Source organism: Zosterops lateralis, assembly GCF_965231275.1.
Source record: "Zosterops lateralis genome assembly, chromosome: 1".
Lineage (NCBI taxonomy): Eukaryota > Metazoa > Chordata > Aves > Passeriformes > Zosteropidae > Zosterops > Zosterops lateralis.
Window position 1 is genome coordinate 43,379,127 of NC_139762.1, and position 67,132 is coordinate 43,446,258.

The window sequence follows — 67,132 nt, forward strand, 5'->3', positions numbered from 1 at the left end:
TGGTGCTCCTGCCCCTTGTGCCAGAACTTGGCAGCCCTTCCCCTGGCTGCCCCCACCCCATCTCCCTGCCTTCCTGTAATACTTTTTTTCCATAATACTGCAGCCTAGGAACTTGCCTAACCTACCCCAGCCAGGAGTAACCAGAGCCCCAGGCAAGGCAAGTGCTCAGGCTGTTTTTCCAGCAGTGACCAAGGCAGGCTTTCCTAATTCCCCATGTGCCTCCAGCCAGGTACTAGAGCAATGCCCTCTGCACGATTGGGTATAGTGGCATTAGGCACACATTACTTCAGGAATTCAAAAAGGGACCATTACAAGGCAGAGGGCTTGATCTTTCTGCACCCTTCTCAGCAGGGTTGCCTAGAAAGGTTATCATTTAACCCACAGGCCAATTGCAAATCATTTTATGTAAGGCCACTGGTGAAAAAAGCAGGAAAAAATGCAGTGAGAGATGGCAAGAGGTGATGGTTTTATGCATTGCAACATTGCACCCCTCCATACATATACATATACATATACATATACATATACATATACATATACATATACATATACGTATACATTCCTGGATGCACTGTATCTACTGAATGCTTTATGGGATAAGGCGTGAACTGGCTAAAGGTTGAAAGGAAAATTTAATATCGGATTTAAATGGTGGCTCAGTGACTTGCAGCTGAATATGCTGGATGGGTCAGCACCAGAGTGGGAGTGAGTGTGACTCAGAGGTGTGGGGAAGAGCAGTGAGGTGCAGGGAAGGGGCCAAGGCTGGGAGAGGGGGGCTTTGAGGGCAGCAGGGTGGGAGGAGCAAGCCCTTGGAAAGCTCTGTGGGCTGGAAGGATACTGTGGGAAGGAACTGAAGGGTAGGTGAATGCCAGCAGCCACAGCAGTGGGTGATGAGCAGATACCTTCTGTCCTCAGTTGTTAGAAGCTCTCATGAGATCCTAAAATTCAGGAGAATGACTTTAGGAGCCAAACAAAAATGAAGTGTGTGGGAAGAGTGCTGGCCTGAGGAAGGAGACTCAAAAAATATTCCCCAACAAAAGGTATTGTAGCTTGGTTGCATCAACATAACATATGGGTGGAAATGCCACATGGTGGGAGAAGCAGGACAGGAACAAGAGCACCAGAGCTGTGCCATGCCTGTAACCTCACAGTGGGGCATCTCCTGAGCAGTGGAATGGTATCACTGCAGCTCACTGCCTTGCCAGCAGGTTTGCAGCATCAGTGATTTGGGATGGGGAAATGATGCCCTTCCAGGGTTGGACCTCTGTGAACCACAGTGTTCTGGGCACTGTCTGGGTGCTGTCATAAAATGTCACAACAGGAATAAGAAAAAAAAAAAAAAGTAGGAGAGAGTCCAGATCTTGAAATGCCTTTACATATCCTGTGGGGTCAGTGACTGAGCTCAAAAATAAAAATTTCAGTAAAGCTGACCTAGAGATGGGAGTCTGTCAGCCACCCAAGGCTTCCCCAGGAGGCAGATGGGAGACAGCTGGGAGGTGACCCACACAGTGACCACTCTGAGGGGATATCTACACTGCTATCAACCATGGGGAGATACAGACTTGGGGGAACCAATGAAGGAAAATGCCCCTATAGAACATGAAGAGATCTGGAAGGAAACTGGGCAACCATCCCTCCAGTGCTCACACGGTCCTTGCATGGAAAGGAGAAAGTGGGTAGGAATGACGCTGAGGTGGAGCCTTCTGCTGCCAGCAACATGGGAAACATGAGTGCCAAGAGGAGCCAGACCATGCAGCAGTGGCCAGGAATGAGCTGTGAGGCTGCTTTTTGAGGACAGAGCTTCAATCTGCAATGGAGATTGGTGAATATTTAACAATTGCTCTGCCTTCCAGCAAGAAGACAGGGCATGGGATCTGAAGGAATGAGCAGCTGTTGGCTGCTGAAGAGAAGACAAGTCAGGAATCTGTTTATTGGAGATGCCAGTCCTTTCTGTCTCCTGTGACGTTATTAGCTCTGATCCACTCCTGATGTACAGTAGGCACAATTTTATTGCTATTTGCAACTAATTAATGCCCATTGCTCACTGTTTTGAGCAATTAGGTGAACACATTTGCTTTAATATACCTCAGATGAAGCATGTAAGGGAAAATAGTCCTTACATCAGTATTCACCAAATTTCATCAGTGTACTTGTACTCCTTTCCTAATTTCTTTGGCAGGCACAGAGGAAACAGACTGGGAAAAGAAATCCCACATGACTATCAGTCCAGATACTAATGCTTTTCCAGACTGCCATTATTACCCAAATACAAGTTTTCTCTTTCAGCTTTGGTTTCAGCATCCTGGTGTTGATGGAGCAGTCCATGGAGAAGACTGGTTCAGGACAGCAGAGGTTTTGCAAACAGGGTGGCAAAGGTGTTTTCCCTCCTCCTCATGCACAAAACCACAGCTGAGTCTCTAATTGACTATTTTTGTTGTTATCATCATCTTACAGCTGAGTGATCATCATCTTAAACCTGAATAGAAGCCCCCCATTGTTACTCTGGCCTATGAGCTGATCCCTTACAAGTCCTGCCGTCCTGTTCCATCAGAGCAACAGGCAGTGGCATGTTTGTTCCCTTCTCTCCCATCATTGAGATATCATTTACTATTAAGACACAGAGGACCAGGGACATCAAAGGCAGCAAGGGAAGATTTATGGCAGAGTGGCTGTCAGTTGCTTTGGTCTAATTAAATGGCTCCTGCCTCCTTGACTCTGTTCCAGTGCAGCAGAGCTTGACTTGTTAAGCGTCAGGGAAGTGTCCTGGCTGCTCACTGTTACTGGTGCCTTGGCTCCCAAGTGTGACTGTTTGGCTGAAATAAGCTGTAAAATCCTGTCGCTGCTTTCCTACCTCTCTTTGTGGGCAGGTGGATGTCCCTGCTGGTGGGTACCTGCACCTGGACAGCAGCAACAGAGCACACAGAGTATGGGGCGCCACACATGGGCAACAGGACAAGGGGCCCACAGAACCACTGCCACCCTTGAACCCTCCTTGGAGGTGTAGGCACTTTTCATTTTCTCTGCTTGCTTTTCAGAGGGGCAGTGGGAACCTGGTAGTAGGAGAGCACTCTGGAGGTGAGGACCAACCTCAGTGGGGTCCCATGAGGTCCTCACCATATGACCACAAGACTCTCAGGCAGGTGCTCTTCCCCTGAGTCACCCTGCCTCTCCTGGGGCACTTCCCAGCCTGCTCTGCCATTCTCTAAATGTTGAAATATCTGGAAACTGAGCTGACTGAGTCCTTCACAAGTAACTCACCCAATACCCTCAACCCATTTTTCTTCATGCCAATGAAGTAAGGAACAGGTCATGGTTCAAGTAAGTGTGTCTATTTGCCTTAGTCACTTGAATTATTTTTGATTACAGATTATTATTTGTGTCTCGTTAGCAAATTGGCTGGTGTTAATTGTCAGAGCCCATGCTACCCAATTGGCTCTTCACATCATACGTTATTCCCTCCCTTTCCTGATTGGATGAATCAAATTTTATTAAACAGCAGCCTTCTTTCTCCCTTGCTTGCAGATGATGCATGAACATTTGTAGCTACTTGGCAATTCTGTTGTGAGACAATAAAAGAGCTTTTCAAAATGCCAGGAGAGGAAATACAGTGTGAATACTCTTGCAAATATTTACTTGTGCTCTTATTTGCAATATTTTATTGTGTAATGGATTTAATGATGCTATTTATCAAATAATGATGATTGCTGTCTTTAATGAATTCAAATTTAACTAAGCAATTTCCAGAAATATCTGACAAAATTAAGAGAAAAATTCCAGTGCACTAAATGCAAGAGATAGGAGAAACCATTAGAAATAATTACAGCTGTATGGTGCTCAGATATTGCCCAAATATGTGTTTCACAGGCACCTTAGAGGGAAAACAAGCAGAGAGTTACCTCAGATGCAATCCCAAATTAGCAAATGCTATATCTCCAGCTCTTCAATTTGGCAGCACCCAGTCAGGACACATGGGACTGGCCTTTTCACTGCAAGCAGGGCTGAGCAAAGACAACCACATCCAAAGGTCTGTCAGTTCAAGACAGAGCTCCAATAAAAGCTGTAGCTTAGAAACCTGGGATGTTTTCAGGCTTTGGTGTGGTTTCACAAGCAGGGCTGCCCCATTCCAGCAGCCTTCCCAGCTCTGCCCTGGCCCCAGTGCCACCCCTTTCTGGCTCACAGGGAAAGAGGAAAGGGATCCCAGCAGTTACAGGGATGTCTAAAGCTCAGGCTTGATGCATTGGCCAGCCAATGGTCATGGAGCTGTGGCTGATGTTTATTCTGTCCAGACCAAGGGATTAGATATGGAGATATTACCTTTCCCTACTTCTTTTCTCCTGTGCATTGTATCTCTGAAGCTTCCAGCACCCACACAGATAATTTCCTGCCATCTGACATAACTTTTGGAAAACAAGAACTACAGAAAATGTTGAATTTCAGAATTATTAAAGAAAACACATAAAAATGTAGTGAAACCTTCCTGAGGTGAGCATCAGCTGTGCATTTCAGGCTTTTCTCTTCAAGGACCTTCAAGGATGTGTTCCTAAAATGTGTTCCTTGAAAACAAGATCAGTCTCCAAGTCCAGTCCCTTTCCCTGGAAGCTGAGGGCTGGATGTCTTCCTGTGGCAAAGACTTGAAAGGCTCTATCCATGTTTATTGAGTCATTAAGCTGAAAGTGGTGAGGTGCAAAAGCCTCTCAGAATCTATGGGATCTAGGCTAGGCATATGAAAAAGAAGCAACGAGGAACATTCTTAGCCTAGTTTGAAGGAACTCATAGTGAGTGCCAGAGAATGGGACCATCTCCAAAACACTCGAGTTTCACTGAAATCAAGCAAACTCTTTCCTCATCTGATTAAAATGGAGGCACTGCCTTTTTTCACATTGCTATTTTGACTTGTTTGAATATGCAACAGCAGCTTCTATTTCCAAGAAATGCAGTAAATATGGATTCTTGGAGAGCCAAGCTCCTCTTTACTAGTTTTGAAGCACCCAAATCTTCAAAGCAAGAAATATTTCCTCCAGCTGTCCATGCATGAAGTTGATTTATGACTAGTTTTCTGTTCAAACCACTGTAATTTTGTGAAATGATAGCAGTATTGATTCTAGCAAGAGTTTCACTTTGCTGAAACTACCAGGCCAGAGGGACTAAATGGAGCCTTGGAGTGAATAATATAGCTTTCCTCTTTATCAATTTCATCTGTTTTGCTCTCCACCTTCGCTTAACAACCAACATCTCTTCTTTCCTTCCTTCTTTACCCTTTAAGGCACTGGTCTTTTGCTCTGGTTCACAGCTATAAATGATTGAATGTATTTTCTTACCTGGGAACTCTGAGCAGAATCAAAATACAATCTGAGCAATGAATAGACTGCTTGACATCTCCAAGTGGTTCACGTTGCTGTGTGGGAAGCTAAATTCTGGCTCTGAAATACACTGAATTCTGGAAAGGAAAGAAGAAAATTATTTTTCAATATTTTTCAGTGGAAGAAAATATTTCTAGTTTAGTTTTTATTAAAACAACAAGCAATAAAATATTTAGGAGAAAAATTATATTCCTCAGTCTGGGCTGGATGCTGCTGTCAGTTACATTTAGATGAATGAAGATAAAATTACTGAAGACAATGAAAATATTTTGGTATAAAACTGGTCCAAAGACCAGTTCCACAGAAAGACAAATCTTCACCTATGTAGGATAGAAACAAAGGGGAGTCCTGTGGCTTGGACAGGAGCACTCTTTGCTGGGTTAAGAACTGGCTGGATGGCCGGGCCCAGAGAATAGTGGTGAACAGTGCTACATCCAGCTGGCAGCCAGTTCTGTTCAATATTTTTATTGAAAACACGGATGAGGGTATTGAGCCTTTCATTAGTAAATTTGCAGATGACACTAAACTGGGAGCGTGTGTCAAGCTGTTGGAAGACAGGAGGGCTCTGCAGAGAGACCTGGAACGGTTGGATGGATGGGCAGAGTCCAATAGGATGAAGTTTAATAACTCCAAGTGCCAAGTCCTGCACTTTGGCCACAATAACCCCCTGCAGCGTTATAGGCTGGGGACGGTGTGGCTGAACAGTGCCCAGGAGGAAAGGGACCTGGGGGTTCTGGTCAGCAGCTGAACATGAGCCAGCAGTGTGCCCAGGTGGCCAAGAAGACCAAAGGCATCCTGGCCTGGATCAGGAATGGTGTGGCCAGCAGGAGCAGGGAGCTCATTCTTCCCCTGTACTCAGCACTGGTGAGGCCACACCTTGAGTGCTGTGTCCAGTTCTGGCCCCTCAGTTTAGGAAGGACATTGAGACGCTTAAGCACATCCAGAGGAGGCAATAAGGCTGGTGAGGGGCTTGGAACACAAGCCCTGTGAGGAATGACTGAGGAAGCTGGGGTTGTTTAGCCTGGAGAAAAGGAGACTCAGAGGTGACCTTATCACTCTCTACAACTTCCTGAAAGGTGGCTGTAGTCAGGAGGGGGTTGGTCTCTTTCTCCAGGCAGCAACTGACAGAACGAGAGGACACAGTCTTATGCTGCACCAAGGGAAATTTAGGCAGGATGTTAGGAAAAAGTTTCTTACAAAAACAGTGATAAACTACTGGAATGGTCTGCCCAGGGAGGTGGTGGAGTCACTATCCCTGGATATGTTTAAAAAAAGACTGGATGTGACACTCAGTGCCAGGGATTAGTTGAGGTGTTAGGGCATGGATTGGACTTGGTGATCTTGAAGGTCTCTTCCAACCTAGTGATTTTGTGATTCTGTGATTCTGTGGATGATATTTCTGGACCTGTAACCTCAACAATGACCTAATTTAGAGAATAAGTAAGAATTGCAGATGAATTCCATATACATTCCATCCACACTCCCTGTGTGCAGGTGTGGCTGTTCTTCCATTTCTAATGTCAGAGTGAAAAAACCCAGAAAATACAAATGCTTTGGCGGCACTATTAATTCAGCCATAGGCACAGTGTATATGTCAGCATAAATCTTCAGTAGCCTTGCCAGCTACTGAAATTGCTGCTTCTGCATTTGCTTTCTCTGTACTCACTGATTTAAAGAAAGAAATTTCAGAAAACCAGAGGGCTTTAAAGGTGTTAGGAACAAACACCACTCAGAAAAATTAAGAAAGAGATAAATATTCTATTTTTCTTGGTAGGCATACAACATAGATTTATTTTTGCAAATGGCCCATCCAAGGCTCTGTAAGTTTGAAGATTTTGAGGCAAGTATTTAGGAAAAAAAATCCCAGAAAATAATGTAAACAGTTTCTAGCATGATCAAATAACACTTTGGATTCTATCACAGAAACATGGTTTAAAGCAAAGCTGAGACATGCTGTATTTCTCCCAAACACTGTATACAGTGGTGTGACTCCAGCACGGGGATGTCGCCAGTCAGCCCCAGGGTCAGGTTTGGAGGTGGAGGTGGGTCGCTGCCTCCATGCTGGTGCAAAACAACCCCGTGGGAGCCATAAAAACCTACAGTCTGCAGCCCATCCCCATGGCCCCAGGGTGAGGAAATGGCTCAGCAGCTCCCGATGTGGAGAAAAAAGTGCATGTCATGATGCAGAAGGGAGAATCCTCCTGCTCGAGAACCAAGCCAAGCATGAAATTAATATTTCCTTTATAGTAAAAAAAAAAAAAAAACCACCACCAAACAAACAAACAAACAAAAACAAAAAAAAAACCCAAAAAACAAAAAACAAAACAAAACAAAACAAAACAAACCCCCAAAAAACCAAAAAACAAAAAAACAAACCAAAAAAACCACAAGCCTCTAACATAGGAATAAATGTAAACTTGAAAGCCTGAGGACAGGCTTTGAATCTCCTTGTGGGAAGGGGAATGCTTTGGCTGGTTCACTTCTTCCCCTTGTTGAGCAACATGGTGCTGAAGCGATCTAGGATGTGCCACATGGTTAGACAGTGATACCCAACCTGCTGCCCAGGTGAAATCCCTGTAGGTCTTGTATTCTCAGTTTCCTTGGGAAAACTTCACCTGTGAGGCATAGGTAGGGCCTGTGAAGTCCTCAAATGCCCAGGAATAGATTAGGATGAGACCCTTTCTGGACCACCATCTGCCAAAAAACATTGCAGAAAGGTGGTGGGGCTTCCGAGGGGCTTTCCCTTGGAGAAAATGGAAAATAGTCTTGTGCAGGGTTGAGCATTAATGGGTATTTTTGCTTCCATGGTGGGATTTCATTAAATCTCATTGCATTTCTTCATCCCTCCACTTCCTTTAAGGAACTGCTCCAAAAAGTCTCATATTTGGAACCATTGGCACTGGGTCTGACCAAAACTGGGGTGTGAAACTAAAGACTGGACAACCCAAGAGGTGTGGGATTTAACCAAGACTGCATCTTAATTTTAACAGAAGAAAATTGCACTTTAAAATTTTTTTTTAGTTTTGCTTACCCTCCTTTTCTTTGTTTTGAGAACCACATCTCAGCACTGCCTTTCCCTTCCCTCCTGTCCGAGGCTTCCTGGGGAGGAGCTCTGCATGCCTTGAACCCAGCACAGCACGGCTGGTGCATTTCTCCTGGCTGGCTTGGCACAGAACCCTGAAGCTTCCCTGGCACTCCCCAGGGCAGGCAAACTCTGAGTGTTGCTGTCACTACCAAGTGCTTGAAGTAAAGCAAATGAGCAATGGGGACTGGCAAATACCCCAGCTGGCAAGCACAGCTTCCCCAGTGAGGAAGAGACACATCCACCTGGAATGGGCACATTTCACAGAGTGCTGGGGTGGGTGTGGGCAGGTAAATACCCAGTATGTTGTGCACTTACAGCTTTTACCCCCTGAAAAGTGTGAGATGAAGGAGGAGAGATGGCTGTTATGCATTGAAAACAAATGACCCAATCTTGCTCATTTTGGGCACAACACACAACTACCTAAAAGGAGGTTGTGATGAGGTGGGTGCTGGTCTCTTCTCTCAGGTAACAAGGGATAGGACAAGAGGAAATGGCCTCAAGTTGCACCACAGGAGGTTTATACTGGATGTGAGGAAAAGTTTCTTCACTGAAAGAGTTGTCAAGGCTTGGAACAGGCTGCCCAGGGAAGTGGCCGAGTCACCATCCCTGGAGGTATTTAAAAGCTGTATAGATGTGGCACTTAGGAACATGGTTTAGTGATGGACTTGGCAGTGCCTGGTTAAGAGTTGGACTCAATGGTCTTAAACTCCTCTTCCAACCTAAAGAATTCTATGAAAAAGAGCAAAATTATGGAAAAGGTAACAAACTTTGCTAAATAAATTCCTATGTCTTTTCTGGGTTTGAAAAGCCTATCTTTGGGAAATCTTGAAACAAGGCTTTACCTGCTCCATTCTCCTGCTTTGGCTGGGTTGAGCTGTCATTGTTTCACAAGGTCTGACATGCAGCAATGCTACTGCTCAGTGTATTGTCTTCTTCCTGCCATACGTCCAAGTTTTTGGTCACTTCAAAATACTGAAGCACAGCTCTGCTTTGAAAAGCCACAGCCTCCTCCTAAGTCAGCAAGCTGCTCCTCCTCTCAGCTAGAAACCCAACATGCCTTTCAAAAAAGCAAAATAATTCGTTTTTCCCCTTGCAACTGCTATTTCAGAGACAGCCTGGCTAGTGCAGCAGGAGATAGACTCCAGTGGCTCTGCAGCATCTACTTTTCCAAAGGAAAAGGGTCTGACAGGAGGAAGCAGCTGGGGTAAGGAGCCACTTGGTGTGCTTGGGATCCCACCACGCTTTGGTCCTTTTCCCTGGCAGGCAGCCGCCCTCCTCCTGCCCTGGGTGCACCCACTGGCCTTTAAATTCCACAAAAGCTCTTTGGTTCTGGAGAAAATAATAATTAGAAAGAAAAAAAGAAAAAGCAGAAGGGGGAAAAAAAAAATCTTCCTTGATTGCTGAGGCGCTGATGGCAGGACCCCTCCTTCCCTGCTGAAGCACTTAATCAGGCTGGCCCCCCGGCAGCAGCAGGTGCCCACCGGGGGCCTCGGGAAATCTCCTCATCACCGGCAAATGGCCCTGATGATGCCTCAGCAGGGGCCCTGCAGGCCGGCTCTTTTCGAGCTCGGAGGAGCTTCTCCGGCAGTGCTGGAGCTTCCCATCTTTCTGCAGTGCTGGCAGCAGGGAGCCAGCTCTGCCCCTTCCCTGGGCAGCTCCCCCGGGCTTTGCCTGTGGGATGCTCAGCCTCGAGTCCTTGAGGCACTGGCAGTGATAGCACAGCCCAGTGCTCTCAGTTTTGAGACAGAGGACTTATAGCTCTCTGGGGAAAAAAAAGGGATTTCTGAGGAAAGGCGGCATCAGAGGGCCACCTGTGACACAAACTGGCTTGACTGACCATTTTCCTGGCGCTGCACATTTTTGCTCACAGCCACATTGTCTGTGAGCCAGACAGGCACTCTCTGCTCATCCTCTCGGAAGTTGTGCCTTCATGTATGGTGCCCATATGGGGCCTTATTCCAAGTCTGATCCAATCTGTCTGTATTACAGAAGAAAGCACAGTTTTGGCATAACCTTAGTGCTTTTCCCTTGGCTTCTGTACCTACCATGAATACCAATGTCTTCCCATGACCCACAGCTCTCTGCCCTGGGCATTAGCACTGCTATGTGACTGCCCTACCAACTTTACTCGAGGTGACGTGATTACAGCCCCTGTCTCCTCTGGATAAATGTCTTCAGTTGCTCAGCAACCTCCACACCAGGATTAAATTAACTTTGATTACAATTACAGACAGCACAAATCAGCCTGCACCATCAGAAGAAAGCAGAGCATGGGTTGGGTTTTTTTCTGGAGGATTTTCCTCTCAAAGGCTGTTGTTGGGGGGGAGGGAGGAATTGCATCTCACCTCTTTCCCTCCCTTGTTTTGTGTTGAGCATGGATGCATCCCAACCCTGATGCTTTAAATACACAGTGGGATTGAGCACAAAAGAGTTCATTTACATATCTGAAAATATTTGCCTGCTTGGGGAAGAAAAGCAGAGAGGAGGCCTAGGCGCTGAAGGTAGCTTTGCTTTTATGTCAAGGCCCCAAAACTTCCTCTGGTGAAAGTGATAGGCTTAAATACAGCTACTTGTCACCTCCATAAGGCCTTTGCTGTCACCTCCTCCAGGTGCTCAAGTTAATAATAGCAACATGCAGTTATTATATATGGCTTCACGGCTCCCTGGAACAGGCTTCCTGTCTGGGAGGTGCAGCTCCATAAAACCCCCAGGTGAAGAGGATTGCAGGCAAGCAGCCCTGCAGGGATCAGACCTACGGCACACAAAGTGGGAAGATTAATCACCTCTATCTGCTGCTTGTGGTCTTCTGTGTCTGCACCTGCAGGAGGCTTGCCAGGCTGGCAGGATGCTTTCATGATGGCCAGCATCTTGCTGTGTGGGCTGCAGTGGGGTGACCTGGGCTGGCAGGAAAGCCTTTGCCTGGGGTGTAAGAAACTGAATATTGCTTGAAGCACTGCCCATATACTCCTGGCCTTGGGAAGGTCAGACTGTTCTGCTCCCTGTTCTTGCACCTCTTCTCTTCACCACCTCCTTCTAGCCAAAACGTGGCTCCAGAGAGCTGAATGCAGCTGGCCACCACCAGCCTGCAGGGCATTGCTCTGAAGGAACTACTGAACTGTGTTTCTTTGCGGAAGAACCTCCCTCAGGTAGATGGAGAAGAAAATGGTGCAGAGTGGTGAATCAGTGTGGGAACAGTGTGGGGACAGTGAGAGTCACAGAGACCTTGGGTGTTGATAAAATTAATGTTTGCTTTTTAGACGTCTTAATTTTCTTTGTGATTCTTTGATGCCCTGGGCAAAGATGAAAAGAGAAAAGATGCTAGTGTTTCTTTTCTCCCTGGGCAAAGAGGAAGAGGAGAAGGAGAAGGCAGGGCAAGGCAACAGCTTTTGTTCCTCTCTGTGGTTCTCTGGCCAGGATTCTGCCAATGCAGTAGGTAAGGACATTGGCTGCTGCAGGAATTGGCCAGCAACAAATGACTGTTCCCAAGTGAGAATGGGGAAGGAAGTGTGGAGGCTCATTACACTTAATGTAATTACTCTGGACTTAGAGCAGGCTATGTGACAAAGGAATTTGGCCTTGTCTTTTTTTTCCTCCCTCCCTGCCTCACTATTCAACAATATAACAGTCTGGTCATGTTAGTTTGTGATCCAAAGAGGCTCTTTGCAGTTCTCCATAAACAGGGACCTCCTTGGCCTTACACAGGTAGAAGTAATATGGCAGAACAATTTCCAAATATGTCTAGAATTTGGCCAAGGGTTCTGCTGTGCAGAGGACTGATGTGGGGGTTCTGCCCTGGCATCCTTTAACTGCTGCCCTCCTCACTCTGCTAGAGAAGACTCTAAGCTGCTCCTTGGCCTTCTGCCCATTTCCTGCATGGGAGACACTGGCCAACAGTGAGTTCCCTTTGCCTGGGACCCACAACTACACCTGCGCCACCTGCAAAACAGATAGCTGGAAAAGCATTGGCCAGGATGGCCCAGAGGTGGGTGGGATATGGGGCTTTGATCCACCCACTCCACCCTCCTCAGCTCTCATTTTTGCCTTCTTTGTTTAATGCTGGGAGAGACGGAGATGGCCCAAAAGGTGTGGAAGTGCTGTCCTGCTCCCTCAGGAATGCACCTCACGTCACAGGATTGCACTCCTGTCCTGGCATGGCCCCCCTGGCTCCCAGGTACTGACCTTCTCCCTGGGGCTCCCAAGGCTTGTCCATGCAAGTCAGGCTGGGGCCATCTCCTGCTGGATCCTTCATGAGTTACTCAGGCAGGTACCCAAGCTGTGGCAATGGGTGGCTACCTGCACTCTGGGAAAGCACCTAATCATGGTCTGTCACTGCTCACAGCTGTCCTTCAGGGTCTGCTTTCTCTCTCTCTTGAGTGCCCTGATGTTTCCTGACACTTCCACCTTCCTCTTCCTTGTGTGCACCCAGGGGAAAGTGTCTTTGACTCACACTCCCGTTTCACTGTGACGCATTTCAGCCCAGCTGCAGCCTGCTCTGACCACTCGCCAGAGCACAGCACATCAGACATGACAGAGGTTGACGGGATTTGTCTTTCCAAACTGCATTTCTGATAAGGAACCTTTACATTGACCTAGTCTGCCTTTCACAGACTTGGTCAAAAAGATCACTTTGATCTTGAGATCATCTAGGAGTGGCAGGTCCATGCTCACCTTTTCCTAGTCATGCTGGACTTTCAAATAACTTAAATGTGGCTTGCGTCTGTCCCTTGCTGTGAAAAGAAAACTTGATCTATTGCTTGGTATTTTCATCTCAAGGGCTCCTGTGATATCCTCAAGTAGTTGCTTCAGCAGTAGCAATGGTAGCAAAACTGGATGCCCAGGTGTTCTCACTGCCACTACTGCTCTTCTCAACACTGTGTCTGGCCATGGAACCTGCACATGGCAACCTACAGCCTCTGGCAAAGGTGCTATCTGCCCTCCTTTTCCCTTTCAGAAACAAGTGTCCACAGCATCCATTTCTCCTATGCAGATGAACCCAACTTTCAGAATATGAAGAATTTTAGGTCCATTTAAATACTTTTTGCTAACACAAAAGCAAGTGCCCCCATAATTTAATATGCTTCTGGAAGTAATTGGATAGAAGTCCTTTGTTTCTTTTCCTCCTGTCATCTTGCATTTGTTTAATTTGGCTGTCGTGACATGAAGTGACAGATCCTGTGCTACGTTTCTACAGATAGCAAAACTCCAGGATTCTTCTTTCTGCACTTTTAGAAATTTATGTATTCTCCCCATTCACTCGTACATCACTATTGTGTCAGATTACTGACCCCCTTAAGAATAAATGCATTTTAATACAGCTGACCCAGAAACCTCCCAGAGGGGAGATAAAGTGTAGCTCTGAGAACCAGCTGAATTTGCTGTAACTTAGAGAGGCATCAGAGAAGGGTCCAAAGTGGGCAATGCCTCAGTGCCATGGTTATTTCCCATTAACATGGCCACATTTCCTGCTGCTTCCAGCATTCTGGTCCCAGGGTTGCATCCGTTCCTCCAGTTAGGAAGGAGTTGCTCATACAATTGTACATACAGTTGTTCAGCAATGTTTTCCCAGAGATGGCGATTCAAGGGAAGATCAGGCTTTATTCCTGTGCAGAGGGTTGTCCCAGAGGTGGGGCAGGGAGCCTGATATCAGGCACAGCAGGCACTGAGAGCAGCAACATCCAAGGACAGGTATTACTCAGGCACGAGCCCTGCAAGGGCAAGAAGGCAGGAGACACAGCTGTCTGCAGGGGTTGGGAGGAGCATCACAAATAACGCCTCGCAGTACATTTGCCTGGCTGGCAATGTTCCTGGCACTTCTCTTGAAAAATATTTATCAGAAGAAAGGAGAAACAGCAGGAAATTGCGGATTCAACCTTGTATGTAAATGCAAAGCTGCAGAGTGCAGGAGAGGAAAATATCATCTTTCTCTTCCTATAAGTTTTTTAGACATTTTTCTCAAATTTCATACTATGAATCTTGCTCCCTGTTCATTTTAGAAAGTTGTTTTAAATAATTTCTGTAAAATGCATTTAAAGCCTGAAGGACATGCTTAGTTCTGAAGAGTACAGGCCACTTCCACTCCTCTTGCTTTGAGGTTTCTGAATTGAGTGGTTGGGTCCCTGTGGGGGTCTTCAGTTCAAAGGAAATGCCTTCAGATTATAGCCATGGCAAATTGTTGGGTGGGAATTTGTGTCATCTTGGATGACTCCAGTTACCCATCATATTATTCTAACACCTTCCCCGAGCACCACAGGCCTCAGGTGCTTAATGTCTGTGCCAGAACCTACCAGTGGCCAAATACAAAATACAGACCTTTGCAACAAAATTTCTTTTTATTGATGAGCTGCATGTTGCATGTTATCCCTAAGCAGGTTATAAAGGCCATGCTGTTATTAAGCATCAAAGATGGACTCTGCAGTGGCCTGGCATGTCCCTTGTCCCATGGGAACAGCAGGTGTGAGTTGATGCTGCACACAGGGGCCTGCCCATGCATTTGGTGTGCCACCACAGCCGGCCTGCCTGTGTGGAGCCAGGGTCTGTGTCTGCAAAAGGGATGGAATCTCCTGCTGATGAAATTCCCACCCAGCACTGCTGAGGCCACAGGGGAGGTACTTCAAGGCAGCAATGTGTTTTGTACCCTCCCTCGAAAGAACCAAACCCTCCCATTTCCCTCACACACAGAAGGAATGAGTCTTTCTGCTGTTTTATTACTGATGCTCAGGAGTGTAGGGATGAATCAGAAAGTGGCTAAGTTCATTTGCTTAATCTTTCAGGGTAGCAAAGACTGGGTAGACTCTTCTAATCCTTGTTTCACTGAGAGGGGTATAAAAGCCAGGAGGAGAAAACAGCTGAGGTTTCATATCTCAGGTTGATTTTGCAGCACAGACAAAAAAAGAAAGCGAGCTACTCCTCTTGTTTGGAGCTGAAGAACATTTGCTCTGGAAGCTCTTGAAAGAAAATAAACACCGTGCAATATGGTGTTGTTTGTACAATCGGTTTTCTGTGAAAAACTTCACTTTAAATAGTTACAAAGATCTGGATAGTGGTGATTATGTGTGTGAATTTAGGGACTATGCAGAAGCCAGGGTAATATTTCTACAAATGCCCAATTAGAGAACAAAGCAGGTGACACAGAAAAATGCATCTCTGAGAGCTGCTCTCCTCTCCAATACAGACTCACACACATGCATGTATTTACACACACACACACACACACAGACATATATATATATGTACACAAGTGTTTATTTAGATCTAAGGCCTATTTAACAACCTGGCTTTAAGATCATGATGAGATTAACTGGGTGTGGTAATTGTATGTACTTGAACACTACTTAGCAATTATACTTGAAGTTACCAAGAAATTCTGTGATTAATTACCTTAGGATTTTAATTCTGAGAGAGGTAAGGACAAGGTTAACAGAGGTCTAGTTTGAAGAGAGTTGAACACCAGATAATTATCCTGCAGTGCTGTATATTTACAGCATGTACCGTTGCCATGAATCTTCAGACCTGTTCCAAAGTAATTATTTCTCTTTTCCATAATACAATATAAATTCTGCACCATGGCTTGGGATTCCCTTCTCAAATCTATGGGTATTTTTTGTCTATGGTCCAGAGAGGGCACCTGGCTGTACCTTAGGTCACTGCAGGTGACTTACCACACTCTCCTTCCCTTACACACCAAGACATGGATTAAAATACCAGATATCAGGCACCCATTTTGGAAATTTTTCATGGAAGAGGATAAATAAAGTTTTCTGAAACCAAAGTATTGCAATTCTTAAAAAATATGGTTTAAGGGGCTGTTGCCCTCCTCTACATCAGCTGAACTGAGGGGGAGATGGAGGATTGCCACACAGGAGCACACTTCTTTCATCTATAAACATCTACTCTGTGCATTAAAACCAAAGAAGCCATAAATTTCCTTTACTCTCCTCAACCCCCCTCAGGGCATACAAGGCTGTGGTCTTGATAGGAGCTGAATGGAGCAAAAGCCTCAGCCCTACAGAGAGCTGGGGAATGGTTTCAGCAGCCAGGCTTGCAGTGGCTGGGTGGGTCCCCAAGCAGTGTCAGTCCCCTGCTGAGCAGGCAGGGCTGGCACCCTCCTCGCAGCAATTGACAAGCAGAGCTTGGCTTGTCCTCTGCAGCATCACTGGGTCTTCAAACCAGCTGCCTGAGTTGCACAGGCAAGGGGTTTCATCTCCAGTGCCCAGGCAGTGGGAGTAAGTGGGGGAGAGGTGAGGTCGAATGAAATCTCTGCAGCACTTAAGTTCACGAGTAAATATCTAATTAGAGAAATGTTTGACTTCAATAATAAATGAGCAGAATATCAAGAGACATGAGTACTGGCAAAGTACATCTACGGCAAAGTCTTTACAATGGGGGCATTTTTTGGCCTGCCCTCCTAAGGTCCTCACGTAAGTGGAAAAACCATGTGTGCAGCTGCTAAGGGTAGGGTATGACTTTCCTTGCTCTTGCTCTAACAGTTTGGAGGCACCCATCGGCAAACCCACCCTCATCAATTCTGCATCTTCCTGAAAATGTACTTTTAAGCACCTTAATTGCATTTCAGAGATAACCCTGCAGGCAAAGTGACAGGAAGAGAAACCATATGGAGCAGTTTGGCGGTCAGGCTCTTTGTTTTAAATCAATCAAACATCTGCGGCTAATGTAGCTTTGGGCTGCTCCTCAGGAAACATTAGCCCTATTAGTCTGGGCTGGCAGGAACACAAAATAATATATTTATGGACAAAGCACATGTGCATTACTGTTGGAGAGTGAGTGGAGGAGGAGGAGGAGATCTGTGGTCAGCACTTTGCCTTCTCAGGAGGTCAGCTCCAACAAGCAAAGAGAGAGAGCAGGGGGGTCCTGTCTCCTTGTTCCAGCCCCATGCCACCCACCTCCCTGCCTGGGAGCAGCCTCAAGACCTGCTGCCACAATCCCAGAGGGAAAGACCACCACAAAAAGCTGTGTGGCTTCTACATTAAAGGAATGTGAGGCAGGACAGTGGAGTGGGATGAGTTACAGTCTGCAGGGACAGTGATGGGAGGGAAGCATCGGATGATGGGGTGGCCATGGGGCTGTGTCTGGCTCCCCACAACACCACATCCCCACAGAACTGGTGGTAAACAGGGTATCCATCTCAGTCCCCACAAGTGGAGACAAGGACCGTGTGTGAGGGAGTTGGGTGTTACCAGGCTGAAACCACCATTTCACACCAAGGGCTGCAACACACAAAAGTGGGCTTGTTCCCTGTCCAGGATTCCCTTTTCAATCCAGACAGACAGTTCATCCCATTTTCATCTCATGTGGCATCTATGTGCACTTAGGTAAGAGAAGCAGTCCCTAGGAGGAGGTGGGAGATGGGAAGGGTGACAAGGCTTTTTCATTTACATTGTTACGCAGACAAACACAGATGCTTTTGCAGGTGCATCAATAAGGGAGAGGCTCTAGGACACACGTCCACCTGACAGCACCTCTCTAGTCTGCCCATCCACACCTCAGTTGCCTGGGAAATGGTGAACCATGACTGAGAGCGTGAAGAGCAAGAACTTTAGAACTGCTTCATAGCCAGTCACTGCCCCCGTATGTGAAGGAATTTGCACTAGAGAAACCTTAAAAGGTGTGAAAATAAATCAACTCCCTAAACCCACTTTTAGGCTTCCTTTTTTCTATTCACTGCAGGGAAAACCAAAAGCCAGTGGCATTGATGGGGTAAGTTAGAGCAGCCATAATTAGGGAAAAGTGCATTGCTGACATATTTTGATACTGCTAAAACAAAACATTGTGAATCCTGAAAGCACAAACAATTGTAAAATTCAAGAGAAAACCCAAACTTATTCAGAATAAGGAGTTGTATGTTTGTTATGCTGAGAAAAACTTTAATGACTGAGACCTGCCCCTTAGTGACACTGTGAAATATTTGCACAACTATGACAAGTTCAATTTAGTTTTCATCCCAGCACTAGATGAACCTGTCTTCTAAACTACAGTCTAATTAATCCTCCTCTATTTTTTCTGACACTAACAACGCTGTGTTGAGTCAGGGATTTGGAGATGCCTCAACTGTGACTTTCCAGATTTTTAGATGTTTTATTCCAAATTTGCACCTTTACAGACTATAATGGCAGGGGTTGTGGAGAGGAGGATATAGCAGAATGTACAATTTTGATTTTTTAAAAAAATCATGCATCCATGTATGTATTTATTGCTAGTGCATATGTATCTGTTTGAGGAGCTTTCACTGATACAGTGACTATGAATTGCAAAGAGAGCACTTTTATATTCAGGAAATGTAATGGCTTAAATCTGGAGAATACCAGCTCTATTTCCATATCTGGGTTTTCAGGAACATGCTCATTTGTAAGCGCTGGCTTTCCTGCAGGGATGCAGAGGGACAAAGCTAGTTTTGTGAAGCAGAGCTGCTGAAGCTCTCTGCACAACCTGCAGACCTCCCCACTGCCTCTGCAGTTTATGCCACTCACATGCCCCTCATTGTCCTTCTGTCCTCATCCTCTCCACATATCCCACAGCCCTCGTGCTCTTCCAAATTGTGTCAGCTCCCAGTGTTTTCAGCTGCATTAACACCATTCCTGCCCCAGCAAACATCCCCATTTATGAGCAGATACCTACTTCCACCTTCCTCTTCTCTAAAGTGATATATGAATTCTGCTAACCCATCAGCCCCATTCTCCCAGAAGGGAGCTCCTTCTCCTATGAAATGGGACAACCCCTGGGACAGCCACTATTGCCTTTTCCTTTCCCAAAGAGTGACAAAGTTTCAGTGCTCAAAGGCAGGAGAAGGACTCACCTAACCTTTCTTTGAGAGCCCATGAAAGCAACACATGTGAAGCACTTTGCCCCTAAGGGAAGGCTGGAGAAACATCTACACATTTCCTCCAGCACATGCGTGAGAAGGCAGAAGTCTGAAAACTGCTGTTAAAGTTGTTAAAGGATGTATTTTCCCAAGTACTTGTATCTCAGGCAGATTTTCTAATTTATTTGCAAATTATCTGAAAATCTACGACTACTCAAAAGAGTAAGTGCTGTAACTGTGCCAGGGACCCGCTGCATCTGCACCAGTCACTTACCACCTTCTCCGAGTGCCAAAAAACATCATCATTCTCAGTAGCAGCCCCATCATGCATAACACACCAGGTTGGTTTAAATTTTCCCAGTATCACAAGCAAAATGTTTCCTTGAGTCATCCAGAGCTGAGGGGCTTCAGGAGGAAACCAAGGGGCAGCTCAGAGAAACTGCTGCTGGTGGAGCTTCTCGGTGTGGCCAAGGTTCTTCTGGGAGGGTGGGAAAAATAAGTAGCAGGTGTTTCTGGGAGGGAAAAATGGTAGAGGGGAGTTTGCTTTGAAAATTTTGTGTAGCTCCACCCGAAAGCAACATATCATGGCAGGGAAATACAGGAGGTAGGTGAGGTCCTGCAGCAGACTTTTGAGCATCAGCTGCCCTGTGGTCCCCTCGGTGGCTCAGCAGAGCAGGGACCTCTGGGGCCACAGAGCAGGATGGGGCCCCAGGCAGCACATGGGGTTCAAATGGACTGAATTTCCACAGCTTCCACAAATAGTTAGAAGTCATCCTAGTCCATGCAGTCTAAGGCAATCATTGTAATAATATACTTGTAATCGTCAACTATAAGAGGAAAGTTTTCCTTTTTTGAGCCATACCTCATGGAAACTACTTATCCAAGGAAAGCATGTGAGAGTTTCTCATCAGAAATGACAGGAATTCAGAGAAGGGGTGACCGTCCTTCCCTGTGCAACTGAAGGTCTCTTGTAACCCCCAAGAGGTGATACTGCAGAAAAGGATTCAGAGAAGAGTCAGTGCAATTCCAAGTTTACTTTGTGCTGTCATCAGCTGCTTGAAAGAGTTCAGTGCTGGACCAGTGTCGGAAGTGAAGGATATGGAAAGATAATGCTGCAAGGGAAAATTAAGTTCTTTGCCATAAATGCTGCTGTGGGGAGATGGAGGCTGGGGCTAGTGAAGAGTGTGCCTTAAAATTAAGAGAGGTGAGAAACAATGTGGTTAGCACATGTGAATTTGAAGATGGTCTGATAAAACACTGATTGGTATCCAAGAACAGATAAAAGGGAGGGATGTGACCTCATGGGAGTTGCCCCACTGCCTTCACATCCCTTTGGATGAGATCTACGGTATCCTCAGTCCCAAGGAAAAAGAACGTGCAGGCCCATGATAGAACCACAGTAATCACAGAATGGTTTGGGTTGGAAAGGACTTTTAGAGATCATCTAGTCTAAGGCCCCTGCAATGAGCCAGGACATCTTCAACCAGATTATGTTGCTCAGAACCCCCTCCAGCCTGGTCTTCAATTTTTCCAGGGATGGGGCATCCACAACCTCTCTGGGTGACCTGTTCCAGCATTTTACCACCCTCATTGTAAAAACTTCTTCTTTGTATCTTATATAAACCCTCTTCTAATTAAAAGCCATTCCACCTTGTCCTATCACTACAGACCCTTGCAAAAAGTCCCTATCCAGCTCTCTTGTAAGCTCCTTTTAGGCACTGGAAGGCCACCCCAGAGTCTTCTCTTCTTCAGGCTGAACAATCCCAGCTCTCTCCACAGGGGAGGTGCTCCAGACCATCACCTTCATGGCCTCCTCTGGACTCACTCCAGCAGGTTCATGTCCTTCCTGAGCTGAGCGCCCCAGAGCTGGATGCAGCACTCCAGGTGGGGTCTCACCAGAGTGGAGTAAAGGGACAGAGTCACCTCCTCAGCCTGCTGATCATGCTGCTTTTGATGCACCCCAAGGAGCAGTTGGTTTTCTGGGCTTTTGAACACAGTTGTCGGGTCATGTCTAGCCTTTCATCCACCAGCACCATCAAGTTCTCCTCAGCATCATCTTTGTTCATGCCCAAGCCTGTATTGGCAGCAGGGTTTGCCTCAACTCAGGTGCAGAGTACCAAGTGATCTTTGGCCTGTGGCCTCCAGGCAGGGCCCCTTTTGCCTTTTTGCCTATACTTTACTTGTTCTTTGAGGAGGCTGTACTGAGGTGGGCTGCGTCAGCCCTTTACAAACAGGCAGTGAGGAGCCTTGCCCAGCCCATGTAAGGGGTTACCAGATAAGGTGGGCTGATAGTGAATCTTTGCATCTTCATCCTGACCAGCACTGCCTCTGTGAGCTTTGCAAGACCCATTGTCCGAGAACCATAACCTGTCCCTAATCTTTCCTCTAGGTACCATATTAATCAATGTTTGTTTTCTTTTGCTTTCAGCAGATTCTCTAATTATTAACTGTGCAGAGGACTTGTGGTTTAGTGCGTGGGTTGCTTCCTCTCACTGGGGGAAGGTGGCTCTGCACAAGCTGGGGGCTTGTTTGCTCCTTGGTGCTCCTGAAAGATAAGAAAGACATTGAACAATGGGAACCCAATCATTTTCCTTTCCCCCCCCCATGACCATTAGTTTGATTCATGGTACTTTTTGTTTGTCACTGATGAGTAATGAGCTATTCCATCTTCACTCTAGACCTATGCAGAAATGATAGGTGCACATCAGGCAATGTAGAAGACATGAGGATTTAACCCCTCAGTCAACAATGTGCTGCTAACAACTTGTGTTGTGGAAATAGTGTTGTGGTAGCAGAGGGGGAAAGTAGTTTTTTTTTAAATCTACCTTTGATTAGGGACATACATTTTTGGAGTGACAGCCTGCCAGAAATACAGTGTTACACAAGCTCTCATCATCTGAACCAGCATCCTGGAGTTGCTCGTTTTTCTCTCTCAAGGTCATACCATTATTATGCAATTGCACAAGCAAGGCAGGCACTAAAGGTGTAAATAGACAAAGAAGATTTTTACTCACTCCCACGAGCACAGGGCCTTTAGGACTGCCCATTTAGATACATATATCTGAAATATTTCCCATGTTTTCTCTCAATTTGGACCTTTTTTGGGACAGCCCCCATGCAGTCTAAGGCTGAGACGTGCCACCCATCCCTGTATGCTGTGTGTCTTGGGGCTCCACTCTCCCTGTGCCAGGCTGGAGCTGCGCAATGAGGGTGCTGTGCCAACATCCCACCCATCTGAAGCATGAGGCATATGCTCCAGTCCCACCCTGAGCAGCCATAGCCAGAAACCTCCATGCCAGGTCAGCCTGGTGCTCCCTCGAGGCCAACCCCCTCCCTCCAGCAACGCCCGGTACAGTAGAGCTCAGAGCCTTTGGGACCTCTATAGGTTAGGGGCAGTGGCACCCCAGCTGGCAGGCAGCCCTTGCTCATGCCCCCAACTCACCCCAAGTGCCATCAGGAGAATCTATGTGTGGGTTAATAGTGGCGCTGAAACGGCGATGGCTTTTCAGAGCCCGCCGGAGCTGACTCACAGAACAGAGCTGTGCCAGAGATGACAGGGGGATAGAAATCAGAGCCCTGATGAGCTTCTCCCTCAATTATTTATTTATTTTGTGCACCATCTTCTCCTTCTGCCTGTTGGCAATGAGAAGAATTCATAAATGATGGTAATAAATGAGGAATGACAGCTAATCTTAATTGACCAAACCTTCCCTCAAAAGACTGGGTCATGCTGGATGTAATATGCTCTAAACATAAAAATATAAGCCAGGAAATTACACTGGTGGTTTTACATGCCTTTAATTGAATGGGTTTTATGCTGCCAAGCAACAAAATCAAGGTGGGATCCATCTATGAGGAGGATTTTTTTCCCCAAAAGAGGAACTCTGCAGTTCAGTGGCCTTGCATTGCTGCTCCATCCTGCTGCCTCTGCTTCCCAAACCTGCTAATTTGGGCTCCAAAGTGGCACCACTCAGTAGGGTTTTACTTTCTTCTGCCTAAGCTATCTTCACCTTTCTGGGCATTCACCACATGCTCAGTGCAGCCACTGTGCTGAGACACCACCGAGATGTGCCTGAGGGGACCCCCTGTATTTTGCTGATGACATTTAATCTTGGTTACTTGGTTACTTATTTTCTCTCCAAACATAATGCACCATGTACTGTTATTTTTTTTTCCAGAAAACATTTTTCCTCCAGGGAAATAGGTATTGATAGCAAGATGTCCCCTTATGTTCCATCAATTCCAGCACATTTTTCTCAGAAATTAGTGTGGGAATGCCTGGGGGCTCTTTAGGGCTAGGGGGATCTTTAGGGCTGGGGGGAAAAGGAGGAGGCCAGGCACAGCTATTCCCTTCAGGACAGGGAGGCAGTGCTGGGTGAACTCCTGGCAGATCTCTCCTCCAGTCAGAGGATATCCATTATTTTCCAGTGATCCAGGGAACCAGGGTTGCGGTGACTGCTCCCGCTCCTGCCTTGGCCTTGCAGCACCATCTCACTCCCCAAATGACTTTTCTGCACGGAGGTATCTGGGACACCGGGGCTGGGACACGTGAAGGATGAGGGCCAAAGGACAGGGGAAGGTTAGGAAGGAAACCTGAAGACGACAGCATTTTTGCAGTCCTGCCAAGATGCTCCTGCTTGGGGTTTCTTTCCGCACTTCCCGTCCCGGGTAGGTCCCCTCCCCGCCCGTCGTGCCAGCTCAGCTGGGCTCGTACTGCGGCACTTTCCTGAGAACATCCCGGAGACTTCAAAACCTCCTCCTCGTCCTGGCAGAATGACTTGCAGCTTTTCCGAAAACTGGCAAGCAGCCTCAGTGCTTTACCATGGGAAGAAGGTTAACTCCTTCCCTCCTTTTCTCCTTCCCTCCCCTTCCCCCCAGCCCAGCGCATCATCCTCCTGGTTTGCCTGGGAGCTGGCTGTCAGCAGCGACGGAGGAGGAAATAGTTTATTTTTAAGAGCATTTAGCCCTCGCAGCTTCTTGGCTCGGGGTGTCGGGAGCGCAGCCTTGCACCGACAGCCAGAGGTTTCATCCACCTGAGGCCGTGAGATAAAATCATTGGCACCCGGTTTGCGAAAAGGGCAATTATTGAGGGTCTGGGGGGTCTGTTCTTTGCAGGGTGTGGAACATTTAGAAGTGAGGACAAAAGCTTTATCCTTCAGGCACTGCGGGGAGGAGCTGGCAGCGGCTCAAAGGGTGCCCAGCCCCGAAGGAATATTTTAAAGTTTTCCTATTTTGTAGCTCTGCGTAAGAGCAACCTGCAGCAACCGCGCAGCAGGACTCCTGCCTCCCCTTCCGAGCTCTGCCTTGGGCTTGCAACGTCACCTTCTTCAAGAATATCTGCTTTCCTGGTTAATTTTCAAAAATATTACTTCCCCCCGCCCCCTCAGGAAGCTCTGCAGGTACAAAAGCCATTGGAGTTCAATGCACTGCAGCTCAAACCCAGCTGAGCACCTTGATCCCTGCTTTGCACCCAGGTAAAGCATGACCGTGGGGTGCTGCCTCCATTCCTCCCATGGGCTCCTCTGTTCCCCCACTCCCTAGGGTATCCCTGGTCCTGGACGCTGCTTGAATGGGAATAACCACCCTTTGCCCTTGGCAGAGGCTGGTCAGGATGGGCAGGGTACATGCTGTGGGAGAGGTGAGGGATGAGGAGAAAGAAGACCAAGGGACTGCCACAGCAAAGGGGTCCCAGTAAGACAGACCTTAAACTTTTTCCCCTTTTTCAGACTTGATTCTCACTCCTGCAATGTCAAGATTTCAGATTATTGGGAGATAAATTTAGAATAGATCTGAAAAGTAATTTAGAAACCTAAAAATAGCCTGTTAGCCTGTCTATCCTGTGACTGTAAAACCAGAAGGGAGGAAGAAGGAGAAAAAGGACTGGGGGGGCGGGGGGGCTTGGGGCAAAAAGGAATAAACAATTATGAGAGTGAGCAGCCATGACAGAGTGCTATCTCTCTTGCATGTGTTCCTGATCACTGGGATCTGGAGCTAGGCAGGAAGTATCTTAACTTGTCTCTGCACACATTGAGGAAATGTGGCCAGCTATTTTGATATTAAAATTGAGAGATGCCATTGCACGTCACAGTGGGTAGCCCTGTGTGACTGCTCACTGCTCCACCACCTGCACCCTGTCCTGGCTGGGGCACCACCAGTACCCGTGGCCCAGCAGGATGTGATGCCTGGTCTTCCTTTCTTTCCCTAACTATGTTGTGGGAAACACAATTTGAATGATCAACCCGATGTGGAGCTGGTGGGAATCAAATAGCAAAGGGGAATTTTCTCAGGAGTTTTGGGAAACTGAGTAAACACAATTTGGCCAGTGATGGGGATTTGCCGTAGCAGGGTCGGACCTGGAGATCACTGACAGCCCCTGGCATGGTGAGCCAGGTCCAGGGTGCCACCAGGACATCCAGCCAAGAGCAAAAGCAGATGAAGTTGAAGACAAACAGCAATGCTTAAGCAAGGTGTCTGTGCCAAGGAGAAGGCACCCACAGCACAGGACTACAGTCCATGCAGCAGGAAGGACCAGAGGCAGGCAACATAAGGCAGGCAGGGCTGGCTGCCCCAGCCAGAGCTGGAACAAGCTTCCTGGTCCCCTATGAGAAAGCTACCCAGGGGGACCAGTGTACTGGACTGCCGCCACAGCACCAGAGCCCCCAGGGAGACTGTGGCAGCCCAGGAGGGCATGAGGAGGGGGCAGTGAGGGCTGCAGATGTTTCCTGCTTGCTGAACATGAGCTGCAGAGAGGATATAAATGTTGGTGCTGTGAGCTAAGCCTCGCCTCATATCACGCCTTGCTTTTATAACCTCTTCTTTTTAATATCCTGTTGAGACAAGCAGCCTGTGCAAGTGTGCTGGGGGGATCTGCCAAGCAGCTGAACGTTTTAGAGGATTTCAATCTGAAAGGTGCTCTAAGAAATTCAGTACTGCAGGAAGTTCTGGGCTGCTGAATTGTTCCTGTCCTCCCTTCAGGAGCAACAGAGAGATGTGACACAGCCACAGGGTCTGGGTCAGGCACTTGGGTGCAGTGGTAACAGACCATAGAGAGCAGATTGCAGCAGGACAGGGAGATGATATGACAAGTGCTGAGATGGTTGGTCAGCGAGTCATAGGGTGCCATGGGCATATTCCATGTGATCTCCTTGAATGCCATTGGGACACTGTAACACTTTTGTCTAGCTGCAGCTGGCACACATGGTGATGAATATAGGCATTGGGTAGATCAAACATGACTTTGCATATGGCCACACTGCTGGCCACCATGTGCCTGTGTCATAAGTGGACCCCTGGCTGCAGCAATGTCACCTCTCCTGTATCTCACATCAAACAAAGAGGTGATGTTGCTGCAGGTATTTTTCCTTCCCCTCTCAGCACATATCCCTGCTTCCAGAGAGTGTTGTTAGATGTCCAGAAGCACATGAGGCTGAGGCCCACAAGGGGCAAGAGCCTCTGCTTTACTTACAGCCATGTCCCCTGATGACTGATGCCTGGCACAGTTTTCCCCTTGAACTGTGAATCATGCTCTGTTTCTGTAGTAGGTGCTTTTGAGGCAGACACATGATCATCCCTCATGCAGTCTGTCACCTTAATCCCACCTCCAGTGGGAAACAGGAATGCAGACAAAGGAGATAGCATGGGCCAAGGTGTCACCTCTTCTTGCACCATCAGCACCAGACTGGGAAGGCGGGTGATCAGTAGCACAATGCCCATAAGGGCTTACCATGGCCATGTCCATAAATCCTCTAAACCTCGGGGTGAACTTTCAGCCTCACAGGTTTGCCCCAGCACCCCTTGGCATCCCATGGCCAGCCCCATGGCCAGCCCCATGATCCTGTTGTAGTAGGGCCAAATCCTGCTCCCTGCTATGGGCTGATCACCATCCTGAGTGGGAGAGCTGATGGAAGGAATCTCACCTTGCCCCAGCTCCCATGGTCACCAACCCTGCCATTAAGGTCTGGTGAACCATCCCCTCCCCTCAGCAGGAGCTGGTGCAGCCTCAGTTGCCCCAGTGAGGAACTGGGCTGACTGGGAATGACCAGTAGGAAGGTCACTTCCTACTCCCCCTCTTCCCAGTTATCCACACCAGGTTCTACTTCGGTGCCTGTCTCAGAAAAAGCCCCATTCTTTTAATGAAACATTTAATTCCTACTCATTTAACTACTCCTCATTTCTGTCACTTTGGGGACAACCTATTTTTGCAGGGCACACTAAGCTTTTTGACTGCTTTCACCGTGGGCAGCAGGCCCTGGGCGTTGGATTCCCAGAGCCCAAATCCACAGGGCGGTGCCACCCGGGGGACAGCAGGGTCTGTCCCCACCGGAGCCGCACAGACCTCAGTCCAGGTGGCTCTGTCCTAACAGTGACATGCAGTGGCGGCAGGCTGCAATGGAGCCTGGAGGTACCCTTGTGCTGGTGCCAGCTACAGCCCCTAGCAGCCTTCTGTAGCCGTACCTTTATTGGTTTTTTACTGAAGGGTCAGTGTTTTATCTCGATAGTGAATTCTGCCCTTGTTTCCCACAGCATCGTTTCCTCCTCGCTCCATTCTGCCGCAGCTGTGAGTGCACAACCACAGGCCTGCCTCTCCTCCTGTCTGTGGAGACCTGGATAAGCAGCAGCAAAGCTGCCACCGCTTTTCCCAGGGCACGGCTTTTCCCAGGGCACGGCTTTTCCCAGGGCACGGCTTTCCCCAGGCACGGCTTTTCCCAGGGCACGGCTTTCCCCAGGCACGGCTTTTCCCAGGCACGGCTTTCCCCAGGCACGGCTTGTCCCAGGCACGGCCAGCCGGGCGCTGCTGCATCTCCCGGAGCCAGAGGCGAGGCTGGCACAGATGGGGGGATTCCTGCGGGGTACACGCTCCGTGTCCCCCTCAGCCCATTTCTGGGGGTCTCAACACCCGCCTGTGGTGGAATGGCTGGCAGGAAGGGCAGGAAGGGCAGGAAGGGGCTTCTCCCCCGCCCTCCATCCCTCTCCGCAGGCGGGCAGGGGGCAGCGCCCGCCCAGCCCTGGCACATCCTCCTGCACCGCTCACCTGCTGCTGCTTGCAGATCAAGTAGCTAATGTCTAAGCAGCCCCATTTAAACCCACAATCAAATTACAGGAACAAAATTAGAAGCCAGACTGGAGCCACTTTAAAAGTTGCCCCTTATTTAATAATTCCGTCGCAGTTATTTTTTCCTCTTACCACCATTTATTCTCATTCTGGGACTGGTTTGTAATAATAGAGGAGGTTCATTTGTGCTCCCCCTCCTCTTTCCAATGTCTAGTCTTTCTGTGTGGATTTCATTTCTGCCTTGTGAAAAGGCATTAGGATAAACAAAACAAAGATGCAGTACTCAAGGATCTCATTAATGGGATGGCACCGTACTCACCCCTTCCTGCCCTTTCCCATATGACAGGGGTGAATCAAACGGCTGGGATCCCTATTTCTGCCCTGCCCCACGCCTTTAGGTATCAATCTATCAAGTGTGGAAGAAGAAATTGCAGTGCAGCTCCTCCTTTAAAAGCAGCGCCGTGCAGAAGCAGGAGCCCGGGGAAGCGCCGGGGCGGTTTGGGAGCGCCGTGTCCCCTCTAGTGGGGTCTGCGGAGAATTGATGGAGCAAAGAAGAAGAGAACCTCAGCTTCCCAGCCGATGGGGGAAAGGACGGGACAGCCTCCACCCCCCTCTCTCCCTGCGCCTGCCATCCCTGCTCCACGAGGCCAGCAGTGCAGGCATGGAAATGCTGGGCTGGTAGGGCTGTGCAGCCACAGCTGCGAGCTGGCTTGCACTGAAGGAGCTGGGGGAAATACTGCTGTAATAATTTGCCTATTAATTAAAGATATGACTCGATGAGAGGTTGGATTCATTCACCTGGCTGGATTTTCATCTGTTTCCAGATATTGCTGGGATTAAAATAAATGCATTCATTTTCTCACTAACCCTCCAGCATTTTAGCAAAAACTATTTTTAGAACTCTCATAAAACAAATTTATAGCCATCCTACAACAGGCAAACACTACTGTGTGCTTAACAGCTGCTGTCCCTCAAACTGCTGCTGAAATCCATATTCAAAAAACCCCCAAAATAGTTTATGCATCATTTTGATGACAGCTGCCCCTGTGATGCACCTGAATTCTTGTTTTCTGTGAACAAAGCATGACCTTAACTAATGTATTCAAGCAAGTTTTGCTGTCAGGAACTATGGAAGGCATCACACAGCCTACAAACTGCTTCAGGGTGTTGCACAAAGTCCCAGCACAGGCTGATCCTGCCTGTGCAGAAGAGTTACCCATTGGCATGGGGGCTGAGGCATGGGAGATCTCCATGAAGGTAATTCAGGCTGGATGCATCTTCCAGAGTTGAACTACATAATCTTAGTTTATTATGACACAATCCATTCTGTGATTCTACAACTTCCGGCCAGGAAGATGCCTTCCCAACTGGGGAACCTCTTGCATGGCCAGACCTCTCGCTGAGCACAGGGAGGGGCTGAAAGCTAGGAAGGAGTCAGTGCCAGAGGACCAGCCAGCAGGCTTATCACTTCTCTCTGCCTTACATGCACCCACTATTGCTCTGCCAAGTTCCTTTGCAGAAATAGCCACAGTGGTTTCAGTTGCGAGCAGGCTCACTGCTGTGGAATGCTTGGACAGAGGTGTTTAAGATGCCCAAGAGGCTCAAAGGCTTCATGCTGCAGCTCAAGTAGCTGGACATAGGGAAATAAATTGTGAGCTGGGAGTCTGCAGCAAACAAATCTGACAGCAGCATGATGCTCAGGCCCTGCAAGCTGGGAAACAAACCAGGGTCAAGTGCTGGATGGGGCTCACCATCCCACAACTCTCTGGAATCATCATGTGCTGGTCTTTCTTCCACCATGCATAACCCCACTACCAGAATCTTCCTTCCACTGTGTTTGCAGGTTATTTTCCTTAACTCTGTACTGATCAAAGCATCTACTGGGGGTACTCATGAGGCAGAACTGGCCATGACACACGATTGAACGCACGGGCTCAGTGTCCAGCAGGACAAGCAATCTCAGTCCTGGCAGGCACCAAGAAGAATGTGAAACTTGGGTAGACATGAGTAATAATCTCCTTTTCAGAGGGGGTCTCTAGCTGGGGGATTTGCATGGGCTGAGCTGTTTAGCCTCCATCTTAGGTTTGAGCTCTGAGTGTGAGAATCCTTAAATAACGTCAAAGCAGAAATGCAGGTGGGTATCAGGCAAGCATTTAAATATCACAATGCTACAAAGGAAGTGATAGCCGCACCTTGCTCCATTCACAGCTCCAGTCATTTACACATCCAAGTAGATGAATTCGAGAGTGCAGAAATAGACCTGTAAATATATGGAGATCCTGCTTTTGCAGTAGTTCATTTTCAAAGCACATCTACTCCTTAGCATGCATTTGGGGTCACACTCCATTTTACAGCCCTGCCCCACTTCCCAAAACTAACAGTTTCAGTTTGCTATCTTTCTTCTGCAAGTGAAGCATAAAATCCAAGTAAACACCTAACTTGTAGTGTTGTCACCACTTTCATCTTGCTGCTAATTACTAATGCAAATTATGTACATATCTAAAAATGTCTTCAGTACATTCCCACTACTTGTGTTTCTTATTTTTAAAGTGTATGTGGCAAATATTTCCATATTTTATACTTCTACATTCTACTACCCACACTCAAACCTTAAGGTAGGATATCCCTGAGATCGAAGGCAATGAGGCACACCAGAACAGAGCCACTCCTCTTGTAAAAGATGAATTTATCATCTTTAGTGACAAGTCTTGTTGTACGTCTTGATTTTTCATCTTACCTCAGGCAGACCAGTGACCCCCTATGGCATGCTTTGCCATCAGCTTACTTCTGATTTGTGAAATACAGTTTCTCATGATTTCTTGAGTGCTACACAAGAGGTAATTCTTTAAGGGTCCTGCCTAAGTAGCAGTCTGAGGGAATGGCATCCAGGTTGGGAAAAAGCACTTGCATCCAAGGACAAACTTTAGTCAAAGAAGGGATACCAAAACTTTAAAATGCCCTATATAGTGTAGATCCAAGCTTTCCAACCAGACTTCCCTCCAGCTGGCACTGCAGGCATCCTTATCTTGGTAAGCTGTGTTACTTGCACACGAGACACCCCAAACCTTTCCTTCACCATTTCCCTCATCCTCCTCCAGAACTGACCAGCTCTTGAATGTTCCCACCCCAAAGCTCTGCAGCTGAATTTTGCTGTTTCCAGCTGCCTCATTCTTTTCTAGCTCTTACTGTTCCTTGTGCTGTAGGCTGTCATTCCAGCCACGTGCCTCTGCTCTCCACACTGGTCCATCCATCACCTGCCTGAAAACCTGAAGGCTCCATCCATTTCCACCTCCTGCCACTAACACCAGAAGGCAATTGCTGCACACACCTGTGTCCTGTTCTGATCTTACCAGTTCCACCAGAATGTGGCTCTTCAGCTCCTGTAGTCCCTCACCCTCTCATAAATTTCACTTGTGTTTCATAAATTCCTCGATGAAGAGTTCAAGGCAACACGGCTGTGCTGCCATGTTTAAAGACTGCAGGATGGGTTCATGGTCAACTGGCCAAAAGAACCCAGCAAAATGACAGATATGCTGAAGAGCCCCAAGAAATTACCCATCTAAAAGCAGCCCACTGTAAGTCTTAGGATTCTGCAGGCTCGTGTTTTAATGAATGCTAACAGAACAGGCATTCCTGAAAATGTCTGCCCATATATTAATTCCAGATGTTTTTGTTGCATTTAATCTTGTTTCCATCTCACTGAAAAAGTTGAATAACTGTGATCTGGAAGGGCTGGAAATTTGAGGAACCACAAAGCCCACAGAAAGCATTTCAGACAGATACTGACACATGAGTTCTGCAATAACAGTTGCAACTGTTAAGCAACCTTCAAAAGATAACTTTTAAAAATAAAGGCCAGCATTGGTTTAATCCAAGTGAAACCAGATGATGACATTCTCTTGTTTGGACCCATTTTTCCAAGATCAACACATATGAGTTCACATTTTCCATTTCCATTTCACAATCAGGTACAAACAGGGACTTCCTTGTGATGGTTGCAAATATTTTATTACAGAGTCTTATCAACAAGTTCTCTGAAAATCAGTTTTTCAGAACTAAAATCTAATCTGGCAGGGTTCAATAAGTAACAAGATGAACTCAGCCATGGCAAACAAAATATTACTAAGTTACTTTAAATAAATTTTATCACAACAACCTCAGGAAGAGTGTGTACAGGAGATTTAGGCAGTTTATCTTGAATTTTTATTAATATTTTGAATCCTTTTGGTATGATCTAGACTCTGATACACAGCTGTCTTCATTTTGATGTTAAAATGGGATAGATCTTTGGATACCTTTATGCCTGTGATTCTTGTCTTATAGTGCTGTAATAAAAATAGCATCATCAGCATTCAGTGCTCACCACAGGACATTTAAGCAACTGGTCATTGCACTGAAACAGAACTTCTGGAGAAACTGAGATTATTTCCAGGCAGTAATTGCTCACAAAAGGTCTGGCTCCCAAGTCTTTTCAGCCATTCATTTTCTGTTCAGCACCTCCTATGACATTTATTAAAGTAATTTGATCAGGTTATGTTGCACACAGTAGGACATTCAGATTCCATCCTGACCTTCACAGCAGGAAGATACTGCCTGGAAGATAATATAGAATCCTTTTCCTTATACATACAATCAACATTCTCAGCTTGCAGCTACTTGTTTACAAACAATCACCAGTCTCAGTTAAATACAAGGAAACCTAAGAACATTCAGACATCTAAAAGTAGGCATTACTGTATTTTTAATGTACTTTGGATAGTTTGCCTCAACTTACTAATAACTCTTTATTTCCAGGGCTTAATTGCACATAATTTTTAAAAAAGCAATATAATGTCTTAACATTAATCAAATATAACATTTAAGTTGGTTTTTTTTATTGTGCAAAACATAAGCAAAAAGTCTTATTAGTACAATAAGCTGAAAAAGCAGGGGATATTCAAAACAATATTCACATCCAGTGTGCAATTTTTATCCCTACTTCCAACTTTTGATGTGGAATCTACAATTCCCATCTATAAGTGCTATCTGAAAATACCAATAGTTTGTTTCACCTTTTATTATTTGGAGGAGACTCAAAATTTATTTTTGCATTAGGTTTTTATGCACAACTAAAACAGCTGTTTAAAAGTTGATAAATACAAAATAAGACACTGAAAAGGGTGAAAAATAACCAACATGTTGAAGGCATCCACCTAAACGGTGGCATGACTGATAATTTATAGCTTATATTAAAAAATATAATTCTGATCTTCCATTTTCAACTCAAGATGTTAGCAAATAACCCGAAAATTTGTTTTACAGTTCTGGCATCTGCTAATTGAAAAAGTAATTTAATTCAATACTTATTTTTAATTAAAATATTTATCTTGCTAGATATGAAGTGCTACCAGTCAAAGCAGTCACAAAAACTGTTTGATGTTTACATAGCACCATATAGATAAATATCTCCTTCAGTAAGAGAGATTATGTTCTGCTGGGGAACATAACCACATCATCTCCTGAATATTTTAGGTATCTTTGCCTTCCACATCATAAATATGTGTAATGATTCCTTAATTTGAGAAAAAAAATGCACATAATTCAAGCTTTAAGATGGTGCTATAATAAATTCAAATTTGCTTTGTATAAAAGTGTCAAGAACTCTTCAGTAGTCAATTGAATATTCAAAAACAGATCAATAGTTTTATGTAAACTTATTAAAAAACAAACCACCACATTATTTGGCTTTAAAGTGACAAAGTATTTTTCTTAATATAATTTACTAGGCATGTGAAGTAATAACATCAAGCTATAATTCAAAATGTAGCAGAGACTGGACTATCTCTGATATTGAAATACTCAATTAAAATATATAAATAATCTCCAAAACATGTAATTGTAATTCATTACAGTGGTATTGTTCATTCAAATAATAATCCTTCCTATAAGGAGGCTGAATGTTAAATAAAACACATTAAGATGTTGTAGTTCCCAATTAGAGAACATCAATATTCTGCCTCTGCCTCTTCTTCAGCTCAAATTCACTAAAATATGGACTAGGCTTTCTACTGAAAGAAGATGGGAAATATGCTCACTATCCAGTGAGCCCTAATCAAAATCTTATCAGCTTATCCACAATTGTTAGACTAGTAACAAATCTTGCAATAACGTGTTAAAAAATAGATGGAGTAACTAACAAGCCATCTTCTGTATTTTAAATCACAGAAATCTACACATCAAAATACTTATGGAAGCTTGAGTGCTGGTGACATCATTGACTCTTAGAAACTGAGTCTTCCGTAAAAGTTGCACAGATGGAAAAGGATGCCTTGAGATAAATGGAAATAAAATCCAACAGAAGACAGATTTCCTAGTATTGAGCCTCAATTTCCTATAAACTAACAAACATATTTCAGTGACAGTCACTGCTCATCATTTTGGTCCCATCCCTTTCCCAAGATTAGTTTCATAAGCTGTTACCACTCCAATTAAAAAACAAACCCTCTTAGAATATTGTATATGGAGTTCTGGGTTCCAAAAATAAAATACGTATACAGTTTCATATTCTTGCTATGAAACATCAGCTAAAAAGTACAAACATTCATAAAGAAACCAAATTGCATTTTGTACATTGTATCTCTATTGATACAGTTCTCCATGTTGGAGATTTCATAATTTTTAGAGAGTTCAACATGTGCAAAGTTCAATTAAATTTTGAAGAAAATTCCAGTTTCAAAAGTTACATGTAATTTTGTATCTGACAGGACAATTAAAAAAAAAAAAAAAAAAAAAGCTGTACAAAGTTAGCTTCAAACCTCTTCATTTCCCCCAAAAATAGGCACTCAGTGGTTTAAGTGTGCAAATGGCTTCTTAGAAGAAACAGTGTGCAAACAGAGCCTGTTCCATTAGCTCTGCATTCTTTAGTGATTTCCTAGAGAGTATTGCCATTAAATGCTATCTATGCTATGACTTTCTAAAGAACAGAGGACATTCAGTCCACAGAGTCACAGATGTCTTTCACTTTCTCATTGAAGTCTTCAGGTTGATCAGCGTACACGTAATGACCTGCACCGAGGATAGCCTGGAGGATAAAGGTGAAGAAGCACGTCAATATCCCAGAAACGTAATAAACAAATAAATACTGGGACAGGTGAAGAACCTGGCTTTTACACATTACCTATGAGTTGGCATCATATTACCTAATAAACTTTTCCTTGTAGAGAAACTTTCCTACATAGGAAAAGAAAGTAAAACCACTGCTTGTTCAAGTGCTCACCTTGTTGAAAAAAAAACCCACCACTGAACTGTGCACAAGTCACTGCACAACAAATTTAGTAGATATATATGCCTTGCATATGAAATTTCTGATGAATCTTGATTCTCTTCACTCTCCACTCAAATAGCCTATTTCTATAATTTGTTATTCTCTGTAAAGAGAATGCTAGACAGTAAACTGTCACCACAGTGCACAGAAAAGGTACTTGACCTGTTTTCTTTCTATTTTACAGTCAGTCCAAGACTAAATCTTTATTTAAAACTACTTTCCGCTCCCCTCCTTAAAACACCCTCTCAAGTCTCTAACCGAATCTCCTACAAGGATAGGTATGTTATTGTGCTAAATCTCCCAGAAACTCAAAGCAAAAATTATTTAGGAATAAATGCATGTAACAAAACCACAGAACTTCTGTGCATTTTACCAAGCATAGCACTGCCAGTCCACGTCTTGGTCTCGTTAGAGCCCTTGGCCTCCTATGGCTTTTTGAGCATGCCTGCAATTCTAACACTCCAGTTTACCTTTTAGAATCTGTATTTGGCTTGGCAAAATTTTAATCTGGAATACAATATGATTTCCCACAGTCCCTTCTAAAAGCCTCCAACCTGAGTGGAAAAAATCTCCCTGAATGGCATAAACTTATCTCAGCAATATACTGTACACTTTTTAATAATGACTTTCTGTTACAACTCCCTCTCTCTGGTTAAGTGGTTAAGTGACACTTTCAGTCTGGATGTCAACATTTATGAAATGTATTTGTGCTCTTTAACACACTTAAAACAGTTTGATAACAATGTCTTTTTTCTGAGTTCCAGCTCTAAATTCAGCTGTATCAAGTTATAAAATTTTATTTGGATGACTTGCTATAGTATATGATCAACATTACGTATTGTATTACAATTGTAATACATTACAATTGTATTACATATATACACTTCTGTCCAGATAGTTCCAGACATCAGTAACATCACAGCTGGTGTGTTCAAACATTTTATCACCTCACAGCATTTTAATATGTATGCATATTTAATTATCACAGCTGACTGATGTGGAAATGTGTGAAGAACACTTTTAAATTAGGTTGTTTTAATAGAAATCAACAACAAAAATGCAGTGTGCACATTGACATCAAGTTGTAAGTAGACATATTTTAAACGACAATATCCTACCTCTAAACAAAAATGTTTTAAGTAGTAAGACAACACAAAGTATTTTTTTAATGACTTAAAGAAACATGCTCACAAGAACCTAAGCACCAGGTACAAACTACCCTATTATCAGAGGAACAAATGCATTATATGGACAGATGAAGAGAGTTTATGAGAGCCTCCCTGCAATCTTATATATATATATATATATATATATATATATATGTATATGGAGATAGTAGGACTGATGTGGTTTGAAACACAGTGACCATAACACCTACTTCAATTAGCACACTGTAGAACAAAAGAAAGAATCACCTTGCTCACAGATCTAGTTTGGCTTCTAGTGCTACACTAAGTTTTTTTCTTAGCCTGGGGACTCAACACTTTTGTCTAGGTTTTCTCTGATGTAACATTTGTTTTCTCTCTCTCTGTTGTAGAAAACAGAGCTTCTTACCCCAGGCTCTAAATCAAAAGTGACACCATTTCCACAGCTGGTATGAAAAAACAGTCATAGAATAGTTTGGGTTGGAAAGGAACTCAAAGCTTACCTAGCTCCAACCCCCCTGCCACGGGCAGGGACACCCCTCCATACACCAGGCTGCTCAGGGCCCCATCCAACCTGGCCACGTAGATATGACTTAAACAAATCCACACAAAAACCCCAAACAACTGCTTTAGAAGTCAAACTTACTATTGTCTTCACATAGGAATTTGGTCTCAGAGACTGGATAGTGCTGCCAGAATTGCCATCTATACATGAACGTGCTCCATAGACCACTGTGATAGGAATGTCTCGATCCATTTGTGAAATCCGTTGCAGCATTGGCCTTTTTGCCCACCCATAAGGAATCGTCATGTTCTTGAAAGCTGTTTCACCACTTCAAGACATTCAAAAGGGTAAAAAACAATTTCAATTGCCATTGGACCTGCTTTTTATCTAAAATGGAGTATCAATGCCTTTTGGTAGCACAGAGTACATAAGGCTGGGATTTTTTACAATTAAGAAAAGTAAGTTTACAAGGTTTAAAGAGACCCTGGTTTTTTGCATGACTGAGTGGTAGCACTTAAAAGAATGAAATGCCTTATTTTTAAAGTTTTAAAAGGAATTCTTTACATTAAAATTCTCTCAACAAGTATTTAATTAAATTGAGTACCCAAAGTCTCACAGAATTAACACAAATTGAGAATAAATATAAAATTAAGATACTTTTTACATTTATCAGTACCTGGAATTCAGAAAAAGTGCAATGGTACCTTTTCCTTCAATATAATAAATGCTACAATTTTTTTTAAAAATAGCATGCATACTGCTGCCATGGCCATTGGAGGGAGTAGCAGGCACTCAGTAAATGAACAACAGACTTCAAAATACACACTGGCAAATTCATACTCACCTGGGTGACTGTACATTGCAGTGATAGATATATTCAGCCACGGTGTTATCATCAAACATTGATGAATATTTTCGCTTGAAATCTGGTCTTAAACGTTGAACAAGGCTTAATCCTGTTAAAACAGAAAACACTATTAGAGGGGGAATGTGTATAAATTACTTTATCAGATTGCCTAATGCTTTTTATTAGAGCCCTCAGAACACATCTCCTTGAAACTCGTGGCTTCCAAACCTGTATTTGGTTTTACCACTTGCATGTCTTAGGGAAACACGATGGAATTACACTTAACTGGAATGAAATATAAATACTATAAAGAATTTCATGCTGCTCCCTCCACTGAATACATATGGGGAATGTTTGAGTAGGGTCACTACAGCAGTAGAAGAAACCTACAACGGGGACCAGCAAAAGGGCTAAGCAGTGTATTTTTGTCCCCAGTTTAGTCTCACATGATACCAATACATTCTCCTTGCTCTGGCAGCACTGGGTAGGTTAAATGCACTAAACTTTTCAGGACCAGAAGGTACTGTTGAAAAAGCTGGGGTGCTTTTCTTGCTTAAGTCTGTCTTCTCTTACAGAACAGTCGGTTTCTGAAGCTAGTTCATCTAACTACTGTGTGGTTGAAAGAACAGACGTCTATGATGAAAAACAGGTCTAGAAATCTTAACATAAGGCACAAGCACTAGTATAAATGAAGAGATTTAATGTTGAAAACCATTGTCCTCATGCTCTCCTACCAAGCCAGTTAGAGAAGTGGGTCTTTTCAGGGGCTAGTTCAGGCCTTCTAAACTTAAGCATCTTTCCTGAATAATTTCTCTAAGGAAGAAGCCTCTTCTACATTGACCAGATGGATCTTTGGGACAAGAGCCTCACTACAAAGCTAATCTTAGTTTAAGAGTATTAATCATCCCTAATATCTGATCTAAACTACTCCGTTTGAAGCCATTAGCCCCTGTCCTATCACTACTGACCCTTGTAAAAAGTTGCTCTCCAACGCTCTTATAGGCCCCCTTTAGGTACTGGAAGTCTTCCCAAAGCCTTCTCTTTGGAGTCCCAAGTCTTTCAGCTTGTCTTCATAGGAAAGGTGCTCCAGCCCTCTGATCATCTTCATGTCCCTCCTCTTGCCTATCTCCAATGGGAGTGTCTCCAATACTCCTATACTGGGGCCCCAGAGCTGGATACAGTATTCCACATAGGGTCTCATGAGAGCAGAGTCGAGGGGGAGAATTACCTCCCTCCATCTGCTGGCCATGCTACTTTTGATGCAGCTCAGGATGGGGCTGGTTTTCTGGGCTATGAGTACACATTGCTGGGTCATTTTGGGCTTCTCATCATCCAACACTCCAGGTCTTTCTCCTCAGAGAGGCTCTCAATCTATTCTCTGCTCAGAGGTGGTCAGGATTGCCCTGACCCAGGTTCAGGACCTTGCACATGGCCTTGTTGAACCTCATGAGGTTGGTATGGGCCCATTCTCAAGCCTGTCCATAAACCTCTGGCTGGCATTCCTCCCCTACAACTTGTTGACCACACAGCTTGGTGCCACCAGCAGACTTGCTGAGGGCACACTCAATCCCACTGTCCCTATTGCTGATGAAGATGCTTAACAGCTGCTCCCAACACTGATCTGCAAGGAATGATACTCATCACTGGTGTCCACGTGGACATTGAACTAAGTGTGATTATTCATGGTTATGTTTCTCCTTTTCCAGACAGTAGGAACTTCATACTGTTGTTAATCTGTGCAATTATGATGATGTCACTTCTTCCCACCCAGTCCTGGGCAAAGGCCTGGTATTATTTATGTAGACCTTGTCACAGTGATCTATGCTTTCATAACCTTGAGATTATTGCAACACGCCCTTACGCATGCTTTAAACAGATTTAGAAAACTATTACAGTGCAAGAGAAAATAATTCCCTTATGAAACGGTGATTTAGCTCCCAAAGCAATGAAGATTTTGTAAAGGTCTGGCAATTGGCTCTGCTCTATTTTCCCTACATAGAATACAATTGCTGGACTTCTTTTTCTGTGTGTTTGGGTTTTTTTGGACACAAGTGAACACAGCTGGCTTGGAAGAAGAGTACTTGGAAGAAAGAGACTAATTTTATGTCTTGCCCTCTATCAACATAGAGGCATGAAGTGTTACCAAATTTTAGAATTCACTTTCTGTTTTGGTAAGAAGTGCTTTGTCTGTGGGTCCAATTCCAAAACATTCTTCCTCTAGGAATTTACAGAAGAATAAAGCAAGGATACAAGGCACCTTAGAACAAATTTTGGAATGAAATCAGACTGTAAATCATTGTTGTAATATTTATTGACGAAATTCTGAATTGTCTGGCTGATGTTTTCCACAGTGTCTATGAAAATACTGTAAGAAATTCTAACTGAAGACACAAGAGTTCCACAAAAAAGTGTGTGATCACAGTGACACTTCTGTTGTCATGAGGAATTTTCAGGCATGCAGCTCTAGAAATGGAATTCGGAAATCCAACCTAAGCACCAAACTCTCACCAAACTGTGAGACTCCTGGGTGACTGTTCTGGTTAAGTGAGGGAAAACATGCAAATCAACTACCTGGAAACCACTCAAAGAAAAAAAAAAAATCCTCTAGATTCTGTCTCTCTCCCAGTTTTAAGTATTCGCCTGTGGGTCTGATTAAATATCCATGTGATATCTCAATGAACTTGGCTCACATTTGAACTCATACCTTTGAACGAGAGCAATTGGCTTTAGAGTGAGGTTCAAGCAACTGTGTCTGCTCATCTGCTTAAGCACATTTGCATGTGGAACGAAACCTGGGTTCAGTTCAGTGCCTCCATCAGGTTAGGTCTGACGCCTACTTGCAGCACAGTGTTTAGACCTACCCTTCACCAACAACTATGTTTCACCTGTCAAGAACTTAAATTGGTGACAGAAAACTTTTTTACCAGTGCAGTGAGAAACATGAAATTTTTTTAAAGGCACTGCCCTTCAATGTAATCTGTAAGTGAGGCTAGGTTTGGGGACACCTTGCCAAGACAGAGTGTGCTTCTGAAGCATGGTTTGACTACACTTATTGCTAAGGGAGAAAATTTCAGCTTTGAAATTTCCCACGTGGATTGATTTATGCATGCTCTTGTTATTGGATAGAACACATTAAATCAGTGCATATCAGTCAATATCTTCCAGGTTGTTTTGTTAACCAAATTAGCATTTTACTTTAAAAAAATCTGTTTGTACAAAACATGTTGCTAGTCTGAAAAACTAAATTTGTCACACTATTGAAAAGAAACAAACAAATCAGCATATGCAGTATATTAAAATATATCTTCTATAGAAATAGATTTAGGAAACAGATGTGGTTTAAATATAAACAAAGCCTAGAAATCTCAAAACTTTATCTTCAGACTGAATGCCAAAAATGATGAAGAGGTGAGTTAATTATAACTTGTGAGGGGCCTGAAGGATATCTTTTTCCAAGCCTCTCGAGAAGATACTTCTGTAGCACAGAGAGTAACAGACAGATAACCTCTTTCTCCTCTAGGAAGAATACATACAATGACTTTTAGATTTTATTACACTTTTCTCCCTGCTCCGCAGATGAACTAAAGCCATAGTATTTTTGGTCAGCCTCACCTAGCCTTAGAATCAGGATATAGAGAGTTTATCTATCATTCCATCACTGCTGTTGAAGAAATGGAAATATGAACTGCCACCATAATGCAGGACACCACAAGATTTGCTTGAGTAGTAAGAAAATGGCTAATGGAAAGAACTTAGTTTCCACTTTTCTAAACTCAGGCTGAAGATTTTTATATTTATGAGAGACTGCCTTCTAATGTTAAGGGAATTTGGAAATCCCATTTGCTCATCAAACTGGAATTAGAAGGGAAGCTAAATGGACTGTGACCAGAGGCAACCAGAAAAAAACCCTTCCACATTCACACCTCTTTGTCAGGGTTCCCCAAGAGATGTCTGCATAATCCAACTCACTATAACTGAAGCCAGTACAGATCACGTAGTGTAGCTTGCTGTAAACTATCCTACTAGTATTTCTAATAGCAAGAGTTTGCCTTCTTTCCTAAAGAGTTCAAACTTTCTTTAACCTCTTCCACTTTCTCCTCCAACTTTTTCCTCCGTGGGTGACACAGACTTGCAAAAAAGCTTATCATAATGCGCTCTCTGTTCCATGTTTATGTTTAACCAAAATAGAAATGGTATTTAAGAGTAGCTAAAACTCACCAAAGGGTCCTGCTATTCTTAGCCCAGCTAATGGATTAAATGGACTCAATATAGCTCCTAGTGCTTTGATCCAGATTGGAATTGGTCTTTCGTGTTCAGCATTGTCAGGCCTCTCTGGAAAACCCCATGGCTCCACTAAGATAAGATGCTTGACCCTGTTGGCAAAAAAGGTTCAGCAGTTTAAAGTACAGTAGCTTTTCTTCAACTGAGCACGATGACAATGTGCTGGTTTACAGATACAAACATACAGCCTACTTTAGTCATTTCTCTCACAGAGTTTCTGATTCATCAACTGTTTTGATTTCAATTACTAATTAGAGAGTGAATCGTACCTAATCATATGTATGAACCAGAAACATGGAAGCATGTGTCACAAAGAGAAACTCAGTATTTTACAGATACTCACCGTCACAAACATTTGAGAGAAAGGATAGTCTTGTTCCTGTTTTTAAAAATAGCCTAATCTAAATGCTCAGTCAATATTATATCAGGAGCGGTTTAATTTGACAGAAAAGAGGATAATTGCATCTGTTTCATTAAAGTGAAATTTCTAGAAGTCTAAGATCTCTGTTCAAAGAAGAGACACAATTTAACTGAAAAATCATCTTATCAAAGTAAAATTTGAACTGAAAAAGGCAGAGTAAAACTAGCAGTAATCTTCTAAATTTATTGATTTTAGGTCATGGAAGAAAACATCAGAGAGGTAATTTGTAAAATTATTACTCAAAGGAATATCAGTACAGAGAGCATTGTAGGAGTCCTCAGCGCATGCAACTATCGACCGCTTCATGCTCTGGGCCTCCCTCAAGCAAAATTCTAATTCATCCTGGTAGATTAGAACTGTCTCTTTCCCTTTAATTGTCCCTTTTCCATTTAATCCTATAATAACATCTACTCTTAACTGTCCTAGATAGTGATGATTTCCGGACAAATGTGACTCTTAACTATAGTTTTCCATTTTAAGATTATTTTCCATGTCAGCTTCCTCACTACTGTTCTCTACAACAACCTGGCAGGAGGTTGTAGCAAGGTGGGGGTTGGTCTCTTGTCCCAAGTAGCAAGCAATAGGACATGAGAAAATGGCCTCAAGGAAGTTTCGATTGGATATAAGGAAATTTTTTTTCATTGAAAAGGCTGTCAAGCATTGGAACAGGCTGTCTTGTTCAATCTGGTCTAGTGGGATGTGTCTCTGCCCATGGCAGTGGGGTTGGAACTAGATGATCCTTGAGGTCCCTTCCAACCTATACCATTTTATGATACTATGCCCAAGGAAGTGATTGAGTACCCATCTTTGGAGGTATTTAGACGTGTGAATCCAATGCTTAAGGACACGGGTTAGTGGTGGACTCAGAAGTGCTAGGTTAACAGTTGGACTAGATCCTGAAAGTCTCATCTAACCTAAATCCTAAAACCTAATGTTTTTTATATTTTTATCTTTACTTTTTCCTTCATTGCTTCCTTCCCTGTTAAAGCCATGAGATTATATATTAACACAGAAGAGTTCATAGTGACTAAAATGATGCCAGAAATGATCCCAGAAGTTATTTCTGGATTATGATCAGTTGGGAAACCAAAAACCTGTGCTTGGAATGAAGGGTTGGAAAGGATTAACCTCACAAAGATGTTCCTTGGTTGTTGCTCAGCTATGAACATATTCATACCCTGTAGCAAACAGCAACAATAAGAGGACAGGGTAGAATCTAACCATACAAACCAAGCAGAAGACCAGAGGCACAGCACTGCAAGCAAGGAGGAGCCTTTCAGGACAGCCACACATTCCATGCAAAAACTGTGGCATTAAGTATAATACAGCAAACAAATGAATAAAAATAGTGTAAGCTTTGTTTCATGTTTCCTTTCTAAATACTTTCCTTCCTGTTGGGCATTTTTCCTCTTGGCAATCAAGCCTAAAATATAACCCAGGATAATGGGAAGTTGAGCATGAGAATCATTCTAAAAAGTAAATGTCCAGAAATTGCAGTATTTGAAAATCATGGCCCACTTGGCAAGATGCTAAATGGGAATCTTTCTGGATTAGTAGCCTTGGATTTTCCATTAGTGACTCTGGTACAGTGTAGCAAATTAACGGATCATCTATGCTTGGAGAAACAGATCTACTTTCCTAACAATATGTATCCAGAATCCCTTAAGCTTCTAATGCATTGTTAGATAACCTGGCTGAAAGCTGTGCTATATTTATCACTTGATTCAATGCTCTTTTAAGACCCTAATAGTCAATTTGTTATTTTGGTGGTCTTAGTTTAATTACAGAGAAACATTAGTAACATGAGAGCACAAACTGAAACACCCCCAAATTAATTAACTCCAACTTATGCATGAAAATAAAGCATCACTTTTGATATAAGTCAGCAGTGGGCAAAACCAATATCCCATCCCATAGAGACAGGACAGTGCCATTTTTAGACTGGAAAAAGAGGTAAGGAACTTATAAGTGACCCCTACAAAAAGCTAACTACAGTTAGCTAGAAGTTAGTTTATAACTGAAAGGATAATAGGCTTATATCCCTAAAGCAGAGGATCACATCTCTTTATTGCAATTCTGGACTTAGAAACACACCTACTTTCACAGATGATTTCCATCCACTTGTGCTAACTGTTGTCCATTTAGAAAGAAAAAGGCAAAGTGTTTTAGAGGGAAATGATGCATGAAATTACTTCAAATATATCCAAGTGAGAAACAATGAAATGGTAAAACTTGACACAAATAGGAAAGATTAAGATATGTTTAGTATAATACAGAATTTGCTATATAATGTGGAGAGATAAGCTTATATTTACTTTTTCATAGGAGACCACTATGTGTATCCCAACAAAAGCATTCTCCTTTTTCGATACAGAATTACCTCAGTTGGTGAGATTCTAGCTCAGCAGGGGATATATAACTGGACTAATAACCAGATATATAAAAGAAACAAATTACTACTTTAAGGGAAAAAAGAAAAAGAAAGTATTAGCTGTTGGACACAACATGGTGCAGAAATGCTGATGAAATACAATTAGAGAACTGATGGATTGTCTTGCAAAGAAATATGAGGTGGCATACAGACAATTAAAATCAAAGAGTCACTAAAATAATTTTTACATCATTCTGCTGGCACCAGGTTGACTACTAGCATATAGGCATATATTACCTAGGGGAACTATATTCAGAAGTTTCAATGTTATCCGTAAGAGTGGGAAATTTGGTGGAAAGAGGCCTATTTTCCCTTCACAAAACAATCTCTGAGACAAAACATTCATACATAAATATATTCACTGCTATTTCACCTTATAATGAGGCAAGGGGGTACTGAGCTGAAGAGGTACAGAAAAGTATACAGTAAAGAAAACAATGTTTATCATATCTACCTATTTCATGGAAACAAACCATACGATTAATAGTTTGGTCTTAGGATTCAGTATAATTTCTTTAAATCATCACAGTCATCTACATAAAGATTATCTATAAAGAGCTTAATGAAATAAAATCTATATTAAAATCAGTAGTCAAATACAGAAAAGGAATCCCTTTATTCCTTTATTTTCACATACCTTGATGGATATTTTAAGGAGTAAGCAGCAGCCAGGAATCCACCTAGGTTGTGTCCAAGCAAAATCATTTTTTCTAGTCCCACCTCCTTTCTCCACTCTTCTATGGATTCCACAAACTGATTTTCTGCTTCCCGAGCATCAGTGTCAAAGTGTGGTCTACTGCTACGTCCAAATCCCAAGAGGTCGAAAGCATGAACGGTCCTGTTCTGACAAAGATCTTCAAAGTTGAGAGCCCACAGTCCAACACCTCCTCCGAACCCATGCAGGAGAACAAGTGGAGTTTTATTTGAAAGGTCTGGAGAGAACGTCAGAGTCCATATTTTATTTCCATTAGATATATACACATATCGTTTATTGTATATACTTGCAATACCTGGAGAAAAAAAAAGGGAAAAAATTATGTTGCTAGACACACCTGACAAAATATAAAGTACACTCTACTGAAACCACTGTTTTAAATAGGAGCTCCTTTCAAAGGAGAGAGCTTCTAATCAAGTATCTACGTAAGTGAAAAATGAAAATGTAATTTTAAACCTGTTTATTTCAGTAAAAGACATACTGAAAAAGTTCTTTCATTATATTTAATGTAAATTTATAGAAAATCTAGTTATATCTAAGAAACTTACTAAAAACCAAAGACTTACATTTTAGCATTTTGTCCTCAGCCTCTTTAAGGTGTAGCAGTGATGTGGGACACCAGGCAGGAAGCCAGCTGAATAACCATCCAAACCTACAACAGCAATACAGAATAAAAATGTCTTGAGCAGCATGGTAATTTTTGGCACTGATGCTTTGAAGATATTTCTTTTGCTGCTCTTCATAAGAGAGTCCACATTAAGCACACGGTGTGAAGAACATAATTTTGCAGTGGGAGGGAATTCATTTTTTCCTGACTTTATAAAAAGTGGCATCATAAACAGGCATTCAAAGGGTGAGCAGTTTTTCCACCATGTCCTTGTATCACAGCATACTAATCTGGAGACGTGAGTCCTCACATCGACCCAACAAGCTTGGCAGGATATGTAACAATCACTGGAGTTTCCAGTCTCCTCTCAAGTTCCTTTGGAAGTCTGCCTGCACAGGCATAACCTTGCATGAACCTATCATTTCCAAAAAAGCAATAAGCTCTGCGTTCACCAGCCTAATCTGAACTGATTATTACTCTAAATTTAAAAACTGAAAAGTAGGCAGGTTTACCCTAGCAAAGCAAAAACCTAGGACCTTAATTATGAACTTAGAAACTAAGTCCCAGAGGAAAACAAACCAGCAATTCCTTCAACAGAAACTGCTTTTCCAGCTGTCAGTTACTATCTTGGTAGTGCCAGCTTGACCATGACAACAGGGGGAATGACTCAGCTGGCAGCATTGCCTCGCTCAGTGCTGCAAAGGATACGGCAATTTGGTACAGCTCTTCCTGAGTCCTAATTTACCCCCCTTGCTTTTACGATGGAATCTTGTTTTTCCATCTCTCACCTGCTTTTGAAGTGGCTTAGACTATTAGTGCAAAGCTGCCACTGCAGGACCATTCCTCACAGGGAACAGAATGTCACTCACCAAATCAACTTTCTCTAGCACTCTTTTTCTACACTGAACTGCTTTCCAGTTAATTTTTCAGGAATTTTCAGGACTGAACACTGAAAGTATTAGTTATAAAACAACTAATGCTAAAAGACTATTAGGTTACTAATGTCCAGTTTTTCAGTGTGCAACATCAGTAATAAATTAAAAGATCAGGCCCCACAGGTCCTTTATCCAAAGGATCTTCTCCACACATTCTAAGGAGCTGACCTACTACAGCTGCATAGCTCCTTAAGTTTATGATACAACATGGAAGGTTTTCTGGGAATACACAATGCAACTGCAAGCAGCATTGTTCAGAATCACAGAAACCTGTGAGGGGACATTAAAATAAAAAGCCCCAAACCATATCTGATCAGAAAGCATTAATCATCCAGTCACTCAGGCACATTGCTATTCAGTATTATTTACTCCTCTACACTGATATCTGGCTGCTCTGTAAATAACCTTCCTGACCCACCAGATCACTGGAACTGCTATAAGGAGGGACCATGGGAATTGTTATAATCATTTTAATTGAGGGTCTGAGAACAGATGGTTGTACATCTTTCCATGCCATGTGCTCATGCAATCTAAGAAATGAAGGAATTTAGCACATTATAGGAAAATGGGTACCCAAGTATTCTGCTTCCACATTAAATGATACATTTATTTAAAAGTAAGATTTTTAAGAAGTTAAAAAAACCTGTGACAAGCCAAAAGTAATTTTACCCGCAAGTAACTGTGAAATCCAAGTTTACCAATAACAATAATTATGTCCAGTGCTATGAATTACTCTGGTAAATTATTAAACAACAGCTAGGTCACCACTCTTCTGAGTCAAACTTTCCGGTAGTTATATGCTCAACTAGGCATTTTCATTCTTAACTCTTAGGTCAGAAACAAAACCAGTCACTATTCCCCCTGAGCTGACACTCTATGTACTGTTTATTCTCAGAAAAAATACTGAATCAGCAAAGAAAATACTTCAAGGATTTTATTTATTTACAGAAATGTAAAGCTGCAACATGTCAACAAGAAAGTGCAGGGATATGGCCACAATGAAACAGACGCGGTATCTACAAATCACAGTTCCAGAACTGTATTTCCTAGATCTAGGGAGGCACCTGAATACTTAGGAAAATTATTTAGGAAAATGTATCAGAATGGTAAAATTGCCCACTCCTTCTTTTCTTAGTTATAAGAACTGTTTACAAATACCTTGATTTTAATTCAGAAGAGACACTGCATACACATACAGTTTGACAAATACAGTCAGCAAGCTGAAGCTTTTAAAATTAAAACTGTTTGCAATTCTGTCCTGTTGTACTTGCTGAACTGAGAGTAAGAGGTGAAAGCTTTCAGGCAAAAAAAAAAAAGTGAGCATTTTCTAGAAATATTCATTTAGAAAGAAAATATTTAGTTTCCTATATTGAAGACTTGATCCTTTGTTTACCTCCTTCCAAAAATGATTTACCACATTGCTAGATGTTTTCCAGACATGGAGAATAAACATCTGTTTAGTCTATTAGAATAATTTTTCTGATAACTTTGGAAGGCTATAGTTGTATCATTTCTTTTGTACATCTGTGCTAAATGGGTCTTCTAAATGCATACAGGAACATCCATTGCTTACATGGTCTATCATTTTTATTTCTCTGATATAAAGCTGTAAGTGCTACATAATGTCAAAAATGAAGCAATAGACCTTTCAAAACAGTGTGCACACCAGCAATGGAGAAGACTTATGAAAGAAAACGAAATATTCCAGCAGTAGTTTCACATTGTAAGTGAACTACCCACTGCCGGAAGAGGCAAACCCTACACTGCTCTCATCACCCACCACTTCCCTTACACTCTGTTCCCACCTGTCTTTTTACAAAAAAAATCAAGAGCAGAATCTTGTATTTTGAGAAGTTAAGATGTCCACTGGCCTCAGCTGCTTGCTATTTCAGAAAGTGTAAAATAAATCTGGCAACTGACAGCCCAAATTTTTATAATTTTTTACCAAATGTCCTTACAGGTGTTACACATCAAATTACCAAGGCACATAACCAGTGGAATTTAACCTGCGCAGTTGTTTGTGTCCATGTAACACAACAAAAAAACTAGTGTGCACATCCATACTGAAATAATCAATAACCAGCAGTAGGGCAAAGCATTGCATAAGGTGATTCCTTGCATCTTCAGTTTGGGGTTAGTTACATTTTTCACATCTGTCTGAAAATGTCTGGAGTAACAGAGGCTGGAAAAAAATCAGAGGCTAGCAGGTGGGATGGAGGGCTGTTGGCCTGCCAGGCTTTAAAAGAAGTCACTCTCTTTGCTGATAGACTTCCACACTTCTTGTAACACATCTAGGGAAGGAGACCAGAAGGTAAGGGCAAGCCCTGCAGACAAACACTGAATGACCTTAGTGAAAGTCAAAGGGATTAGTGTGAGACTAGAAGATTAGTGGGGACCATCAGTAGCCTATGCTGATGACCAAATGCAGTAATAAATAATGCCAACAAAAGGGACACACACACAAACATCTGACAAAGCGGAGCTGCAACCACCATGTGCAGGGGCCAAACCATTAGACAGGATCTAACACATTGGCTGGCTGGAGCAAGTGTTCTGAGACCCTGGTTGCAAGCATAACAAAAGAAAAAAAAAATCATTATTACTGTAACTTGACACTTAATGAGTGAATGAACATTGTGTTAGATGGAGCTCAAGACAATACTGCTTGTCCTTAGCTGCTTGAATGTTAATTTGAATCAAGAACTTGCTTGTCACAGCACTGCTTGAATTGCCGGGGGGGAACTTTCAAAAGAACTGAGAATCAAGTGGAGGCGGAGGTACAGTGAGCCTGACCCACCCATTCACCTCCACTACCCAGATCAAACCCAATGAAGAATGTGGCAAATTGGTTATACCACAGTTACCTTTCTGTCAGCTCCATTAACCCTATTCAGCTTGGTGAGAATTGATTCCATGCAAGACAATTAATGGATCTGCAGCCAGTTAAAAATTTGACATACTCACAAAAACTTTATGAAAGCTTAGATACTGCTGAAGAATTGAAAACATGTATTTTAAAAAGGAGGTATGTACTGAAACAGCTGAAAAGTCTATTTGATTTCTGGCTTGTAATGTGGATTTAAAAAATGGAAGCTCTACCACATAAAAATATTCAGCAGAAGTTGCTTATAACTCTATCCAGGAGATATCAATGTACAGAAATGGAGCTCATGCTCTCACTTTTCAAGCTTATGATTTACCTACATCAGAGTTATATGAATGCATGCCTTACAAGGTGTAGTAAGCTTGAAATCATTCAATGGAGGAATCTCCCCACATACACCAGCATTGCAGACCGAGCTGTCATGACCTGTGGAAAGCCTGTGTGGCAGAACAGCAAACCAAAAAACCTGGGGTTTGCAAACAGGTTGCAAAAAGATAACAGAACTCCATCAAACCAGAGTAAATGAATACAATACCATTTGCTACATGATCACCAAGCTGTCAAAAGTTTCTGACCCACCATGACAGGACTTGCAAATACCTTTCTAAAGTGTTGAATATAAAATTACCTTTTCATTCAGAATTTTGAAGTTAGTATGGTAATCAAAACTCCCAGTACAGACCAAAACCCATGCAGCAGTGACAGGAGTGTGGAGAACTGATTTTCCTGTCACAAAGAATTATTTTGACTTACAAATTACATCAGTAAGAAAACCAGAGCTCAGGTTATACAACAAATACACAGTAACTTGCAAAGGACGATTATGGGACAGTAACTGAATGCACAAGCAACAGAGCTGCACATCTGTTTGTCTTGCTCTCAGGAAACAAATGTGTTTAATATTTTTAATTCAACTTTTGCAGACGATATTGCCAACTACCAGTATTTTAGCTAGGGAGCAAACTCAAAAACTTAAAAAGCTGAAACACTGAGTGAACTCACTGTTCAAGTTAAACTACTTCAAGCTCTGCCCTTTACCCTTAAATCTTACTAGAGTGAAGCTGATCTCTCAAAAACCCTAGCCCTCTCCCCTCCTGACTCTCAGAATTAATTTCAGCCATTTAGAAGTAAGGAAAGAAAAACAAATTAACGCAGAGAATTTGGTACTGTTTCTGCCCAGCACCAAGAGGAATGGCATTGGGATTTTCAGGGTTGTTCAGCTAACAACACAGTTATAAGCACCCAACAATCAGAGCTAGCTCCAAATTAAGAGACTCTTACACTGTAACAGAAAAAAACAAAGGTAAGCTATTGGAAAGCCAGCTCAGATCAGCCAGCCTTCTTGTTTATGCATGAAGTATTTTTGCAGTACTGTGCTAGCAAAGGAATTCAAAATTGCCAATATGTTGAAATCTAAATATAAGCAACACAAGGGTCACTAAGTTCTAAGGTCTTACATGAACCTTATCCCATAAAAACACCATGTTACTTCTCAAAACTCATTCAGCCCTTTCACTTGTTATAGAAATAATAAGAATGGGCAAAAAAGGAGAAGTGAAAAGTAGCATCAGGTATTCATAACTGGTAAAGAGGTCAGTATTTAAAATTTAAGGCAAAGTGTCAATTTTAAAAATAAAACTGTTTCACTATAATGCTCTATAAACACTTTACCGTTAACACAGGATGGATGCTTATGCAAAGTAACTACAGATACCCTTTTACATTCTCATTATCTCCTTGTTACTGGATGCTTTCTGCTACCATCAACACCACCAAGTTTTCAGAACAAATTCTATATTTGTTACTAAATTTGAAGTTTATGGGTAATAACCTGAAACAATAAAAAGCAAAAGAAATAGTCAAGGATGACACAATCAAATAGAACTTTCTGTGTCAAAATGCCAGAGAAAAGTAGCAGGTTTACATCTGGCTCATTTCTACCCATGACAGAATTGAGTTATAATAAACTTCTCCTTTCCCATTTTATTAATTTAATAGCCTGGAATATGAGAATATTGGGTGCTGTTTACATGACTGATTATGGCAAGAATCAATCCTTCTTTGTTAACAGTTACCAGCAACACCGCCATGACAAAACCCCCTAATATGTAAAGAAAAATATTTTAGTCATCTCTATATCCAATGCCCATCTTGGTGGCTGTTCCCTGTGCCAGATTTGTGAAATTCAGATTTTAAAGGCACTAGATTTTGAACCAGATAATTATGGTTTAACCTAGCTACAGAGAAGCTGGGAAGTTAACCAGCAGACCTATGAACTAACAAGGTGGAAAGAAAGACTGTGAGTCAAGGTGGAGGACATCAAGCTTTTAAGTCAGAGCTGCCACTGACAGACAGTAACATATAATCATGACATCAAGTCCGCATTTAACCAGGCAGGGATGTTTCTGCAGCAAGGCTCAGGATATGATTTCATGAGAACCTTAAGAGCATAAGCAATTTTAGAAGTCCTTGAAGTCCTTCATTCCTGTCCCTAAAGTGCAGCATGTTCTTTAATGTTTGTCTTCGGAGAACAGTGAATATAGTCAGAATCATTCGAGCATACACAGTAACTGTTGTTGTGAAGGCTGTATATTCAGGAACAAAGGTTCTGCATATACAATACAAGTCAGATGTAGCAACCACAACAATTTGCATGAGATGTTCCTAGGACAAAACACTCTGGCAGCTGGAGACAAAAATCAGGAGAAGAAAAACATTCCATGTTTCACTTTCACTGCATGAACAGACTAAAAACCCTCAGGGAAAGACCTTGAAGTGCATACTAAAGAGGCAAGACTCAGAAGCAAGCATTAGGAATATGATATGGGAACAAAAAACCCTCCTTGCTTTAAGAAATGTATGTTTACTATTTTCATGAGGAGACAAAAAAATGGATGAAATCATTGTCAACAGGTTAAAAAAGGTTAACTTTTTTTTTTTTTTTTCCCAGATGACATTATAACCCTGCCCATAAAGTTCTGTTTAGATGAGTTTTGAGCCAAGATGTTCCATGCAATTAGATGTTGTGAAACTCTTGGATACTCCAGTAACATTAAAACAGAATGTTTTGAAAACCTCTGAATATTTCTAGGAAGTGTAACATACATCAGCTCCATTCCAACAAAAACCCATAATAGGTTATTGCAGAATATTGCTCTACATTAGGGTAGAGGTGAAAACAATGCATTCCTCATGCATTTACTGCATCTTGAACTTTGTGTTCAGAATATTCAACATCAGAATTAATATAAAAATTCAGAAGTTTTATTACTGTTTTTATCAAAATTAACTTGAAAATGTACCTCATGAATGTGAATCCATAACCAGTGAGATTTTCTGGCTATTTTAGAGACAATAAAGTTTACCATGCTTATTTAAAGTCACTTGAGCAACCTGAGCATTCATAAGCATTCACCTCAGACACAGCTACACCTTGCAGTATAATTTGCACCATTGCAGCTCCCTCCCCCTTTCTTCTGTGCCTTCCAGCACTGGTTTATTTGTTTGTTTTTAACCATATGTTCCTTTTTTCTATGTTTTTATAATTTCTTTCACCCTCTTTATAGCTATACCCAAAGGTGTCCATTTCAGGGCAAGTGCTTTTTCAGTATGTACCACAAGACTGAAGTTTACCCGTGGAGTGTCACCCAAGCCTGCAACCTGCAATGCTCACACTGCCTACAAAGAGGCTGTGATAGCACCCAACTTAGCTTCATATTCTTATTTAAAAGACTAAAAAAAAAAAAAAAAAGCAAATAAAAATCATATTAGCAACTCCATACCAAGTATGGAATAACACAGAATACAGAGATAAAGATGCAGAGGAGAAGCAAGGGGGGAGCTGCACAGCTCCACTAAAACTCCTCAGCCTTGTGACAGAGACCACAGGTTAGGTACCACAGAGGTCCTACCTCTGCCCCCTCCACAGTAAACTCCCATCTGACAGAACTTGGCCGTGCCACACATTTCACATGTTTTTAAAAACAACACACTGCACATTTCAGTAAGAATCTCTGAAGAAAAGCATAATTAAGGAAATTAAAAATTCCTCTTGGTGCCCCTCAGGTGTTATTCAACTTTCTACTGTTTTTATTTTATTTGTACATCAACTGATGTACTACTGCTGCTCTTCAGATATTGCATGACTTCAACCTGGCTTAATCCTTGTCAGTCTTCTCAGACCTACCATGCCAGCAGCCCACATTTTAGCCTGTTCCCAAATTTCATCAAACTGGACAAGAGCAGAGCACACATGCAACAGGCACTTCTCACTAACCTGCACCATTGCCCACCCACACTCTACCCTGCTTCTCTTTTGGTAAAATTCCATTGTATATCATGCACAATTTAGATTACAACATTAGGAGATGAATGTTTTAATTTTCTGTTAGGGCCCATATAAGAACACAGATATAAGATTATCTAGAGCATAGATCACTTCCCTCAGCTCCAAACATGCTGTACACGAACCCCACTTGTACACAAGTATGAATACACACTGAGGGTTGTTTCACTGCAACTCACCAGAGCAGCTTCTATGATGTGTTCCTTTATCATAGTCACCTAAAGCGACAAAGAGTTACCTCTGTCAAAATGCAAGAACTGGTAATCAACATTTTGGACTACCTATCTCCATTTTCTGGAAAACCTAAGAGGCTCACAACCCTTTTCACAACAGACTCTTCTCTCTAGATGTGTACACCACAAATGCTTTAGGTGTCAAGGAAGTGCAAAGTAGTCTTAAAAATAGTTAAGAAATTAAATGGGTCTAAAAAGACATCACATTAAAAGTCTCCTTATGGAAACATAAAGATGTAATTAAGAAGCTTTTGGTGTCAGTATGACACCAAAGTACTAAATGCAACCAAGAAAAATTCTACAGTGGTCTGTTAGAGCACTCACCCACCTCATTTCTATATTTTGCCCTTTGCCACACCCTTCTCTCCCCCACTTCAATATATGAGCAGATTTTCTCAATGGCAACAAGCACTCTTGCATCTTCTTTTAGAGGATGCATTTTTTATGCCTGCATGTTTCCTCCTTTCTGTAGTCTCCTATCATCCTGAGTTTTCTAGTACAACACATTCAGAGCACCTTCCTTCTTTGCCATTCCTCACCATGTCACCATGTGTTCTTGCTGCCACTTGAAATCCTCCTTTTACCCTCTTAACCTTATTCCAGATCGACCTCATTCCCTTACACAGCTTTACTGACTCACAAATCTCTCTTCTCCACTGACCTCTCTCCTGCTGCTTAGCTTCTCATCTGGATCCTTCTGAGCCAATATAAATGCAGACACTCACCTTTCCTCCCATGCCCTCTTCTCCCCGGCTGTCAATGCAAATCATGTACAAAAAACTATTCCAAAAGAATGTCAGAATTGCAAGTAAATACTCAGAAGTTATGAAACACAAGAATCAAAATTTCCTCAGCAAGAAATCTTAAAAAACAACTACATAAAAGAGAAGACATTTTAATAGTTTATCAATTGTGAGAGTTGTTCAGAGTCTCCCATAGAAGTTCAGAACAGTCAGAGAACCCCCAGCACACAGACACTATTCCTTTCAAAAATGTGGGTCTCTAACTGGGCCTATCAGCCCCCAGTAGGTTCTAAAACACCTTTTCATACACTCAAATACATGCCATACTGGCAAAAATTTGTGTTCTCCAATGACCCATAGTCACCAGCACTATAGCACCCCCACAGCTAGTTGTTGCCCCTCTGGATTTCCAGCTTCACTGTCATTTCCACTGGGGCTAAGTCCCCTCCTAACTCTATTTTGGCAACTTCTGAGGAAGTGTCTTTGCTTGATACTTGTACAGTGAGGTTGTGAGCATCTTTCTTCTGCACCAGAGTGAGAAGATAGCCTCTGTTACATTTTGCTATCTTTCCCTCTCTCCCTTTAGTTTGCATTAGGTGAGATGAGAGATCTCGATGAACACAGACCTTCCCTCCCCAAAGTCATACAAGTACCGGAAACCATTAGAAATAATCCCATAAATGCCTGAAAACCTGCTCATACAAATACCTTCTGATGAGCTCATGAAACACAAAAGCCAATAAGTATTGAAGCTGTGACTGACATAACCCTGCCAGCCAAGAAGACAAAAACAGAAAAGAGGAAGGAAATGACCTTTAATCTTTTTTCCACATCTGCTTTCCCCACTGCACTTACATCTCACTCAGTTTTAAAAATGCAAGTTGTAGCTACCAAACCTGTGTTCGATCACCTGCACTATAGAAAAGAAGAAAAGTAAGCAGGACCCTGCTTTCAGCAGCCTACCCACTCAGTTTGCTTTAAAACCTAGATCATGTAATGTAGCCAGCAAAAGATTCAGGCAAAAATTCTGAGTGGAGAGTGTTCCTTCATGCTGTAAATACTGTGAACCATCTTACTAAGAAGACGCAGGTTCTATCAAGCCTAATAAACTATTCCTCTTTTATTACTCTAACAGCTCACTTCAAAATTGAGTTCTGGAATACAAACAAGCTTGAAGGGTAACACAAAAATAATTGTGAACAATGATGTTAAGAGTATATGTCTTTACCTTTACTCTAAGCCACTATTTTGTGAGACTAAAGGTCACTTGCAACTTGGGGATCTTTTTCTGAATGTAAAAACACATTTACATTTCTGAATGTAAAAACAGTAGCTGTTCTTCTTCGTTATATTACAAGCCATAAACAGTCCTGCTGCATCCGGAGTGAATAAGTGAATTCAATACTGGCAAAAGCCTCACACTAGGCTGTCTGCCTCTCACAGGCAGAAGTCTCCACCTAAAACTTACACAGAGGAGGTCCGAGGCTGTAAACAGGTTTGGAAATCACTAGCAGGTGACATGTTAACCAAGCACTGTAATTGTGACTACTAAAACATTTGTTTAGTTAATCTTCTAATTCAAAGTTAGGACATGGCCATGAATACTTTTCATGAATATTTTTCAGCTGAGATCTTCCAGAAAGTAACTGAACCAGTGTTATTCTGTTTTCACCATGCTTTGCACAGTTACCAAATTGCAACAAAGCAAGTACGTTGCATAACAAATTGAGTCACACTATTGTTTTCAAAGCAGACAAACTTTGAGTTTATTCTTTCTGTATACCTGTCACTAGTAATTTAATCTAGGGGCTTGATTGTAGGTATATTGTAACTTCCTAACACTGCCACAGCATTCTTAATATTTAACATATTTCTCTTGTTTATAAATTTCCTCTGGGTGCTGAGTTTTGCTTGACTTCGAAATACGAACAAATGTTAATCTTAATTATTGTTAGAAACCGACCAATAAAAGCACTAACATTTCTACACAAATGTGCTTTCTGAATTCATGGAAAAGGACAATGAGATTTTGTTCTTGGAAGTCTTTAGTGAATTGGGAGGCTTACTCTGAAAATACCACATCAACACCTAATCGTTCAGAAGTTCTGAAAATCAACACCCCTTAAAAGCCACCCAGCTGTGTAAACCACAGGAGAAACTTGCAATAATCCTCTTGAAAATTCAGCCTAACCCCGTGTCCAGATCAACAAGTGTTGCGATCCTGCAATCCTGAAAGGCAACTCGAGTTGAGGGTGCTTGGCACGGTCTCAGCAGCACTCAGCACTCTGTGTGATCAAACCAGACAGCTAATGCCGTTCACACTAATGCGCTGAATGAACACAGAAACAAAACAGGCTGAGGCAGAGCTATTTTAAGACTTGTACTTAGAAAACCTGTAAACCAGCAACAAGAAGCTTTACAAACTACTTGTATTTAAGACTATGAAGAGGTCAGAAGGAACACAGAACCAAGAAGGGTTTCACTTGAAGTTTCAAGTGGGTAATGTTGCAGAAGGCAGAGGTTGTGTGGAGGGGAAGATTTTGGAAAGCTATTTTAAGTTTGAGGAAAGAAGGAGAGTGCAGACTTACAGAGCAGACAAAACTGCATAGTGCTTTGAAAGGCAAGCTTTTGGAGTTTGCATTTTAAATGAGAATACTGTGTATATATGGTGATAATAGCATAACAGGGAATTTGGAAAAGATGGACAGTCCAGATCTGGCAGAGCAAGAAAATATGTAAAATGAAATACCGAAATCCCAAGCTGGGAAAAGGACTAAAAAGAGAAAAAGATTGAGGATGCAGGTAGTTTGGAAAGATAACAAAACAGACACATAACATGACAACATGCAAATAGTAATATCCTTAATAAAGAAGTTGTGAATGCACAACAGGAATTTTGTGCAAATAGCTGAAGAATTTTAAGTGTGATTTCTCAAAAATAACACAAGAGTTAGTTATGCAAGATGCGAGATGTAGAAGAAAAGGCAAGAAATGAGTTTTTGAGAACTAGGCAATCAGCAATGGGATATACCACCTGATATCTAAGGCACAAAGAGGAAAAATTCACGTAAACAATGCATACAAAGCATATTTACACATCTGACAGAAGGAATAAAGCACACGTATGACTAAAGCAGAGCTAGATATATTCTGATAGAGCAGTGTTTGGACTAGAACCATAAAATATGATGGAACAAACTTTGAGATAAGTGCCCAACAGATAAATTAAGTACGTCTGGTAAACAAACTCAGAGATAGGATGACTGTATTATTCTACGGGGCAGACAACATATTTGGGAACAATGGAAAGGTATAAAAATGGGTCTGCAATGGAAGCTTAAGTGTAACAAGAAATAAAGCACACCCTAAGAAGGCATACTTGAATAAAGAACATGTGAATTGAAGAAAAGACCATTAGTTAGCAACTTGTATACAACCATTTGAACGTACACACGCAAAAGATATAGTGAGGAACTATGTAATTTCAGGCAGAAGGATAATTATTAGCTATAATAAAGCCATGTATCAAGGGTGTAAGTGGTTGCAAACAAATATTAGAGGTATATATTAAGAATGAGGCAGGGTAACTTATGCCATAGGAGTTATTTCAGTAGATGTGAATGCCTTGGGACAGTGAAAGGACAGAAAAAGTTACCAGGGATAGCATACAGTACTGGGAAAGTTAGAGCAACAATTAAAAGCATATGCTTTTAATTTAATGACACAGAGAGGCTGACAAGTGCACTGTCTGCTCTTCATCACAGGGAAGGTACAGAACGAAGACGGGGTATCTGTGTGCCCAGACAAAGCCGCAGAGGCACACAGGGCCAGGCCAGCCCTGTACACAGCCCTGTGACCCCTGGGCGCCAAGGGAAGGGCGATGACAGTCGGAGCGCGAACATACGCCAAAGCAAAGCGAAAGAAAAGGCTCAGGGACACGCCTGCGGGCAGGTGTGCAGTGACAACAGCTGGCCGGCCCGGCGGAGCTCCAGTGCCGAAGGGAAGCAGCAGGACACGGGGCTCGCAGGAGCCGGGGCAAAGCCGGCCAGGAGGCTGCCCGTGCCAGAGGCGGGAAGCCATGGCAGAGGGCGGGCTGTGCGGCAGGAAAACATGGCAGGCGGTGTGCCCGCACGCCGGGGAGCGCCCAGCGGCGGAGCCGGAGCGGAGCCCGGCGGGGGCCCGGGGAGGCGGGAGCGCACCCAGCCCCGGCACAGGGGCCGGGCCCCACAGCCCGGAGGCGCCGCGGGCAGACGGGCCGAGACGGGCCGAGGCGGGAGGAGGCGGGCGGGCAGCACCCGCTGCGGCACGGCCCGGGCACCCCGAGAGGTTTCCTGCCGCCGCCCGGGACACCGCGGAGAGGACAGGGGAGCCGCCCCACTCACCCCTCGCTGGGAGCCTCCTCCTCGGCCATAGCGGCGGCGCGGCGCTCGGGAGCTGACAGCGGCGGAGGGGCGGCGGCGGTGGCGGCGGCCGGCAGCGCGGAGACGGACAGCGCGACGGCCGCGGCACCGGCCATCACGGGCTCCTCCCTCTCTTACTCCCTCCCTCCTGCCCGCCCGCCGCCGCGTCATCCCCGCGGGGCCGCCCCCTGCCCGCCCGCCGCCGGTCGCGGCCCGGTTACGGCCCAGCGCCTCGGGCCGGCCCCGGGGCTGTGCGGGCTCGGGCGGGCCCCGCGCACGGGCCCCACCGGGGGAGCGGGTCCAGGGCGCTCCACAGCCGTCCATCGGCAGCACGGCTGGAGCAGGGCTGGAGCAGGGCTGGAGCAGGGCTGGAGCAGGGCTGGTCGGCTCCCGACCCCGGATGGCGGCACAGATGAGGCCCGTGCAGAAGGGCCCTGGCGTCCCGGCAGGGCAGAGGGGCGTCTCTGCCCCGTGAGTGTGGGGCGCACGGTGTGTGTGTACCCTGTACCGTGCACACCGTGCACTGCAGACACACTGTGTACACACTGTGCATATCTACCGAGGGGATTGCGTTCCCCACAGGTCTCCCACCGAGTGGCGCACAGCGGGCAGTGGTGTTGGAGAGGGGGCAAAGCCCCCGTGGCAGCAAACAGCTGCAGGGAAAGCAGGAGAGGCAGCAGAACCCAAAGTAAAGAGTCAGCCCCCCCCGCAGACATATCTTTGGCCAACTCGCTCAGCAAGGCCTGCAAAGAGGGCGGCAGGGCTAGCCAGCACTAGGCTGTAATGTTTATTTTTACATATAAGAAGCAAATTAGGAGTTCTGGAGGCAAATTAAATATTATCTGTCCCTAACACGATTCCAAGTAGAATACCTGTTGTGATTGTCATTTTCAAGTGTTTTGAAAGACTTAAATGCAGCCATGCCTGTGGGGAGGAGAATGCTGGGATGTGCTTGTTTTAGACAGCATTTGGCCTCATAATATTGGTTCTGGTATTGTTCAGCTACATAAGAACTGCTTTTGTGTTGGGCAATCAGCAAACCTTAATTGAAATAGGGCAGCAAAGTGCAGCAAGTGGAAGGAGTGGCAAGAAGGTTTTAAGTCTTGCCTTTCTTCTGAATTTTGTCACTGAGCTCTAAAACTGTTTTCAGAAGAACAGATGGAATGATGATTACTGTTTCTTTTGATTTCTGAAGTCCTTTGATAAGAGGTATAAGGTGGATTTGGTAATAGCTGGAATAATTCTCAGCTAAAACCATTCTGCAATTTAACAACAGCGATTGTTGAGATTACACAATCTCAACTAACGTTTGTTTGGCTGTGTCACAATGGTTTGGCAATCTGATATTTTTCTCAGGAGAGTGCATTTTTTATTATTGCTCTGAAAGATTTTATTTACAAGAAAAGTAAATTTTATTTACGACTATCAGTGTGTGTAAAGATTTGCAAAGATTTGCAAAGATGGTTGCTGGAATTTGCAGACAGACTGAAATAATAGCTCTGAATGCTGTGATTTTATTTCTTTCTAATTTCAATGGAATAGTAAGTTTAAAACCTCATAAATGAGATTTACATCGTACTCATGGAATGTGCAAGTGTTCAGACACAATTATGTCTCTGATTTTAATTCAGTGGTGCTCACCTGAACAGTAATTGGTTATACTTGTTTGAGAGTATAATTGTACAAGCAGCCTACTCCCACTTAGCAGTCCTTTCTCTTACTGGGGAATGATTCAGTTTCTTCAGACCTGATTTGATTATGTGGATAAATCAGCTGTATTTCTGTGCATGAAGAAATGACTGCAATAATGCCGGTAGAAGAAAGAGAGTTGTGCATCAGTTGGCTAATGTTGCAGCAGAGTGTCAATGAATGAAGGATAGCTGTATTATAATGAGAAGCAAATAGTTCAGATGAATTTTTCCATTTTTGTATTTTAGAAAATTTCTGGACACTGAAAATGTCTCAAAGGGAATGGTCCTTGCAGCTGTTTAATCTCTCACTTTTCTGCTTTGATGTTTAGTGGGGCTTGTATCTGTATCTATTGAATTGGTTTAGTACCATTCAATTTAATAAGTGGTATGTTACTTGTGAGCTACTAATAAGTGGTATGTTACTTGTAAGCTACTTCTCCAAACTGCATCAGCTGCAGTTTGCAACTTGCTAAAATCAGTCTGAGCAACAAACTGCAGAGAGGTTGACTTGGCCAAGTATTACAGACTAAGACTGTTTAATCATGTTTATATGAAAGTAAAGTCATTTATTACATCTGCTCTTATTTTGACATTTTGTGGGGCCTCAGAATAGCAGGGAGAAAGCAGAATAAAACTGATTGGTTTCTGCAAATGAACCTGTTTGTGATGGCAAGAGGACCTTGCAACAGGAGCTGTTGTAGAATGCCCCTGGGATCTCCTGTCCATGCACTGCTCTCACTTGGAGGTCTGACTCCTCTGCTGTGCTCCTTCAGGGGAGAAGGCTGTTTGTCAGCTCCCTCAGGGACTGGAGGTGTAGGAGTTGGAGTTAGCTGTGGCTAAGCCTCAGTGGAAGCCCAAATAGCACTGAAAGACTGAAGATGTAAATGAGGAACTCTGCCCAGAATTCTGTTGTCTGTGTTTCTTTGGGGAGGGCTCTTTGTGTTACTGAGATGTGGGAGGAATCCTGAGATTAACTGAGCTTCTTCTGCCTGGTTTTGGACCCCACTACTATGGCAGCAAGATGTTTCAGCCTTGGCTAAGTCATTGAAGAAACAAAAAGTCATAACTGTGTCAGTTTTCAGTGGAGTCTGGAGACCCATGCTGTTGGGTTGGGGTCTCTCAGACTGCAGTTGTCTGCCGGGCCACAACAGCCCTGGGCAGCTTTTTCAGCTTCTGATCTGTCTGTTGTGCTGCTTTGTGGACTCTGTCTCAGTGCTCCCCTCCAAACTGGAGTGGCAACATGCTTGTTGTGTTCCTAGTGTGTCTGCTACATGCTATCCTGTTTCCTGGACATACGTGGGCGTAAGCAGAGTTTTAAATGAGTATAGGTTGACCAAGAATTGTTCAAATACTCATTCTTCATTCACATTCACTTTGCCAACATCTTCCAACTGACATGTCTGCCTATGGTGAGCATAAGGAGGCTATTTCTACAGATTCCCAAACTCCTGGAAGCTGTGAGGGATGTTGGTGACATGGGGGCCCTCCTTGCAGCAAGGCTAGTGCTTCACTAATGGTCCTTGTGCCCAGGGCCTGCCTTGCATGGGAAAGATGTCTGTCTCAGCCTCTTGTCCTTTCACATCCTTGCTGTGCAGGAGGACAAGCTTTCTTGTGCCCCCTCCAGGACTCATGTCTGATGCCGCTCTGGGAGCAGGCTGCCTGGGAACTGGGAAATCAATGACATGGTGGCCACGACTGTAAGAGGACAGTCCTAGAGTGAATGTTTGGGGCAAACCAGAGTCTCTGTGAATTTTGGCACTTGAACAAAAGAGGTGCAGTTGAAGAGAGTTATAAGAAAAGTTTTGCTGGTGAAGTTTTACTTCACCATGAGCATGTGATAGGAGTAAAGAACAGAGCAGTCCTGACTGAGCTGCTGTTCACACTGTCTCAGAGTGGGTTGGCATTCATAGCCTCTATCTGCCATATAGGCAACATTTTGGAAACGTGCCCATGGCAGTTGCAGTAGAAAATTGAGTAACTGTGTGCAAGAGTCAGCTATGAGAAGGCCAGGAGAAGTTGAAGTGTTCAAGGAGGGAGTGAACTGCAAAGAGGGGTGCCTAGATACATATTTATTAATATACCAATATATTCAGCAGTTGAGACTGTGACAGGCTGTGTTGGCAGGCAGAACTGCCATCTTCTCATGCTTGGCTACTCCAGAGTTCATGACTCACACGTGACTAACCTAAAATTCCCTCCTAGACACAGGAGTGGCTGGGGAGAGACAAGGGCTCATGTTTTCAGGTGGGTGAAAGGGTGCTCCCACCAAGGGTGCTGTGACTGTCTGGGTCATACATGGTCCCTGTGAAGAACCCGTGACAATGAGACATTTGCTGCATGAGACAGGGCGTGTAATTTAAGCAGTGTCCCACAACCTTCTTGTGCCACAACCTTCTTGTTTCCTCTCCCTCACCTGTGAATGTGTATACCTACATGAACACAAGGCTGGAGAGAATTGATCCTTCCATATTTTATGGAGAAGTCTGCACAGAGCAATAAGGCTATTCTGGTTTTGATTACAGCCAGAAAAAAGCAAGTAGCTGAAAAGGTCAGGGTAAGTATTAGTTGAGACTGTACATGACATGGCAGAGTGATGAAAGATTAGTGATCTGCAGGACCAGAACAAGGAGTATGATCAACATGAACCCCCCAGGAGTCAAGAAGGCAGTTTTCCATGAACATGGAGTTAAGAAACCAGCTCGGCTAAATCAGTCAAACTGAAGAGACAAACCTAGAGGAAAGGAGAAAGTAAGTTAGCTTTTATGTTGGTTGTTAGGGCTGAGACTAAAAGTACAACAGAAGCATGTGAGAACAAAATCAGAAAGATGAGCATGAGAAGAAACACAACTAGCAAACAAAATAAGACCCCCACATCACTCCAGAAGCTCATTAATTGTGTGGAATAGAAAATGCACTTTAATTGTAAAGTGAGAAAACTAAAGGTGTCAGGAATGCAGAACCTTCTAGATTTCATTATCTAAAGTAAAATAAGGAAACTAGTGCACTAGTGAGGTGCATTTTCAGTTAAGAAAAGGGTAGAATGTTGAAGCCACATATTTTCCAATTGACCTGAATTCTCTCTTTAACTATGTCCTAGGGTATTTAAAGCTCTCACTAACAGAATCCCAGTGTCAGTAATCAACATATTTGAGAAGTTATGGATGCTAGGTAGGATAGAGAGAGGCTGTAAAGTGACAAGCCTGGTGGAGAGAGGAAGGAGGAAAAAAAGATATGACATTATTAAGCAAATTAATTTTTCTAGAAAAAGAGTAAAAAATATATTTGTACATTTCTGAAAAATGACATAGAGATGAGTAACTGGGAACAAGAACTCACATCTCGAAAATCTGATTGCCCTTAAAACCATATGACATGCCTTATGGATAGAGAAGAGCTCTAGATTCAATATGTCTTGATTTTCAGGGAACTTTTTATCTGCTTCCCATATGGAAATAAATGTGTGTTCCATGTTGATCTGCAGCTAGGTGTGTGCAACACTTGTTGGAAAACCAGAGTTACAGAGTGGTTTTCTATCAAAATGGAAATGTGTATCAAGTTGGATTGCACAGATTTAGAATCTGGTGACATGGGTGCATGCTTATAAAAGGGAAAATACTTATCAAATTCACATATGTATCAGGCTGGGAGGGAGTAGGTATGCTGGAGGACAGGGACAAAATAAAAATTTATCTTCAGTTAGAAATATGAAAAAAAAAGGAACGTTACTCAGTCAAAACAGATGCAGCCCTAGGCAGGAATAATCAGCTGGTAGGGCAAACTGATTAGGTAGAAATTCTGTACAATAGTAACTCACAGAGTGGTCACAAACTGGGTGTGAGTCAATCATGGCTTGTTATTGCAAAAAAAAAAAAAAGATAAATGTTCTCCTAGGATGTATTATGAAGATTAGAGCTTGCAAGACCTGGCAAGGAATTCTGCTTTGCTTAACAGTTGTAAAGCTAGTTTTGAATGCTGCACATGAAAAACTATGTGGACCACCTAAAGAGCAACCAGAATGTCAAGGGCCCTAGAGGAAATAGTGAATTATTTCAGATTGGTTAATTAGGGAAGAATAGGAGTAGGAGAATGACAACAGCCCGCAAGTATACGAGAAGCTACTGATGAGATGGGAATATGTCTTTCCTATGTCCACCAGGAGCAGAAATTGCAACCAGGATATTTTAGGTTAAACATTAGGAAAAATGTTTCTGAAGGGTAGAATACTGGAAAAAAGTTGCTGGTAGTATGATCATAGTCTGTTATTGTCACTTCAAGAACAGGCTGTGTGCATCTCCTTCATAATGAGAAATTGAATAGGTGTAGTGAGGCTATTAGTGTGACTTTCTGAGGACTCTTCAGCCCTCTGTTTTGGTTGTTTTTAATGTCATAGAATCATAGAAGCACAGAAGGGTTAGGGTTGGAAGGAAGCTTTAAAGGTTGTCTAGTCCAATCCCACTGAGTGAGCAGGGGCACCTTCCACTAAACCAGGTTACTCTCAAAGCCCCATCAACCTGAACTTGAGCAGCCCTAGAGATGGGGCATCCTCAGTTTCTCTGGGCAACCTGTTCCAGTATCTCACTACTCTCATCGTAAGAAAGTTCATTCTTATATCAAATATAAATCTTCCATTTTAAAGATGTTTCCCCTTTTCTTATCACTACAGGTTCTGGTAAAAAGTGGATCCTGTCCACCAGTACACCCCTTGTCCTGTCTCATGGCTTGGAGCCCATGCCACTACATTTTATACTAGTGGAAGGTTTCAGACCAAAAAATCCTCTTCACAGTCCTGCTCCTAGTTAAATTAATTTACCTATGAAACACAGTGCAACTTCTCTGGTGTAATCTTGATCTCATCTTCACCCTGTTGGTTGTAAATAAAAACTTGTGCAATGTTTCGGAGTTTTCTTTGTACATAAAACTACATCTCTTTTTTTTTTTTTAATCCCTAAAGCATATGTTGTAATACTCAAATGGTCAACAATCTCCAAACATCTGCCATGAGTAAATACAGGAAGCCTCCTATGGGTATTGTACTTGGTATCTGGTAAACTCTGAACCTGACAATTTCCAGTCATTTCTCTTGTGAAATAAGTTATTATTGCTGGCTTTTTTGTTAAAAATGTTATTTTGATACCTCTGTACTTGAAATACAATAAGTGTTTTCAACCAAATTAATCAAAATAGTTCAGAGTTTTAGTCCCTCTTAGGTCCCAGTTATTTATGTATACAACATGAGTAAAGAATAATTACCTTTACTAGTAAAAGCTGCTTTGTGTGTGTGAAGAGAACACTGAAAGCAATATTTAAAATCAGTCACCATGTTTTAATATTGT

At 43.2% G+C, this 67,132-nt stretch overlaps 1 protein-coding gene across 1 annotated transcript; it reads right to left on the bottom strand.

The window, feature by feature from the left end:
- Positions 1-32,299: 32,299 nt before the first annotated feature.
- ABHD5 (abhydrolase domain containing 5, lysophosphatidic acid acyltransferase) lies at positions 32,300-60,254 on the bottom strand. Its single transcript, XM_083867038.1, has 7 exons — positions 60,091-60,254; positions 46,528-46,613; positions 45,884-46,256; positions 42,332-42,486; positions 38,111-38,222; positions 37,408-37,594; positions 32,300-35,373 (listed from the first exon to the last, which is right to left on the bottom strand). The coding sequence occupies exons 1-7, from the start codon at positions 60,222-60,224 to the stop codon at positions 35,284-35,286; spliced, it is 1,137 nt and encodes a 378-aa protein (XP_083723164.1). The 5' UTR covers positions 60,225-60,254; the 3' UTR covers positions 32,300-35,283.
- Between the last annotated feature and the right edge of the window lie 6,878 nt (positions 60,255-67,132).

Excerpts from the sequence above, each read along its gene's own strand:
- ABHD5 (XM_083867038.1), bottom strand. The coding sequence starts at position 60,224 with ATGGCCGGTGCCGCGGCCGTCGCGCTGTCCGTCTCCGCGCTGCCGGCC. Across the intron at positions 38,223-42,331 it reads AAGAATAGCAGGACCCTTTG|GATTAAGCCTTGTTCAACGT; the intron begins GTGAGTTTTAGC and ends CTGTTTTAACAG. Across the intron at positions 37,595-38,110 it reads TGCAATGTACAGTCACCCAG|TGGTGAAACAGCTTTCAAGA; the intron begins GTGAGTATGAAT and ends AATGTCTTGAAG.